General features: G+C 39.9%; 3 protein-coding genes across 3 annotated transcripts in view; 1 reads left to right on the forward strand and 2 right to left on the reverse strand.

Moving 5' to 3' along the window:
* efr3a (EFR3 homolog A (S. cerevisiae)) overlaps positions 1 to 2,750 on the forward strand; it is a 171,573-nt gene extending 168,823 nt beyond the window's left edge. Inside the window, exon 23 of the mRNA XM_038717237.1 lies at positions 1 to 2,750. This exon is cut by the window's left edge and continues 4,231 nt beyond it. The gene's annotated coding sequence lies outside the window, so the exon portion shown is untranslated.
* A 916-nt stretch (positions 2,751 to 3,666) lies between these two features.
* On the reverse strand, positions 3,667 to 27,745 carry oc90 (otoconin 90). The gene is made up of 18 exons (XM_038719347.1): positions 27,724 to 27,745; positions 26,574 to 26,748; positions 23,691 to 23,797; positions 22,436 to 22,483; positions 20,253 to 20,318; positions 18,855 to 18,968; positions 18,293 to 18,349; positions 17,975 to 18,064; positions 17,331 to 17,522; positions 16,052 to 16,201; positions 14,067 to 14,174; positions 10,898 to 11,035; positions 9,779 to 10,027; positions 8,083 to 8,181; positions 7,522 to 7,693; positions 7,041 to 7,147; positions 6,241 to 6,526; positions 3,667 to 4,307 (listed from the first exon to the last, which is right to left on the reverse strand). Exons 1-18 carry the CDS (start codon positions 27,743 to 27,745, stop codon positions 3,920 to 3,922), a joined length of 2,568 nt encoding a protein of 855 aa, XP_038575275.1. The 3' UTR covers positions 3,667 to 3,919.
* Positions 27,746 to 33,704: 5,959 nt separating this feature from the next.
* On the reverse strand, positions 33,705 to 59,438 carry LOC119902943 (HERV-H LTR-associating protein 1). The gene is made up of 14 exons (XM_038719348.1): positions 59,435 to 59,438; positions 56,259 to 56,315; positions 55,060 to 55,140; positions 54,098 to 54,181; positions 53,238 to 53,321; positions 53,069 to 53,152; positions 52,900 to 52,960; positions 51,183 to 51,259; positions 46,951 to 47,007; positions 46,751 to 46,840; positions 44,469 to 44,894; positions 37,644 to 37,800; positions 36,923 to 37,005; positions 33,705 to 34,238 (listed from the first exon to the last, which is right to left on the reverse strand). Exons 1-14 carry the CDS (start codon positions 59,436 to 59,438, stop codon positions 34,195 to 34,197), a joined length of 1,389 nt encoding a protein of 462 aa, XP_038575276.1. The 3' UTR covers positions 33,705 to 34,194.
* Between the last annotated feature and the right edge of the window lie 1,510 nt (positions 59,439 to 60,948).

Here is a 60,948-nt window from a genome sequence, read left to right on the forward strand (position 1 = left end):
TTCCTCAAACAGATGAAAAATGAACCAGCACAGTGGAAACGTCACTGATTTTAGTTTGGGGAAGATTTTGACAGTAGATGAATTGTTTGCTTAGATGCAGCTGGAATACACAATCACTTCCTCTACGAATGTGTCATAGCAGTATATCATATATTTTTGTACATTTTATGCATCATGTATTGTTAAACTGTTGCCTGGTAGAGATTTAGAGATTTGGGAGATTTATTGTTGTCCATCACATTTATCAAGATGAAGACAAATGCTGATTTATTTTTAGATTTCTGTTTACTATGAAGTCAACGGTTCAGGGTTTCAATGGGATTGTGCAGTTCTTATCGGTGCAGGAGAAATGTCATGTATGAAAATGTTACTTGATTTCTTGTTGTAGAATCCATTATTTCTTTTTTTTTTAATAATTAAAATGAATGAATATTATATCTGTAGCCAGATGATATTAGTTATTTTTGCATACCACAGGGAAGTAGAGTAAATCGGTGCAATCTGCTAATTTTAGCATCTAGATTTTCAATTTTTTCCCAGCAAGAAGTTGCAGCTCAGACTCTAGGTTATTTGCAAAACATCTTGCGTCATCTGATAAAAGGATAACCCCCCCCCTCCCCATCACCACGATCAGCAGTGACACAGCTGATTTAAGCAAAAGATAATTTAAAATGTAGCGTTAGTCTTTCTCAGATTCAAAAGTCAATCGTGAACACAGACATGAGACATGAGTCTTTATAGATTTAGTGTGTTTAGTAGGGGTGTGGCAAGATCTCGCTAGATTAAATTGTGATGAGAATTCTCGTCAGGTAAAAAGGTGTCTTGTAAGACTCACTCAAATTAATTTTTCACACGCTGTCAAGCCACACATTAATTTTGTCATGCTGTGAAATAATGTATAACTAATAAGACTCGGAGCGAATCGACTCTGCCCAGCTGATTGACACCGGCGTACACTGGGATAGTAATCAGCTGAACCTGCTTGTGCTCTGAGTCCAAACCTTTTTATATACAGTCAAGACAGCTGTGACGACATAGCTGGTAGAGTTTTGCAAGATAAACATCTAAAAGCTGAAGCGCAGCCGGCTCTGTTTGGGACTGTGAGCTGCACTGGAAGTTAACGTGTGTGGGTCTGGGGTGAGATTTCTGCCTGACCACAAGTGTTTCATTTACTTTCGGTTTCACATGCAACATGCAGTCCCAAACTGCGTCGGTCAAACGGTCTGAAGAGGGTAGCATTACTACCAGTACACAGAATGACTGAGAGCTGCACTGCCTTAGATTCTGTTATAGTTAGGCTATAGATTTTGAATCGTCACCTGCACCTGAATTTTGTCTTTCTCTTTATATACATAAATTAAAAAATCACCATAAACTGGTGCATAAAAATTCATCAGAATGCAGGAAATAAAGTATTCAGTGCTCAAAATTTTCATATAATTCAGCATTAAAGATTTCTTAATTTCTTAGTGTTAAAATCTCGTCTCGATCTCGTGAACCCAATCTCAAATCTCGTGTTGTCTTGTGGGTTAAGTGTCTCGTCAGATCTCTGCTGTTTAGTGATCATTTATCTCTGATGTCCACAGAGAATTAAGATCCAGAAAACTTACGAATCAAAGAAAAAGATTTTCCTTATAACTCTAGATCAGGTTTTTTACAGTATCAAACTTATCCAGTGAAGTTCAAGCTCAAGTTGTAGCCCACCGCTAACTCACTGAATCCATGGCCTCCAGGCATTATGGGAAATGTAGTTGTAAAACTTTGCAGGACAGTGAAAAGTTTGTAATATTAAACATGAGGTTTTGCTCAGAAAGATTTTACATAACGGGAAACGACATGATCCGTTAGATTGACAGCAATGTTTATTTTCACAACTTCACCCATTCAGAACACAATCAGATGCGCCATGCCTGGGATCTAGTTAGTGCGTACATTCTGCCCTGAGCTGTAACTTCTTTTCACTGGTCAATATGTGACTGATAACTAATGTTTAAATGAGAGTGAATGATCTCAGAACAGTCTAACGCTGATAATACACAGGGCAACTTTTTGAGCAATGTTGCTGGGAAATCTTGTTGGTGGCAAGTCAGGCTATGTTTTGACAGCAACATTGCTTTAAAAGTTACTTTGTGTATCATCAGATTAAAGCTTAGCTGGATGCAGAAATCAATCAGTCTGTAAATGAGTCAACTCTGCTAATTTTCATAAATCAACCGTATATTTAAAGGATTTAGCTGCATCCATCGTTTGAATAGTGGCACAAGGTGTATTACTGCATATTAAAATACAATGCTGAGCAGTTAGTAACTGTCACAATAAAATATGACATTGTGTTTGCACTTTGGTCACAGTGTACCTGGTACTATAGCAAAAATGAATCTGCACAGATAAGTGTTCGGTATAAGTTGATCATTAGAGGTAATTTTTTATTCCCCAATGTTCAGTTTGTGAAATGTTATATTCAAGAATAACTATGTGTGAAACTGTAAAAAGCGTCCCTCTTGACTGGTGATTGATGTCTGAATCAAGTCTTAAGTACTGTGTAATCAAGACAAGAGAAGAACTCATAGATGGGGTGAAATCATTTCACTACTGACTGCCTTACTTCAGAATGCTGGACACAGAAATTGCTTTAAAAAATGTTAACGTGACAAACTTTTCTTCACTTTTCAAGACGGACTTTTTTTCCAGTTTACCTGCTGAATTCTGCAGAAAAATGAAAAGAACAATAAAGAAAAAAAACAAGCTTCTGATGATGTTTTCATAAGTTTGTGATGCAACAGTTTGTATTTTGGTGGCAGTTTTAGAGGTAACGGGTGTCACGTCTGTGTTCAGCCTCTTTGTTCCAAACTGCTAAAGCTTGGCTTTGTTTCAAACACACTGCTCTGAGACAGCGCTGAGGTTCTGTCCCCACTGTTCAGGAAATGGGTTTGAGACTTCAGATCTGAATGGATCCACATGTGCACAAGTCCTTCATTTATCATTTTCTACAGTTTACTTACAAATTACTTGACCATCAATAAAATGTTTAATCATAAACAAAATCTGTTCAATAGCTAAGAGATAGTCTCACTAATTTGTAGCTTGACTATTGTCTGAATGACGCCACATAATCTCAGAAGCCTAAAACTGTTCTTTTGCTCCATTCTCTGATGAAGACTGTGTTTTTGAAAGCTTTTGAGGATTCAGTCTCTTGTTTTTGCGATAAATCAATAAATTTTTTTAGTCAAAATGTATGAAAGTGATGATGTTCGATCAATGATATAAAACGGAGACCAAAGCAAATCCTCACATCTGAGAAGGTGCAAACAGAAAATATTTATATATATTCCAGAGATTATCAAATTAATTGACAAATTCCTTCAATACTAATGTGTTCCCAAAATCCTTCAGTTCACTTATTAGGAATTCAAATGTTTTCACCTGGCACCAGCGACAGAATTTATGGAACCAACAAATGTGTCTATCAAATGCAGTTAAAGGATTTCCTTCAACCACAGTGGCAGCAGAGCCTCAGCGCTTTATTACAAAGTCTCTATCTGATAGTATATTGTGTGTTGAGATTAATGTTCAAGACTAAAATAAAATGTTTCTATCAACACTGGTGACTTTTGATGTCTTTATTACTGTCACTTCTCTTTGGAAGGAAGATGCAACAGACGCACGTTTGCTTTTATTCATATGTTTTTAATAAGTTCACTTCTTCCCTTGATGTGCTCTAAAGAGTTGCTGCACTTCACAAATCTGTGAAGAAAACCTGAAAATCAAAGTTAACATTTGATTTCTGATTTGTGATCATTTCTAGAAATTACAACTTCTGTTACTGGGAACAAAATGATCTGACCATAATCTTATCAGTGATCCCCAAAATGACTTCTTCACATCCCAAAGCTGCCTTTGAAAAGCTTTTCATTCGCTTCTAGTTTCCTTTCTCCTCCTCCTCTTCCTCCTCTTCTCCACCCTCCTCCTCTTCACCTCTCACCCCGGGCCCTCCCGGTCTCTCTGCTGGTCTCTCTGCTGGTCTCCCTGCTGGTCTCCCTGCTGGTCTCCCTGCTGGTCTCTCTGCTGGTCTCTCTGCTGGTCTCCCTGCTGGTCTCCCTGCTGGTCTTTGCCCTGCACTCGGTCTAGCGTTGTGGGTTTGAATCCCGCTGTGTGTGGTTGACTCTCTGCTCTCCTCACTGGAGGGGGGCGGTGGAGGAGGAGGATGAGGAGGATGAGGAGGATGAGGATCAGGTCTCGTGGAGCTCTCGGACGGTCCAGCAGGAGGATTTGACTTCTCGTCGTCTGTCAGGTCGGAGCTTTCATCACTGCAGACAGACGGTATTTTGTTGTTGAACTGAACATGAATCAATTCTGGCAAAATTATATTAAATTGTAATTTATATTTTATGTTGTAAATCATGTTTTAGACATTCAACAGAGGCTTTTATTAAGCGGCCAGTACTCTAAACCAGCACTCATCATGCATAAAACCTATTTCTATTATTTCGTACTAATTTGTTGTAATAATTTTAATTTGTCTGCACAGATGATGATGAAATGAATCCCTGATACGTGCTCCTTACAGACAACAGAGAAATTGGCCTTTTCCTCGACACTTGTGCTACCTATCACTAGAAGGAAGGGTACTGAGAAATAAGTACTGATACTGAGTATATATTACTCTTATCTGGCCCAATCAAGGTGAAACCCAACTATTTTAATTGTTAATTACTCACAGCATCCATAATTAGAATACCAGAAATGAACAAAGATATGAAAATGATTTACTGTGTTCTAAACATCTTCATCATTCAGCCAAACTGTGGCTGAAGACACAGCTTCTGGTGGAGGACGCTGTGTGTTCAGCTGGGTTTTGGCAAAATGACGAGTCACGTTTCTATAGATGTTTTACATACATGCTTTTTTTACTCTGAAGAACGAATGTCATGATTTTAATCAGACCATGATTCTCAACCTCAAAGTTAATATGAAATTCAAATTTTCAGACTTTTGCTTCAATGCCTCCAAAGTTACACAAATGAAGCAATCTGAGAAGGAACTGTCACTCTGTCACAGAATGCATCTCTCTCTCTCCCGCCCTCCTTCCTTCCTTCCTTCACCCCAACCGGTCGAGGCAGATGGCCGCCCACCCTGAGCCATGGTTCTGCTCGAGGTTTCTGCCTCTTAAAAGGAAGTTTTTCCTTGCCTCTGTCGCCTAGTGCTGCTCTTGGAGGGAACTGTTGGGCTTCTGTAAATAACATCACAGAGTACGGTCTAGACCTGCTCTTTTATGAAAAGCGCTCTGAGATAACTGTTGTTGTGATTTGGCGCTATATAAATAAAATTTAATTGAATTCCCCCAAATTAAGCCTGAATTATTTGGTATATTTGGAAGTCCTGTGGGTTTAAACAAAGCCTGACCACACAGCATGCAAATACAATGCTGATATTTTTATAATAGAGTTAAAGGTATAATGTGTAACTTTTCTGCATTAAAATTTCTGAAAACAATTAGGCCTATGTTATACATTTTCTTGAGTTTTGTACTTACATTATTCCATCTGTTTCAAAAAACAATTAAGCCAGAAGAATCCGTCAGTTTAATCAAGTTAACGGTGTGTTTCATTTGGCCGCATGTTAATTGCATCATATCCCCTTTGCACATGCATCAGCATTGTGGCATACAATAGGCGTGTGTGACTTCAGGCGGCGCAGCACAGCGCCAACTTAACATGATGCACGCTGGACTTTAAATAAGGCATGGTGATTAGAAATTGTGTCCGACTTTCACCGGCACTGCAAAACATCATCATGTCACAAGACATTAAAACCTCACAGGAGCAAGGCGGCTGCAGACGCCGGGTCCCGCTTTGCTTTTCTCCGGCTGCACAAAGTTTGAACCGCCTTTTGCCTGGTTGCGCTGCAAATACTGCGAGATCAGTCATTGATGCTCACAGTAAGCTCTTGCAGGGAAAATGTATTAGACTGGTGGCGCTGTTTTTATTCCCCACCCCTGCAGTCGCCTGCAGCTCACATTAGACTATCAAGTTCGGCAAAAGTCAGCCACACTCAAACTCCCCTAATGATTGATGATCCCCTAATCGTTATCCTGAAGACTACAAATCCCATGATCCCATGCTACTTCACAAGGTCATCAAACTGCATCTTTTGTTATTGTTTTGATGTGACACAGACCTAGTGGCAGCAAAGTCCATACTGTGCTGATCTGCTTTAACTCTGGTTTGAGAACCTTCTCACCTGCTCTGAACTCGGCGTGGCGGAGGTGTGTTTGTGTCCGTCGATGTTTCCTGTATGCTGTCAGGCTTCTGATCATCAGAGCTTCCTCCTAGAGGCTCCTCACTCTCCTCACTAGACTGAGGGGTAAGTCGTGATTTGGGGGGTCTGCTGGCCCGGCGGCAGGGAGGTCCGGGGCCGCGGCACTGCAGCAGCGGCAGGCTGTGGTTAAAGTGGGCCGCTGCCATACACTCGGCAGTCGTTTTGTCACACACACACTGCAGCTTGTCACATACAGTGAGGCCCTGACCTGAAGAGGAGACAGAGAATGAGGTTCTAGGTTAAGAATGAGCTTTAGAAAGACTTTTTGATATTAGTGGAGTAGCTATGTGGCTTTGTTTCAAAATATAAGTTTGGTGCATCTTTCTAGCCTTAGTCATGGCAACTACCACATCAACATGTCTTAAACAGTTTGTAATCCTTCGTATCTTCATCACACTAAAAACACATACAGTTCTCTAAAATCTTGTGGAAAACATTTGACTTTCAAGAGAAAACATTGGGGTTTTCTCCTTCACATTGATGCAGTCTGATTTTTCTGCGGGCCACAAGACGAACTGTAACTTAAGAGTTCAGCACTCAGCTGTGGCAGCTACTGATACAAAAATCCAATCCTCCTGTTGGATGGTAACAGGACAGATTTTGTGTAAGATTCAGAAGATGAAGATGTAAACTAATGCAACCTTTGGTTGTTACCTCGGTGTGTTTCTGCCGTGTGTGAAATATTCACGTTACAGTGCTCACAGTAGACCCGCTGTACTCACATCGTGGTTTCCCGTTCTCACAGGAGATCTGAGCGTTGAGCTTCCTCTCGGACCTGCAGCCCATGGCGTTGATCTGCTTCAGGCAGCAGTGATGAAAGAAGCAGCACCTGATGAAGAGCGACAGAGGTGATGAAGAATGCTGAAGTTTGTTTAGGTACACTCCCTAAACAATCAGCTTCAATCAGCGGAATGTTAGAAGAACGTCGGCGGTGTTTTTATGAGCCTGTCCTCGGATGTTTCCTGTGCTCTATGGTCGTCTGTGATTCGATACACATCTACGCCAACTGCAGAAGGAGGTAGCCATAAAACACAAAGATTATGTTTTACCTTGGACACATCTTTTGAGTGTCTAACTAGGGATGCAAACCACCCCACTGATGGTAAATTAAACTTGCAGCTACCTCAAAGGTTGGCTAACATAATAGATTTCACTATAACACATCATCACTTCCTATACTCTCCTCCTACTGCAGCTGCTGACCTGTCCAGCTGGTCCAGAGGTTGACCCCCGCCCTCGTGTCCGCAGTAGCAGCCATACATCTCATACTCATGGGGGCAACGTCCCGTCAGGCAGTGAAGCATCTCCCCCAGAGCCGGCATCTCCTGTCTAGCTTGCCCATCGCTGCCATACAGGGTGAAGGAGCGACTGCATTCTGTTTGTAGGAATGATTGTAGGAAGAAATGCAGGTTAATACAAGTAAACTACGGAACTTATGCAAAAGGGGTTTAGACGCCTTTAAAAATGTGGTTAAGCTGCAGAATTAAAAGGGCTACAGACAAATGCTTTAGTCAAGTCTGCAAAACTCAGCTAAAACACAACTGTTTAAAGATGGCAGGTTTTTCCACACTTTGATGATCAGGCAGCAGAGTCCAAGGCAGAATAATGCAACACATCAAGTAGGAGAAAACGATCTCAGTATGCGTGACTGGACTGACTAGAGGCTGTTTTGCCTTTAATATCTTTGACACATTCTGAGTAAAGAAAAACCTTTATTCCACCAGTGACATGCAGCAGAAGAATAGAAGAGTTATACTCTTTTACCTTTGCTGTCTGGCTGTAGCTGTATGTCCGTCAACCCAACAGACTCCAGCAGGGACCAGGCGAAGAACGGCACCGTCCTCTTCTGAGCCACATCCCAGTCTGCCAACACAAAAACAGTTTACTCACTCCAGCTTGAAAAGGATTAAATATCATCATCAGACAGGGACAGAGGAGACATTGAAGATTTGCTTCGTGTACAAAATATCACAAACACCTTGAGTTAAAGGAGATATGTGGTAATTTGACAGATTTAAAGTACAAAGGGATCTAATTCTGTACTTCTGCAGGGACTGGATTGGGTTAAATGTAAATGCTCTGTACTTGTATAGCGCCTTTCTAGTCTTTTCGACCACTCAAAGCACTTTTACACTATATCTGCATTCACCATTCACACACTGAGCCTAAGTGCTCAAACAAAAACTAACATTCACACACATTCATATAGTGGTGGAACAGCCACCAGGGGCAATTCGGGGTTCAGTATCTTGCCCAAGGACACTTCAACGTGCAGCCTGGAGGAGCCGGGGATTGAACAGTCGACCTTGATTAACAGGCAACCTGCTCTACCTCCTGAGCCACAGCTGCCCTGTTCTGTGTTGTTAACTGATTGTAAGGAGACTCTTATGTGTCGTAGACAAACATACTGCAGGCATGCTGTCAAAGCCTCATGAGGTTACAGCTCCCACGAGTCATCTGCTTTTTACAAGATGCACTTCTGTGGGTTTCATCAGACCGTAGCCTTCGGTTGCAGCTGAGGGAAGCAGTTGAGATGAGTCACCCGATAGTATGAGGCCAGACTTTAGTCCCCCACACCCCTGCTCCAGCTCCCGCCCCAAGGAAATGTGATTATATATCTCTGCGTTTTGATTATGAGTGGTGTTAAAATGAAGCGTCAAATAGGTCCCGTTCCAATGTCCACTCTTACTGACTCACAGACTTCTATGCGTCCTCCTGCTAAGTCAAATCAGAAAGTGTTGGGCTCTCTCGTGGTGACTTTTGAGCCCTGTTTGCGCTTTCTTTAAGTTTGCAGCTCAGAAGAATTTCTTAAGGGAATAACACATAATGCATAGCATCAATTGTGCGTGTCATAAAACAAACAAAACAGGAAAGGAGTCTGGAAGAAGACATTTTCCTTATAAACAGGCCATTGGGAACAGACCTGACGATCTACGTTCCAACCCTCAAATATGGGCATGAGTTCTGAGAAGCGATCAAAAGAGTGAGTGATTGTGGTGGAGAGCGTTCAGTTGGATTGCAAGCTGGTGACTGTAATGGTCATAATTTAATTCACATCATTTATAACCACTCAGTGAACTCTTGTGTTCTGTATGGAAGCATCTACATTTGTGGTTTAATTTGTGACCCATCTGCTCTGGGAACTCCTCAGAATCCCCCAGGAGGAGCTAGAGGACTGGTGTGGGCAGAAGGACATCTGGGGAACTCTGCAACACCTTCTGCCACCAGACCTGGATAAGCAGAAGGTAATAGATGGATGGACAGATGACTGTAAACACAGCCTCCCGTTTTCTGCTCAGGTTAGAGACTCATTTATGTACATTAATCTGGCAAATGAATGACAGGTCAAATGGGAAGAGAAAGCATGTTGTTGGGGGACTGGAAGTAAAGAGAAGAACAAAAGCAGCATGCTTCTTGTATTTTGTATATTTTAACTGTATATTTTTAGCCTAAATCTGACCATCTGTGTCTTTCTCCTGCGAGCTGTCTGCCAGCTCTCCTTCCACACATGGAGGTTTCTCTGTCTTTTCTGATTTCTCCTGCAGCTCCTCTTCAGATTCAGCCTCAGTTGTTGTGTACGATACTGCTGTCGTGGCTCTGGTGGACGTGTTGATCTCTGATCCCGGTTTGATGGAGGTGAGCTGGCTTCCTTGTGTTGCCTCTGAGACACTTCTCATTGATGACGTTGTCGACTGTTGCGTTGCATGTCCTGAAGCAGGAAGTTAAAGATCGTTAAAAATTAAGTCTTTTAAGTTTAAAATTAAGTTTTTATGCATAGAAACACTGCAATGTTTATACCTTTTCAAATTACCAAAGAATAAAAACACAATGCAACAAAGTGCATGAAGACTTCAAGGGGCCATTTGTAGTTTTCTGTGGCCTCTAGTGGTAAGGTTTCAGATTGCAACCACTACCTTCCAGAATGTGTGCCCGTGCGTGTGCTCGAAGTAATGAGCAAGCCAAAACAGAACAGAGTCCCACACACTGGAGACAGCTGCACACAGCATGCTGGAAACTCAGGTAAACTGCCACTGCAACGTTCCAGTAATTTGATCTAGCTCCGACAGATGGCTCATGCACTTTTATTTTGTAGGCAGCAAGGTAATGAAAACAAACATACCCAACAACACGGTGCAGGATGAGAGAAATGTGGCAGAAGTTAGCAGACAGAGTGATGGACTTCACATGACAGGATTCATAACTTGGATTCATTTTTTTGAAAAGCTGTTTTGATTCTTTTGATTGGTGGACCTTTACAGACTAAAGGAATATAAATAATCAAGAAATAGACACATTTAGACTTAACAAGCACTGGAGTCAGCCACAAACTGAATTCAATTTATCTCCATTGTATTGGGGTGGAAGAAACTATTTGCATGGCATGAATGACCATTAACACTACGCGACAGGATGGACTCCTGCCTTATGTAAATATTTGTGCAGATCAAAGGGATTCTGACACTTCTGCAACAGATGCAACATTTCAAAGATAGTAGAAAATTTATTAATTCCACTTACAGTGTGTTAATGTTATGCTAATTCATTTCTAAAGATGTTTCCAAGCGAAGAGCTGCCTCACCTTGACTCAGGCGACTGAAAGCAACAGCAGCAGGTGTCTGCAGTCTGAAGTTGTCGGTCCATGAAGTGTCAGGAGTTGTGGGTGAGCTTGTTGTCGAAGAACTTTTTGTCGCCTTGGTAGTAACTTCTGTGAAAGTGGCTGTTATAACAAGAGGTTATAGGGTGAGGGGAGCAATCCTGAGGCCTGTCCAGAAAGCAGAATTGGCAAAAACACATTTCTCCTTGCATTCCTTTGCCCTTGCATTCAAATATTACACACTGTGGATTCACCTTCAGCTCAGATTAAAATGTAAGCATTGATCTCTCCCTTTGCAACAGTTTCTTAATATAGAATGCAGACAGTAGCAGGTTTAACCACAACTGCCAGTTTAAATATAGGCATTTAAAGCTGTTGAGCAAAGTAGTATTACATTTACATTACATTTACTCATTTCATCCAAGGCAACTTACATTTGAGGAACAACATACAAGCATTAGTAAAGTGAGAGATCTACGAGCAACAATAGATACGAATAAGAGCTGGTCTGGACGGAAGGATAGGTAGAGTTGCGTATCATCTTCATAGCACTTGTAGGAGAAACCATGCGAACGAACAATCGACCTCAGTGAGGTGGTATAAATTGAGAAAAGTAGGGGCCCTAGCACTAAGCCTTGGGGCACCCCAGTGGAGAGGGAGTGAGAGGAGGATAATTGTCCTTGGGCACATAGTAGGGGCACCCAGAGAGGTAGGATTCAAACCACAAGAGTGCACTGCACGAGATGCCCATTGCCAACAGTGCCGATAGATGGATCCTGTAATTGACTATGTCAAAGACAGATGGTAAGTCAAGCAGGATAAGAACCGATGACTGGGCTGAAGCTTTAGCTAACTTTTGGGATTCTGTCACAGACAGCAGAGCCATTTTAGCAGAGTGGATACGCTTAAAACCTGACACATGAATTAAGGAGGTAATTATTTGACAGGCTTACTTGGCTTAACAAGTGACCTATTATAAAATATGGAATTAACTTCATTCATTCATTCATTCTGCGCTTAGCTGATGCTTTTATCCAAAGCGACTTACAATTGCTATACATGTCAGAGGTCGCACACCTCTGGAGCAACTAGGGGTTAAGTGTCTTGCTCACGGACACAATGATGGACACCAAAGGCATAGTCTTATCTATTGCACCATCACCACCCGATTTTACCTTTTTTTGGACTGTTACGTAATTTTTATAATGACTAGCAGGTGGACCCCAAGCTCTGCCCCCACTGTGCTGGGAGTCATGGCTGGTCTGCTCCTCTGACAAAGATCACAGCGACAGGCTGAAAATAATGGACAGATGATGCAGCTGTGAGGAAACAGCTAGCCTAGCTCTGCCAGAGGTAACATATGGGCCTGCAGCGGATCTGCAGAGTGAGCCATCCTTTATGTGTCAGACTATTTTTTGGCAGTGAGTGGCAGAGATGGGGACTCGAAGTTTGACACTCGGACTCGAGTCCGACTTAAGCACACACAGTGACTTCAGACTTGACTTAAGACTCGAGGTGCGGGGCTCGTGAACATGAAATGTTTATTTTTAGTAAACGTCTGATGAACTTGCCGTTATTATTCCCCTCCCTGTGTTACCTATAACCTGCCTACGTAACACATACTACATATCTGCTGTGCGAGGCCGCACGTGAGAGAGGACAACAAACACCGGCAGCTGCTCTGCCATTCATCATAAACTTTGGCTTTAAAACATCATACAACAAGACCCAAACAAAGAAGCGCTGAACGCAAGATAGGTTAGTAACCTGAAGTTAGTAAACATGTTTAGCTCAGCATTTGCCATCTAACGTTAGCTTGCTTCTTGCATTAACTCAGACTGTCGTTCGTTATGAAAAGATGAATAAGCGTTTTAGGGCTGCAGCTAAAGATGATTTTAGTATTCGAAGCTTCTATAGATTATTTCAACGGTTCATTGATGCGTCGTTTAAGAAGTACTTTTGCTTGGCGGTGGCGCCCCCCCAGTAATGGGATCAGCTGTGCACGTTTATAGGTGATAGATATTTATTAGTCCTTTCGGAAATTCATAGTGTGTCATACAGCTAACATCAGACCTGCTTTACAAACACAAACATCACCCCAGTGCTATACAAGTTATACTACAGGCTCGTGCAGACTACACGATTTTCAGCGTCGGCCGCTGGCCGTGCAGTTCACACAACTTGCCGTAAGTTTATATGACGGCAGTCTTGCAGTCGTTGTGGCGTTCACACTACTTGACTGATCGGTGACAGGGGGTCACACACACTACAGGAGCTGACAACAGCTATGGCACCCGACGCTGGAAGCACGATGTGCGACAGTAATAAATGTCCGTGCGAAACACTGTGCTGTATAGTTATATAGATTAAACGAAGCATCGATGCAAAGAATTTGTGTCGAATCGATTTAATTGATGAATTGTTTCAGCCCTAGTTTGTTTACTTGCCAGACTTTTGGTAGTCGATTAACGTAATCATTTACGTCGTGCTGGCATGCCATCACATAACAGGTTACAGGTTTATTGTTGATCATGTAACGTTACAGTTTTATTGAGTTACCGTTCCACTGTTTGAGAGTCTGCAGAGTGTGTTGACTTACAGTAGTTTATAAGCTGTCATTAATTGCATTGCACATTACATGGTTGTGCTTTGTAAGTGAAAAACAGAATTCCTTACACAGAGTACTAAGCAGCCTGGATTGAACGCAGCAGTTGATACAACATTCACTATAACCACAAGTGACGTGAGACTTGACTTGGACTCTAGCTCAAAGAAGATGTAACGTTATTTAGTGAGCAGGGGTGCTGGTAAGTAGTTTTAGTTACCTTTAGACAGAGCTAGCTGTTTCCACATTTCCAGTCTTCATGCTAAGCTAATCACCTGCTGGTGGTTGCTTCGTATTTACCACACAGACAACCTCTTACTCTTGGTCAGAAAGCGACCAAGTGTTTTTCCCAAAATCAAACCTTTCCTTAAATTCAGAGATAACATACTAAGAGTTGATTGAGTTTTCAGAGCAGGTGATCAGAGTCCTGACTTTCCCACCTCAGAATTAGTCAAGTCAGAGTTCAGGTTTGGTTCAGAGTCTGTTAAACTTGCTTTCTCAAACAAACTGCTTTTTATGACAACAATGTTTGTGCACCAGGGAGCTGACCTTCAGTTGCCCTCATAAAACTTTTGTTCTCCTCGCCTGAACTTTGATCTCCTCCTTCCTCTGAAGCTGGAGGTGTTGCTAGTGTAAAAGTAAAGGGGACTCCTCCACCTGAAGGGTGCAGAACAAAAACACATTCAGAAGATATTAAGACATTCCACTTAATTAAGTGAGGCATTACAGAAAAAGCAATAGCATTTTCTTTTCCTTCCTAGAATTAGCAATTTACATGGTAATTTATGTGTGGAGTGTTTTACCCTCCTCAGGCACCTGTCAAAGCCTCAGTGTGCAATTACCAACACTGTTAGCGTCAGCAAAATATTTAGCAGTTCAATGTTTTGTTTTTTTTAACTGATAGTAGGGACGTGACACTTATTCAAATCACGTTGCAGGTCACTGTATGTGTAGTGGCAGTGTTCATACCTTGCTCTTAAAAACTATTACTACAACTCATACAGTGTTGATATAAATCAGCTGAACATGTCATTTACAGAACAAGTTTGGGTGATATTCCAGATTTTTCTTATTGTCAAAAAAGAGAGTGACCGAGCAAGAGACCTGACAAGAGTCAGTATCTAATATAATGGCTGTTACTCGTTGCCATGAGCTGGAAGGATGCAGGACAGATGCAGAGTTGGCTTTTCTGCTGTTGGGGCGAGTCAGTAATAACTTATTAGCTGCTTGCTGTGTCTTGTCTTCTTGCGCTTGCTTGGTGTTTGGCTGTGTTAGCAGAGTTGGAGACTTGCTAGTTTTTGATCACAAGTAATTTAATCATAAAAAATGCACGTTTACAGCTGTCCTTGTTTACAACAGTGGTGTTACACTCTGAAACGGAAGGGGCACCAAATCACACAGACACATTTTCCAAAATGTTGCCTAAATGACCCCTAAACTGACTCAAATATAAAAAACTAGTCATATTGTGATCATACATTTTGTCTTTGTGTTACAAGTGGATGGAATTATAGTAATAGAAATTTGCAGGGGAACCCATGGCTCCCCCTCAAGAACCCCTGACCCACTTTGAGAACCACTGCAGTAGACAACCAAATGTGGATTAACCTGCCGCAGTCAATAGTCCCCATCAAATGCACTATTTTTTGTTTGTCTGATAAAAACTACAGTGAGAAGCTGTTTTAGGAAATTATGGAGCACTTATTTAAAATGGAACTATAGATTTGTGAGGCGTTTAATATTTACATCTTCAGTGCTACAGATGGGGTAGAGAAGCCAGAAAGTTAGTTGGACTAGTTGGATTAGATGGACTAAAACATTGTTGTTCTGGGTCTATTAATGACTAGAAGAACAAAAGTGAATCTTTCCAGATGTATTTAACTACTGTAGATGATCCAACAGTTACTTAACCTTTCTTAGGTATCATATGTTTGCTCTCTTGAAGAGATTAGATTCTGAGGCCTGTACTACGAAGGGAGTTTAACCTGCTCAGAATTAACTCAGGGTTGTAAAGCAAACTCAGGGTTGACAAACTCTGACTGCCTAGATTGTTGTACGTGTCAGAAACGGTCCTACGGTGGTGAACTAGATGTTGGTTAGTTAAGTCTATCAGAATTTCCACACATGTTTGAGAGAAACTCTGAAAAATAGTGGGGGGGTTCAGGGCACCGCATCGCTTCATTTTACAAGGCTGCACACCCCCACTGCTGTGTATTATGCATGCAGTGGAAAATGATATTATAACCTTCAATTGAATTAAGAAATGAGGAAATTGGCTACTCATGATTTTAGTCCACAATCACCCTATTATCATACACATCCGACGTCACAAAGTTACTCCTGAAGGTACCTGGATAAGTAGTACTGGCCACGGGTCTTATGACCCCTTTTGAATGAAATAAACTGCAAACAGTTCTCAATTTACACTCCTCTTTGGTTCTTTATCATGTCACCAAATTAAAGAAAATAAAATCTACAGATGACAAAGTCTTTAGCTGCATCACGCCACAGAAGCCCCTACGTAAGAAACTCACCTGTGCGTGAGGCTGATGTTGTCTTTGCGGGTAGCGTCGAGCTTCCCTTCACCTCGTTGGCTGTGACAACAGCCTGTATCGTCGTCGTTGACTGTGTTGTTACTGTTTTGGCAGGTGCAGTTGTGAATACAGTAGTGAGCAAATTCTTGTCTGAGGAAGAACAACAATAAAAAGAAGTTTTAGATTCTGACCAGAGCTGTTTTTAGGGCTTATGAGGCGAGTTCAAGTCAAGGTTTTAATTTGGGCTAACAAAGTAAGTGGCCCAGCATGCTAACATTTTCCTATTAAGCTGTTTTAATAGTGTTTTTGACATAACGTAAAGTCGTCTGTGAAGCTTCTTAGTCATCCAAGGGTTCAAATCAGGGGCAACTGGACTTTTGTTCATCCAAGAGAAGAACTGAAGAAGTCTTTGGAATAAGAGGCAAAATGTCTTCAAGTAACAAAGTCCACTTGGCTTTGATTTTAATCTTCCTTGGATAACGTAACCTCTCTAATGAAAGCCTGTATTTTACAGCACAAAAGCCGGATAAAAAACATTACAAAGGGGAAGAATTACCTGTACTAAAGTGGCTTACATGGTTATTTATTGTAATGTCGCTGAGGTAATTAAAGGCCACTATTTGAGAATTTATGGTTACTGATAATGAGGCTCATTTAAGTCATTGTTCTGAGAATTGAAACTACAGTCAAGTCAAAAGTCCCAATTTTTGTTTGGCTCATAATCGTCAGATTTTGTGAAAATCCCTAAAATCTACTCTAATAAAATTTGACTGAATCATGTTGGAATCAGAGGATCCTGTGATACAAAAGGAAGTGTGTTCAGTTAAACTTACCATGTTCATCTGAAGCGTCCTGCTCCCCTTCATCACCACCATCATCATCATCATCATCATCATCATCATCATCATCCTTCTCCTCTTCCTCTTTCCCATCTTCTTCTTCAGCTTCCTCAGATGACTTTAAGGCCTTCGCACTGGCTGTGGTTATTTTCTCTGATGGACTGATTGGTGGTTTTGCTGATGTCAGCAATGAAGTTGTGATGCTGCCTGAATCTGCAGAGGCATCAGATATAATGAATAATATCTGACAATAAACTTTTATTTGCCATTAAAAACACATCTACAGATACATTTAAGATTTACATTGCAGATTTAGTTCTACAAACATTTTCTAGTCTTTCAAGTATTTACACTCTTTGTATTTTTTTTGATGTGTTTCTGTTGTGGATCTGGTTTATATGTCTTTACAAAAGTCAGACCGTCCCCCATTTCTTAATCACCTTCCTCGGTTGACTCCTCCAGACCAGTGGTCGTCAGCTTTCTGGGAGTTGTAGTCTGTTCGAAAGGGGCGATGCCAGCTGGTGTTGAAGACGTCTCCATATTTTCATCTCCATAGCTCAGAGGAGAGAGTTTGGTCAGCTCGGATTCTGCTTCGCTCAGTCTTTCTCTGTCGTGGACGAGCAAAACTGAATCTGCAGCAGAGAAGTCAAAAAGTATTTAATATGTTGTGTGTTGTGATGTGTCAGATACCTGATCAAAATGTAATTAAAGCCTTTGAGCCCATACACAGCCTGAGACTGCAGCTTTAGACTAAGATGTCTTGTTTTCAAACTGTTTTCGTCATAGTTCAGATTTTATCTAGTGATCATTTCATTTAAGCCTTTTTGAGCTATTTGACTGATGACACATTTTATTTCTTACATTACTAATACAGAGAAGTCTTTCTCTGATCACTTCCTGTGTGACAGATCAGAGCAGCATTTAGAAAGATTTTTTTTATGAATTAGACATCAGGGGATTCACTGTTCAGTTATGGGAATAATGTGAACGCCTCATCATCCAAATAAAATTTATAAAAATCACACATTAAAAACTAGAACCACATTCCTGCTCATGATTGAGATAGGCAGCATTATTGGCTCACCGGTGCTGATTGCTGAAGGATTGTGGGTCGTCTGATCCTTATTCATCTCTTCCAGCTCTTGTGCTTCCTCTGTCACAGCCTCATTCAAATCTGTAAAAGTAGTGACAGGAAACGTCTGAGCCAAGTGATTCATCAAGCAGCAGCAGACCGACAGCAGGGAAATTATTTCTAGTGTTTTGGAAGCTGCATAACGGTCAGCTCCAGCCAAATGTAATTATGAGCAGCTTGGAAAAACACAAGTTTGCCAGGAAACTACTTCGGGGAGGATCATAGTGAGTACAGATGGAAAGGTGATGGAGAGTACTTTAACTGTTTTACCTTTAGAGATGAAACTCGCTTCTTCCTCTGTGCCACCTTCACCTCCCTCAGACTCCTCTGAAATGACAAGCCGCAGAGAAAAGTCACAATTAACGTGTGGATGTTTCAAAGCAAATAATTTCAATATCACCCTGTAAAAATGACTGATGTTCAATGAGATTGGAAAACCACGCTAGCAGCTTGAGGCTGTGATTTGAGCTAACAATGTTGATGCAGATAAAAAACTTTTTCTTTTATTAAATGAATACATTTTCATGATTGTTCAGATGCATTTATCCCTGCTGAGATGACCAAATGGCCTGATGGTGTTATGCAAATGTAACCATGATGCATAACACCTGCTTTTACAGCATGGACCACACATACAGGAAAGAGACGTGACAGGAAGAGTGTGTGTGTGTGTGTGTGTGTGTGTGTGTGTGTGTGTGTGTGTGTGTGTGTGTGTGTGTGTGTGTGTGTGTGTGTGTGTGTGTGTGTGTGTGTGTGTGTGTGTGTAAGACCTTGTGTTAAACCCACAGTCTATGGTTCAACCTGTAACCTGTGAGCCAATTACAGAGCGTACCAAAAGGCGTCAGAGGGGGGGGTGAGCCCGACTGCAGGGTGATGAGGTCATCGTACAACGTTGTAGTGTCACTCTGGTTATCCACTCTGCTGGTCATTAGAGGGTCCATCTCTGCTGGCCAGACACAATAACAAGTCAGGCCGAGTCAAATCCAAGACACACTGATCATTTAACTGTCTGACTCACAGCGGAAATGTTTTTTAGCCACATGTTGAGCAGTTCTGTACATGCACCTATCTCACGCCATCTTTTTTAATTCATTTGATGAACTGACAGACTCCAGGTTTTCTTTGCAAACACTGGGTGAGAACACAACACGTCATTTGTACTTTGTGTGAAACTTGGTTAAACACAGTCTGATGAAATATCACACAAATAAATTTCGCTCAATGGCACAAAATGGCTTAACATCATATCACATGATATATTTGTGTCCTATCATTCACTTTTTAATAATTATGTATCATTAGGCTACATTATGGTAGTGGCTCCCAAGATAGGGACTGACGCCCTCAAGTGGGTCACAAAACAGACTTTGTGAATATTTGTGGCGGCTGTGGTTCAGGAGGTAGAGCGGGTTGGACATAATCGGAAGGGCGGCGGTTCAATCCTGGCTCCCCCAGGCTGCATGTTGAAGTGTCCTTGGGCAAGATACTGAACCCCAAATTGCCCCTGGTGGCTGTTCCACCAGTGTATGAATGTGTCTGAATGTTAGTTTCTGTTTGAGCACTTAGGCTCAGTGAGTGGATGTAGTGTAAAAGCGCTTTGAGTGGTCGAAAAGACTAGAAAGGCACTATACAAATGCGGAGCATTTACATTTTCTTACTATACTTTTGTTGTTTTTGTATTGTAGAATTTTTTTCAGACTTTTCCACCATCAGTTTTTTATTTCTTGTACTTGAAAGTTTCACCTCTCCAGCAGCATCACTTATAAAACAGTGCATATAAACCACTGTAAAAGCGTGTATGTGCACAAAATCCGAAAATAGCAAACACCCAAAAAAACATCTTTTGGATTTACCAATTACTTTTTTAGTACATAAAATGTCAGGAAATAAGTGCCGGTTCTTACATTTAAGACACTAAAAATGTGGAAATTTCACATTTAAAACAAAATAAATGAAAAAGTGATTATTAAAATGGTTGTGACCTCTGACAGCAGTGAGCACAATCCATAGTCAGTCATATGACTACATCTTCATATCATTTGTATCTTAGAAGCTCTTCAGGAATAAGGAATAGAGTCATATTTCTCACTGATTTTTCACACTCCAGTTTCATGGACTCAATCATTACACACTCAAAGCAAATTTATTGAAATTCCATTTTTCGCAGTGATCGGCTGAGTGTGAACAGAGAGCTTTACAAAGTTAACTCAACCATAAACAGGGCTTTTACCTGCTGACAGGACAGAAGAGTTGGAGAGCTCGTAGCTCACGGAAACGTTTCCTGCTAGGAGAACATCTGGAAAGAAGGACAGGCCCAACATATACAGGATAAATTCAATCTGAACTTATGTGGTCACAGAAGTAATTAATTACAATTGTACTTATTTTGTTACAGCACCATTAAATCCCCGAATGGCTGAGCTTTCTCTCAGCTCACTGTCAGCTGTAAGTGGAATTGGAGCAACACATCTGTGCCAGGATGCTGCACAGCAGTTTGTAATACTATGAGACAGAAAACAGGAGCTACTCATTAATCCTTGGGGGACTGATTCGCCTGATTTTTATTGGTTCTTCAAAGGGACTTTTTAGCTTCTGTTTAAATCAATCAGTCGGTGGTCATAATGTTATGGCTGATCGTGTAGTTCCTCATTTACTTTGTTAGTCTCCTCTAGTTCCTACATTTGGCCTTAACTGACCTAAAATTTATTGCTTTAACACACCCTGAAGTTTGCCCCTGTCAGAGTTTATATGTCAGGAGTAACACTTGTTACTTTTGTCCCATTACAGTGACCACAAGTGTTTCTTTTGTCCCGCTGCTGATGTGGTGACTTTCTGTGTGTTGCAGCATTTATTAAAACATGTTTATGTCATATTATACCAACAGAATGTGCCAATAGCGTGGGTCAGAAAGACAGAGGTCTGATTCAGCCAGATGTTTATGACAAGGCGTTTCTGGACTATTAGAAACATTAGTCTCAGGTGAGCTGATAAAGTCGCTTTGTTCAGATAATGCAGGAGGAGGGCAGAGGTTATTGGGGAGAAGACTAGACCACAGGTACAGATCACATTATTAAGTTTTCTCCTTAGACTAGGAGAGGAAGCTGCATGCTTATATTAAGAGAGAGCTGATATTTATTTTGGCCTCCTTGGTCTCCTAAGGAGGTGTCAGTAAAAAGCACTCAAAATGCAGATCACTGATACTGTTCTAACTAAAACAATTTTAAATTAATTTCAAAATGTGAAATTTGTATAGGCCTATTCTGTAAATAGCATTTTAATTTTTATCTTAATTTTATTGTTTATTTTCATTTTTGTCCTATCTTTCTAAATTATGTTTCATTTTTTCACTGTTTCTGAAACTGCTGCAACATGCAAATATCCCCAGTGCAGGATCAGTAAAGTCTTATTTTATTTTAATCATGTCAGGTTCATAAACAATCTCCATCTAACCATTTCCCCCCTGTTTTAGGTGCAATTGCATATTTATATTATATATTTATAATATATCCTTAATATAATATGAAATATTCTAAACAATTCAAGTCTGAATATTTAAAATAAAAATGTAATTTAATTTTTTTTAAAGATTAAGGACAAAAGATGTTTGCAGTTACACATTACCAAGGTCACAGTCATGTTGATTTATTAAATACAAGGGTGGTAACACAAAAAATCTAGCTTGTATTGTTGTGTTATTTTTGTCCCAGCTGACGGGGTAGAAAGTAACAATGCGCCACTTATGTTTAAAGTGAAATTATACGGAAGTCGTTCTACATTTGTACAAAATACCACCTGATATTGATAGACCACAACTGTGAGTTAGTGACCACAGCAAAATATCTGTCTGAAACATTATCTTTTAAAATCAGGTTTTTCCTGAAAATTGGTACTTTCGCCCCTGCTCTCCCCTACTACAGATGTTTTCGTAAGTACTGAAATAATCAACAAAAGCATATAGAGCTGCCGACAGCTGGTCTTAACAAAATATTTTTTTCAAACCAAAAAACTGGTTGGCGAATCCACCACTGATAAACTCCTCTACCTCAACTGCTCCTGGTTCTCTCACACTAAGAGCAGCTCAGCCAGGGCTGGACATCTATATTTGGACCTGACAGAACTTTTTTCCCCAGATGTGCGTGGGCAGGAAGGTGCAGGATTAAATGTCAAGAGGTCATTGTTTTAATTGGCTGAGAGCCACAGACGTGTGACTCAGCCATCTGCTTTTCTACCCAATCAATAGCTTCTTCGGATCTGACATCGCTGACCCGCTCGGAAACTGACACACCTCGACTGACGCACTGTCTGGAGAAAGCTGATGTGGACAACTTGGTGGTTTTGTCCTTAAAGCTCCCCAACTCTTTGTCATTTGATTAGAGTTTCAGCTGAAGTGTGCTGACGCTCACTCAGACTCACCTGCTCTTCTGGAGGCTTCGCTGGCCTCCACGGTGCTGCTAAGCACATCTGAAACACAGAATCAGACTAATGAGAGATTCTCATTTTGTTGGGTCTCTGCTCTGTCAGGCGGTGTGGATGGAAAGTAGAAGCAGTGTTCATGATGCCAACTGTACAGTAGATGAAGTCATGTAGTTTTTTAATGTTGATTCCGTTTCATCCTTCCATGAGGATGTCAAACAAACTTTATATTTTATTATACATATATATTGTTACCTGATATTGATATATCAGGTAATGAAAATATTGTGCCATGTTTTAAGGCATAAAGGCATAGTATTTTGCTTATTGTAATATTTTGATAAAAAGTCTTGGTGCTTGAAATAGTTTGTACCATCATAATATTAAAATAATATATATTTATATTTTTCTAAAAGAAAACATAGAAATTATATTAATTATTATTATTTATTTAATTTTGTCCCTACCTACCCAACCTTATTTGCACTCACAGTATTTTGTGTTAAATGTCCACATTGTTGGAGCTGAAGGAGCAGCTTGCTGGTTTGCCCTCTGCATGTTTATTAGGCCGCTGTCTCCTGTTTCTCCTCTTATGAAGGTACCTGTTTGATTTGCAGCAGAGCACGATGACTCGGCGAGGCCTCTCAGTGATGAGTTGTATGAGCTCCGATTCATGCAGTCAATAGCAGCCTGGTCACATTCACAAAACCTCTGCTGACACCAATTACCAGCATCTTCAAGACAAAAACAGCCTATTGATGTCCATAGACATAATATACATCAAGACATGTAGGACTAGTGTCACAGTTTTTATTTCATCTGGTGTAGTAGTAGCAGGACACAGCTCTCTGCTATGTTTGTACTGGTGTAACACCAAAATCTGTGACCTATCAGATTCTGTGACTAAACCCAAACAACGATGTTTTCCTAGCCATAACCAATTACTTTTGGTGCCTAAACCTAACCGAACTGCAACCACTTCACATCGTCAACAAAGCCTCTGGCACTTAACTTTCCATTTGCATCCCAGAATCTGATAGGTGTCACACCAGACTATTTCTTGGCTGGGCAAAGTCACTTTCTGAAGTCTTGTCGTCATTGAGGTTGCCGGACACCCAGCAGAGACTCCTGCTGTTTGTAGCTTCATATGTACTGCACAGACCAGAGTGGTATTGATTTTCTCATCTAACTCTCAGCAAGAAAGCAAATAAGTGTATTTCACACATATGTCAAACTGTTCCTTCAAAGGTCTTACCACAGCTGGTGTTTGCTGCTAAACAGGTGAAGTTGTTTGGGAGAAGAGGCATCTCCTGCCTGCAGGGGGCAGCATTCTGGTAACACAGTCTGTGAGTCTCACAGCAGCTGCAGCAAAGAACAAATGAGAGTTACTTTAGGGCTGCATGAGGTCAAGGAAAGATGTGAAGGAGAATCCGTAAGGACTTAGGAAAAGAGGACGGCGGGTCTAAGAGAAACCGACTGCTCTTTTCTAAGCGACGTAATTATGCGACAGCGGATTTTAGTGACCTGCCGCGATGAAACTACAATGTTCTGAAGATGGACTACAAAAAGCGCATCTCTGACACTGCGCCCCGTGTTGTTGTAATGCAGGCTATCTAAAGGTGGACAACACGGTGGAATATATTACTTAATAACCAAGATAGCAAAAAGGCAGATAAGGTAGCCTACCAGTCACTTAATAATAGACAGGGTTGTCACATTGAGAATGCTTGCTCACCCTCCTGCCCACCCATAGGCGTATTTATCAACATGAATCCCAATTTCTGTTTCCCACAGAATGACAGCGTAACTATGCCGAGAGGGAGAGAGAGAGACACGAGGCAAGAGGAGATTCTGAGAGTATATATGCGCTGTGCAGCGCTGTGTCATCAAATACGATTTTACCCATTTTAATAGTAACAAAATCAATCGAAAATCAGCCTTGATAATGTGGCCTCCACAAATAAATCAGTGTGTGGGAAACGCCTACTGTAGAGGTTGATCTTTGCCTTTATTAAGGCGAGGGTGTCAGCATCTGTGACTGAAGTAAAATGTATTTGCTGAAGGCTGCGGTACATAACGTGAGGCTACACGCTGCAACATTATCCTCACTTTGATCACGTTACAAGACAGCTCGCATGGGTCTCAGTTATTGTTGACAGTTTAAGATATATGCATTTAAGCAAGTTATGGCATAAGAGAGAAAAGGCTTAATAGCCAATGGTAACTTACATGGTGATCAACCTCCTTTATCTGTCATGGTTGGTGAATTATTTATTTATTTTTTGTAGAAAACACTTAAATGTTGCAGCAGGAAAGAATTGTGGGACGGCATTCTCTAATTTCCTTTTGTAAAGGATGGTCAGGTGTACCCTATGCTAAAGGAGATTTCCTTTCCTCAGCTTTTAGAGAATTTGAACAGCTCTTATCATGGCTGCCACTGAAATACTTCCAGGTCACTTCACTCAGTTAGAAACCTTCCTGAGCAAAAAAGACTTTTCAAATGCAGCCAGGGTGTCTAAAAAAGACAGAGGTCCAGCTTTACTTTTGCCAGCAGAGGTTGAAGTACAATATGTTTATTAGGAATTACGGACAATAGAGGAGGGCGGCACGGTTGTGCAGTTTGCATGTTCTCCCCGTATCTGCGTGGGTTCTCTCCGGGTGCTCCAGCTTCCTCCCACCGTCCAAGACATTTGGCCTAGGTTGATTGGTGACCCTAAATTGTCCTTAGGTGTGAGTGTGAGTGGTTGTTTGTCTATGTGTGGCCCTGCGATGGACTGGCGACCTGTCCAGGGTGTACCTCGCCTTTTGCCTGATGTCAGCTGGGATTGGCTGGGATGGACATTAGGGGTGTAACTGTCATAGACTTTATATAAAAAAGTGTACATGAATTCATCTGAACCATTCAGTATGCAACTCTCTCGGTTTGGTACGCCCTGTGACCCAAACAATTGCTGTTAAAATAGTCTATGGCTGTATTTGGAACCGCCTACTACATACTACTGGCAACCGCAGTATGTATGCAGTATGTAATATACGGTATGAAACTGTTATTTGATTTATTTTGCAGTATGCTAGGCCAGGCTTAGCCAATTTCTGGTTTTCAAAATCAGAACAACAGGTGAAATATAAATGTAGGCCTAAATACTACTTAAAACTTATTTAAAAAAAAAAATCTTATGTAAGGAGAACAAGAGTGCAGACGATCTGTAGCAGATGTTTGCTTTGGTAAATTGGTGGTACAGTGGTTAGCACTGTCACCTCACAGTAAGAAGGTTGTGGGTTCAAACCCGGTTGCCCCTGGGGAGGCGCAAGGACAGTCTGGACAAGAGGTGTTAGAAAAACAGTGTTGCTATAAACTTCTGAAATGTAACTGGTAGGCTTTTGCAATATAAAAACTGAAACGCGACCTTGCTGTGTTTGGGACTGAGAGCTGCTGAAGTTAACGTGTGTGGATATAAGGTGAGATTTCTGCCTGATCACAAGCATTTCCATTAGTTTTGGTTTCACATGCAGCATGCAGTCCCAAACTGTGTCAATCAGGCAGTCTATGGGGATATTACTAGCAGAGCAATAACGTAATGCACAGCAGAGTAAGGGGCAGGTAGACTTCTCATTAAATGATGACGTTATTCTTGTAATATTGTGACTTTTCTCTCAACATGTCAGAGAAACAGATATGGGAGAGATTGTGAATGTGCAGAAAGTTTTGAACATGAGCAGAAAACCTGTTGAAACACCGGAATAAAGGAGTTTATAACTAAGTTAAAATGAATTAATTTCTCATTGAGGTGAAAAGGCGTCACATGCACAGAGGTTACTTCCCCAAACAGAGAATCAAAGAGGAGAGGAGACTAAATCATACTGACTCAGCAGGGATTTTATTTAATAAGAAAAGTTGATCTACAGGAGAAAACGTATTTAAAGCAATAGCTACAGAATGCCTGAAAGCCTGACTGGATTATATTCTACTAATTTTTTTTGTTTTCAATTGTCACCTGCCGCCTGAATATTATGTTTCCCTTTTACCTTTCTCCACCATAAATTGTTGCAGAAATTTTCACCAGAACGCAGGAAATGAATAATGCAAATTTAAAATCTCGCCTAGGGCTCCAACACTACCGGCCGTGGTCTTACTTACAGGTCCATTGGATCCACATGTTTTCCAGCAGCCACGTATCTGCAGGAGCAGCCGTAATCTTCCAGGTCGTGTGGACAAAGCCCCGTCGCACACCGTAGCTCCAGAGCAAAATTCAGCAGTGAGGGGAAATTATCAAAGACAGAGTGGAGCCAGGTGAAGCGCAGACCGAGGCAATCTGCACGCAGAGAAGGGAAACAAGATGAAAATGAAAGAGACATACATACAGAGGCTGAACAAACCTCAACAATTTCACTCTTTCTTCAACTCAATTTCCTCCATCTTGCAAGTGGAGAGAAGAGTGATTTAATCATAGATAATCCTTTTGGCAGTTTCAAATAACCCAAGTCCAGAGAGGTATGCAGGTCAGAAAATTATTTAGGCCACAGCTCTCCACATGCCAGATGTACCCACAGTGCTGATTAGGACTACAGGTGTCCCAGAACATCACAGCTTGTGAACCTTGAGGTCAACATCATCACAAAATGGCACAAAGTGAAGCAGCATTATAGCAGCTGGACAAATTTTGGGGAAACAATTACCTGATATAATGACCTGAACGAGACACTGCTGCAATTTTCCAGCCTGCTGACACAACAACCCGAGCCAAATGACTGATTTATTTAGTTATTTATTTGATTTGCCAAAATTGCTCGAAAAAGTTAATACTTCATATGACTGATAAGCTTCTGCCAGTGAGGTTACTACTGAGTAACTGAGGTTCGAAGATTCTAAATCTAAACTCCATAATTTGAGTATCAAATACCTTTGCGAACTTGAAGAGTGGCTGTAAAATATTTCGTCTTTTGAAGACAAACTGCAGTTTTAGGCTTCAATGCAAGTCCATCAAAATTAAAAGATTTGGCAAAACTCTCCAGGGCACCATACTTTACTGACCAAATGTTTTCTTGCTTTCATCAGGGTGATGGCTGAGGGTTGAGGGTTGTTGTTTTTTCCGATGAAGAAGCTGAGTATTAACATCAACCAATTAATTAAGTGAACATATGAACATATTATAAACATCACATAGACAGTCTTACTGTCATTTGTTTAGTCAAAGCAGCAAACGTTAAACTCTTAAAATATTAACTGCACATTTAATAGCATTCACCATTTTTACTATAACTTGTGTTTAAAAGGTGGAGCAACTTACAGGACAAGTGCCTGAGATGCATCATCACGTTTTCAGGAGGGTCATTTAACAAACTATTCTATAGTGTCAACAATGAAATTTATAAATGTCCAAATTTGATGTTTTTTTAAAGAAAGGTTACAAACTCACTTTACCTAATGAGGATTTGTTTATTGAGAAGTCGGGTGCTCTCTGTTCCTTCGCTTGGATTAAAGAACACATCTTACAATAACAAAAAAAACATTAAATGTGGCATTTTTGTTTACCAAAAATCCTTCCTCTGTAAGACCTCCGATTCAGGAGGAGCACTATGGATTCCATCCTGGCTGTCAAACAGTGGACCAGCTCTTTACCATTGTGAGGTTGTTGGAGGGGTCAGGGGAGTTTGCCCATCACATCTACATGTGTTTTGTGGACTTGGAGAAGGGGAGTCCTTTGGGGGGTACTGCGGGAGTAGGGTGTACCGGAGCTGTTGCTACAAGATATCTGGTCCGTGTGTACCCAAAGCAAGAGTGTTTATTGTATTCTTGGCACAAAGTAAAACACTTTTTCATTGAGAGTTGGCCTCTGCCAGAGTTGTTCCTTGTTATCTTGTCTAAAGGCACAGTCAGGGGGATGAGACTGTCCAGTTTCAGTACCTCAGAACTGTGTCACTGCTCTTTGCAGATGATGGTGTACTGTTGGCTTCAGATTGTGACCTGCAGCACAAACTGGGGTGGCTTGCAGCAGAGTGTAAAGTGGCTAGTCAGACTTGGAGGAGGCAGTCTCTGCTGAAAAAAGGTGGATTGCTCCTTCTGGGTTAGGAGTGAGTGTGTCTGTGGTAAGCAGTGGAGCATGAGATGGGCAGGCAGATTGCGGGCAGGCCACATCAACAGTTGTACCGGACTGTAGTGAAGAGGGATCTAAGCCGGAAGGCAAAGCTTTGGATTTTTCAGTCATATCATAGTGACCGAAAGCATTACATTGTGGATACAAGCGGCAGGAATGAGTTTCCTCTGTAAGGTGGCTGGGCTAAGCCTTAAAGAGTGGGCAAGGAGCTCAGACACTCGGAGGGATCAGGGAGTAGAGCCTGGAAAACTTTGCTGGGGAGGGGGTCGTCTAGACTACCTTGCTTAGCCTGCTGCCCACAGACCCTGCCCCTGATAAGCGTAAGAAAATGGATGGATGGATGATCCTTCAGATTAGCATGCACTTAAACTACTTGGTAATAAATATTTAATGATGGTTGGCCCAGAGTTTGGCTATACATGGCAGGGAAGACACTTAATTCCCATCAGCACTCTGACTTTTCTGTTGAAGGAAACTGTTTGTAAGGGCTTCAATAAAGCGCCACACTGATTGAGCAAGGCTATGTGACACATAAAGTCATATTGCTCACTGTGTATTAATTAAGGTTTCATTCTCACCAATCATGTGATCTGAGTTGCTGGCCTCTGGGTCTTGGCAAAAGATGGAGTTGCCAGAAAGTGCTGAAGACAAAGATGAGTAATTATTATAGTAGTGATTTCATTAACATTTAACACATGAATAAACCATCATCATGCCACATAGTATAATTACACAAAACTTCCCAGATCCACTTTCCACATGTGTGGTTTTCTGTTCATTTTTTGAAATAAGCAAGTCTCTGCTACTGTACTAGGTAGATGGAACAGTAATCATTTCACTAACACTTAATAAACATAAATAATGGTTGTACCACTTTCTTATAAGGCACCATCTCTAAAGGGTAAGTGGGTAAGTGTGAGTTAATGGCTTCATTAACAGGTAAAAATGATTTATTAATTCATTATAAATCAGTTTCAAGACTTTAATAATAACTTAAATATCAATAACTTTTTTTAATCAATCACTATAAATGTTGGTCCACATGCAACTGAGTGTCCTCTTAAACTAGGAGTGGTACATGCGTTGTTGGGAATGTCGCCGGGAACTCACCGTCTGGAACAGCACAAAGCACGAAAATCCAGATGAGAAACATGACTTGTACCTGTGTTCAGAGAGGGAAAGCTTTTAAAGTCCCATCATACCAGAGTAAAGGCACAAATGATCTCTGAGCTCTGAACATCAGTATTGCAAAGCTTGTTGCAAGTTGGACATGGCAGTTATTTTATAGTCATTTTATATTGTATTATATTATATATAACATATATATACCATTTGCTTTGTTTGTTGTTGACAACACAGCTTATCATATCATTGCCTTTTCCACAGCATATCCTCTGTCAGGACCCAGATGTTTCTTTGAATCCACCACCAAGAAATGTGTTTAATTGCAGTTTAACATAATCTGGACTAAATAAATGAATATATGCATGTAAATGTTCACTGTGGTAGATTTGCTACCATACCTCCAGCAAAAAGTCTTGTCTATGATTTCCAGTACTGAAATTAGCTTAAATACATTGTTGCCTTGAATGTAAGGCAATATCTGATTTTTGGACAACAAAATATTAACCACTAGCATAAATCAACTGCTTATAAGTAGTGTGTATTCAAAACCTGGTATCTCTTCTTTCTCTGTGCCATAGAGCTCCATTGTTAGTTTAAAACTATTAAAACCCATCATTGAGCCCCACTGTTGCACTGGCAATGTTCCTCCATCACCATCAACACACATACTGCCATTTTTCTGACTCTGTCCCATGTACACTGCACATGTGGATTTATCTGCCGCTGGAAATAGTTCCCCATCAAATGCAATAATTTCTTCTGTTTGCTCAATAAAAAACACAGAGAGCAGCTGTTTTAGGAAATCCCTCAGCCTTTTTTTAATGAAACTCTGTTTTAAAGATTTGCATAGGTTTTTCCCATTTCCAAGGTTTGCATATATGCCGCACTGATTGCAGAGAAGATCTATAAGTTTTCATGTAATGTTTTACTTTTTCCCAACAAAAAACTATTTAAAAAAATACAATGAAAAACTTTTCCAAATACCCGAATTGTTACAAAATATCTGTTTACATTTTGCTTTACATGTAATTCTATGCATAACCACATGAGGCTAACCACTAGCATCTATACCACTAGTATAGCTTATAGCTTATTATGTCGTTGCAGTGACTGTAAGTCAAGAACAGGTGTTAAATAATATAACAGCACAGTAAGTACAAATGAGCTTCACACAATCATTATTGCCAAAGCTAGGCTCAAACTTTGTCACTTATCTTAACGCCCTCCGAGTGATGTGGGCACCAAATAAACATGCTCATCAGAGGGGATCAGAAATGTTATCTTTTTTCCATGTGTAGAAGAGACCTGAATTTACACCGACATGTCCTACCCAGCTTCATAAATTACCCCGTCATTACAGTGCTGATTAATGCCGCACCAAATGAGGCTGACGACCTTCTCTGCTCGCTGGTTCAGTGTCTTTAATGGCTTCAAACAGCTGGGCCACCTGCGACTAAAGTGTATCATTATGTTATTAAAGTCCCGAACACAGGGAGCAGGGAAGTTGTCAGTACTTCTTATGTCAAGGCAGGAGGTCACTGGTCTCATTAAGGCAGTTATATACAAGCTTTTTCAATCCTTGATGTCACCTCAAAGATGAAGTGGTCAGCCCTGCACGTTAATATATCCAAATGACAACAAAGTCATTTATACCATCTATGAAGTTCTTTTATCAAAATAGCAAAAAAGCAAAATAAAAACGCAAACTCCAAGCAAGGAGATGCAGTCCTTGCATTTTAACATCTTCCCTGTCTATCTGTCTGTCCTATAGTGGAGGGGGAAAAATGGAAGAATCTACCAATTGTAGTTTTTCCAAAATTGAATTTGAAAGTTTGTCTTAATCTCAGTGTTCCTAAATTTAAAACACAGGTTAATTAGGCAGCCAAGCAAAAGGCGTCTCTGTCAGTGGCTAAGAAACCAATAGCCTGTAGATGGAAAGTTCTCCATTCTGTTAATGCAATAACAGAAAATATTTCATACAGAGAACAAGCTATCACTACTACAAAATTCTTAGTGTAGACAATCTGCTCATCGATGAGGTCCAGGGTGGGTGGGTCGTTTCAAGGATTTTGGTCTCAGTAGAGAATTGGAGACAGAACTCCACAACAAGCTACTTTAACAGACAGACACAAACCTTGAACTATTATTAGTTTATTAAAAGTTGTTAGTGTGTTAGCAAACAGCGGCCACACTGAGCAGGCACAGATCGACATGATCATTCCATCGGAGTCAGGTTTGTTTCCACCTGATGGATGTAAATCAACACATTCGCATCCCACAGGGTACCCTCCAGAGTCCATATGGAAGGCCTTTTTAACATGTGGATAACACTGTGAAATGTTAACGGTTTGGTTAGGAAAAGATCATGGTTTGGGTTGAAATAAGTATATAACATGACATAAGTCACATATGTAATGTTAAGTAACTTAAAACTTAAATAAGTCAACTCTGACAATACAGACGCTGAAGGGTACCTTGTGCATCAAATATGCCCTTGGATTAGTACTGGTTTAGCTCTGATTTGGTTTCTATTAACTTCTGAAAAAAATGTGTAGCTTTTTGGCGGCTTAATGTTCCTTCATGTTCACCAGCTAGTCTTTGACTGTGTCTGTGTGCCTTGTTTGATGAAAACTGCTTCTGCTGGAAACACTGAGACTGAAGCAAACAGAATGTGCCAAACCAAAACTAGGAGCTGAAAGAGACGAAAAAGCTTTGTAGAGCTGCAGAGCTGCTGCTAATTCTCTGCGGATTTGTCAAGACAAAGGAACACATTGCACACTCTTTTTTAGTCATTGTACTGCTGAAAATGACAACTTACACCATCCACAAGTCCACTTTCACTTAAATCACATTTGTATAACACCAAATTACAGTGCAACAATACCTGAAACTAAGACATGTTAGTATGAATTAACACGCATCCAAATAGTGAGGGCAACAGTGAACCAAACAAGTTCAACATGTCAAGCTGGTAAGCAATTAAGAAAATCTTACCTTATTGGTGGGGTGGTGGCAGTTGTGGTTTCATTGAATGAAGATTGTTAAGTTCAGACACTGTTCTGGTTGACATTAGCAGCCAATACAGAAGGTAGAAGCATTTTTAGTGGTTTTGTAGTCTTGTTTCCTAACAGAATAAACCTTCAGCGCCACTGCCCCTTCAGTTCAGACCTTATTGGCTATCAGGTGACACCTGAGCAGGAGATTATCATGGTTTAGTTCCTGTGCAGGTATTTGAGGCTTTAACGGAGGTGGGGTCCTGACAGGGGGATCCACAGAGTGGTCTTTGTCCCGCAGGGGGGTTGGATCTGTGACCCGGGGGTCAAGCTGGTCTTATCAGATCCTCCCAGGAGTTCAGATCAATGACTACCTGCAGGGAAGGGTGTTCAGTGAAGTAGAGGAGCTGTGGGTTTAATAACCAGGGGGGATGATAGTGGGGCATTGTGTTGGACAGGTGCATCTGTCGGGGAGGATGCTACAGATGTTTATGTCTAATGTTATGTTACAGATAGGAAGTGGATAGAATTACAGGATGGATGGTAAATGGACTGCACTTATATAGAGCTATAAATTGGCCGCTCATTCAGACACACACACACACACACACAGCTGGCCTGTCCATCAGGAGCAACTTAGAACACTTTGACAGACATATGGACAGGAGGAGCTGGGTCTCCTGAGCCACAGCCACCCAGAAACACCTACAGCACAGCAGCAGTGTTTTGTCCATTCCTTTACAAACCAGTTTTAATCAGAGAGCAGTATCAGACAACTGTGAGTCACTCGTATGGGACTATTACTACAAGCCAGAAAGCAGATGCAGCTCCTGGAGGAAAGGAAAGTTCTACCTGTCAGCTTGTGTACATGATGAATCTAGAAAATGGATCTAATTTTGAAAGCTGCGATGTTTAAATTCTACTCTTCAGTTACTAAATGAAAACGCCTTTAAACAACAGATATGTGGTAGTCATCTGTACAACTTTCACACCTTTTCTGAGAATGCTCATGTGACGATCTGACTGAAAAGGAGCATCAGAGAGATGGTGCAGTGGCAGCTGGGAAAATTAGCCAGATTTTATTTAAACTGACAGAAGAAAAATTGAAATCTGTTTCTTTAGAAAAAGACAATTAAATACATTTGGTCTCAAATTCCAGACTGTTTTCTGAACCTTAAAATGATCAGTTGATTTGCTGAGCTGGTTTTAAATCTGACTTTCATAAATAGTCCAGAACGTGTTTTTGCAGTTTCAGGATTCCAGATTTTGGTTCAGTTCAGAATGAGTCATACAGTACATTTATTCTTCTTGGGCCTAAAAACTAGATCACATCACTTTCATTATATTAATTTATAATTATATTGACAATATAATGTCAATATATGACAGATTTGTAAAAGTTGTACATTTGTTTGAAAATCTTGTGAACAATTTCCAAACCCATCCATTTTTGAATGTTGCAGAAGTGTCCTCAGGTGTAGTTTGTAGTTTCAGTCACTTCCTGTGCTGATAAGCAGCTCTTTGTTTCTCTCTGCTTCCACTCTGGTCACAGTTTATTGCACATCTTTGTCAGGCATCTCTGTTTCAGATCTGTGGAGGAAGGAGTGGGGTTACAACCAGACACCAGAGGCAGATTCCTCTGTCAGCTGAGGATCGCATGTGGACATCTTTAAAATACTTGAACAGCTTTTAAGTTATTTCATCCACATTTTTGTTACTTTGATTTTCAGTAAAACTTTTTAATTATGAACATGAAGTTAAACTTTTAACAACCACCTGCTGCATCTTTCTGATATTAGCTGCAACATATTTTCCTCTCTGCTGACCCAAACTGTATCAGTTACTGCTAAACTGATGTAGAAGAATTAAAAGTGATCATAAGTAAAGCCAACAGCTCTTGGCTGTCACCTTACAGTATGTGTTGTATCAATTCTGTGTCTCCAGATATATGCACCTGCAGGAAGACTCGCAAGGTGCTTGCAATGTAGCCTACTCCTGTGTGGTCAGCAGCAAAACCTTTTAGCCACCTGAAAGAAGGCCCACCGGGGGGAAAAAATCAATATCTCTTCTAGTGTTTAATATTTTCACCGCTTTATTGCTATCAAACAGCCATTACCTTGGAACTACATTTTCTCAATAGTAGAACTTCTGTATCCCTAAAATACATTTTGCTGCTGACCCTTTCCACAGCAGCGCATTACTCAGCTTCTGTGCATGTACAACTCTCTGTTTCTCCTAAATGCGGAAAGGCTGATGGCCATCTGCAGCTAATACACAGACTGTGAATAAGTACCACATTCAGCCCCACTTCAGAAAACCTGAACTATCCATTTAATATTGACACCAGCACACTCTGCTGTGCATTACACAATTCTACCAGAATCTTGAGGATGTTTTGATTTCACTGAAGCCCAAACCTGGAAGCATCTTTTCTAAAAAAGAAAAAGTGAGTTTCCATCTTTCTTTGTGTTGCTCTTTTCCACTAACTGGTCTCAACTCCTAGGTGTGAATCTGCCATTACTGTTGAACACAAGCATGTTGGGTTAAAACGAATAGTCATGATCTCTGACTGCTTTGAAGTTTGCTATTTTATGTCAATTTCAAAGCAAACCCTGACTGCTTTGAAGTTTGCTATTTTATGTCAATTTCAAAGCAAACCCTTCTAAAACTGAAAAATACACACTGAGGGCTAATTAGAGCCGGAGGGAGGACTGATGACACAATGTGAGTCCTTTCTCTGGCCTGGCGGTGGGATCAGTGCTGGATTATCAGCATATCAGCAGTGTGAGAGACAGCTCTCTCTGCGACCTCTAGAGCCCATTAGCTCCGAGGATTCATGGCTGGGAGGCTCCTGCAGAGCTGCTGCTCTAATGAGCTCTGTTACCGACTCCCAGTAACATGGCTGACACGTCCCCATCAGTACAGGTGAAGGATGAAGTGTGCTCCCCAATTATTCCTGATTCACACAGTCACAACTCCGCTTGTAGTTGACTGTGTTTTAAAAGCACCAACATGACTTGCACTAAAAAGGCACTGGACAACAAATTAGCTTGTGTGTTAAACGTTGTCAGATGCATGGATCACCTGCTCCATGAGTTTTCTGTTTTGTCTGTTAGTTTGCACAATATCTTTAAAACTGCTACATAGATTTTTTGTTATAAAATTTGGCAAAGAAGGACTGGTTTTTGTTGTGGATCTACATCCACTTACACCATTATTTGGTACCATTTATAATGCTCTTTGTAGTTACACAGAACTTCTTTGTTTTGTTTTTCAGGGTCCCTTACATTGAAAGAATAGTTTCGTAAAGTGTTGTAGTCACCGTAAGGTAAGGCAACCGGCAGAGAAAACCAGAAATTATTGCACCAGCTGTGGTAAGACTTTAATTACCACAATTAAATTCACCATTAGAATTTAAAAGGAAGAGTTTTACATTTTGTGAAATATGCTTATTACCATACGTCCTCTTTTTCCCGAACATGACCTCTTTTTATGATTATTGACAAGTTAGTCTACTTATACTAGTTACTCCTCCAGGTGGATAAAGCCTCTGCGGTACACATTGCCACAGTGCCACTACACACTTGAATCCCCCATCCCCAACCTTTCACCCACTGCGGGTGTCCGTCTGCCTCCTCCACTGTGCTCTATTTTGAAAACCAAAGTATGGTCCCCCTAGCTTATTTGATTTCTTACTGAGAGTTAGAATCAATAGCACTCTTGTGTCTCTGCTGGGTGTCCGGCAACCTACTTAATAATAATAGTAGTACTTACACTATGTTATTGTACAAGCTACAATTATCTTTCTCACAATTTTGTGTTATGTTTGTTTTAATAATGTCTTATAATTAATGTTGTGGACACAAATAAATCTATGGATATAGGAGTTCCTAATAAACTGAAAACTGTACAGTGTATAGATACAATATCTGAGTTGAGGTCTGGGCAGCAGTGATGCACTGTTTTAGCACTTGTTGGCTTTTTACCAAGCAGCAACATCAGGGGCTGAAAAATTAAGCCAACTCTTCACTGGCTCTTCAGAAACCTGTGGGAATACGTCCATGTTTTATTCGTCTATGGATTTTACAGGGGATTGTCTCTGAGGCTAAAGCCCAAGGCTCTGAGGGAGCTCAATGATGTGGAAGGTTTCATTTAAAATGGAGACTCCAGTGTAAGTAGAGCCTGGCAGGTGTTGAGAATTTGCTCTGAGACTCGCTAATTTCGTCACCTTGGCTGATATTGATAGGTCGTACTTTTCTCTAAAGTCCACTTACTTCTTGAGAAGGAAACTCTCCTGACCCGCCGACACACTTCAGACGTGTGTTTTTCATACCACACGTGGCTGTCGTCACAGTATCTGTAACACAAGAAGATTTCGGACCATCACAGTAATACAGAACTGTGTTTCAACATCAGCTTATCATAGATTCACAAAAAGCATCTTTCAAAATTGGGTTGTTTAACAGCAGTTAAATTACTAAATTGCAATGTGTAGTGTAAAGGAGAAGTTACGCTGAAGCAGTCATTTGAATTCTAATGAAACACAATTTTATTTTTTATTTTTTTACAAATCAAATAATGAATTCTTACTGAGTGAAGTTGGGAGCTGCTTTAACATGTAATTAGCAGATTACAAGCAACTAAGATGTATGTGTGTAAATATTTATTGTCTATTATCTATTGCACCAGATGCTTCCAGGTTTTGTAGAAAAATATGTTTATATTCCTCCAAGTGAGGTATGAAAGAAAAGCATCACTTTGGGTCAGTGCCAACATTTGAGATCCATCCCTTCAGGTTTGCTTCGTTAAGTTTATTGGGAATTATTAATACTGTCTGAGAATTGTCTGTCCATTTCCTCCCTCAGTTCCACCATGTGTAGTTTTTTAGTTTTTTTCAATTCTGTTTTCTAACTCTGACATTACAGCACAATTAAATCCCTGGTCTGCAGCAGTATCATCCTAATGTCGAAAGTGCAATTTGCTGGTGTGAAAAACCTTTTCATGCGTGTCTTGTGGCTCAAGGGTCTGCAGAGGCACTGCGAGAAGAACTTGCAGAGCTCGAGGACGCATGGCTGCAGCTTGTGAGCGCTGACGGTGGTCGTACTGCTGGAGATCGAGACGTCGGTCAGCTCCGGCCTTCTCCAAGGACAACCTCTCAACAGACAGAGTGAGAGGTCACGTTAGTCACAAACCAGCTCTGAACAGCTCTGTTTAAAACCTCGGCTCTTAAAAACTGATCCCAGTTCACAACTTGCTTAATTACTTTGCTTTTGTTTGCCGGAACAAAGTCATTAAGAAGTTAATTACAAAGATAAAATATGATCACACAGGTAGGTTTGAACACAAAATAATAAAACAAAGACATCATAATTAACCTCTGAAAGCCCACAGTGGTGATTTGAAAATTTACAGAATAAATCACTCACATCCTTTAAATTATCTCATTGTATTCATTTAACATAATGTCATTTCAGTACTTAGATTCCCATTACAGGAGTCATTATAATCATAATTAATGCATTTCAGGTACACAGGCTCCTAATTTCCATAAAAATACATATTCAAATGTGTATTTTAATTAGATACTTCTCTACTTTTCCAAATTATGCAGTTATTTGCTCATTTTGCATTCCATATCAGGGTGATATCAAGAGCAGGAAGCTTTCCCTTTCCACAATTCATTAGTGTCAGCACGTGTTTTACCTTGTTAAACCTTAAAAGACTTTCCGATTTAGCATTACTCCTATAATAATGATTTACGACGGAGAGTTTAAAAAACCAAAGCTGTCGTCTTTTAGTCCACACATTCTTCTTCCTTGTAAAAATGATGTAGTACTCTTGTGGCTGAAGGGTTCTTGAGTTGTTCAGACCTACAATGAACGCAGATTTTTAAATAGATGGTGAATCAGACTTGATGATGAAAATGTGATGCTGTGATGGATCACATCAGTCCAAGCTGCAGCATCCAGTCAGTTACTGACATCTAATAAGGGGGTGTATCGGCCAGTAAAAGACTTCTGTGAAGGCTGTTCTTGTGTCTCCTGGCTTATGGCTCATCCTCAGAGCAGAAATAAGAGCTTTAGGAAGACGGACCAGATCGACTTCTGGTTCAAGCGAAGAGCGAATTCATCCCAAGTTGGCATGGACCAATCTGATAGTGGTGCTGAATAAAAAGTCAGGGAATCACCAAAGACTATGAATGTCTAAACAGAATTTCATGACAGTTCTACTGATGGTTGAGATATTTCAGTCTGGAAGTGGGAAACTGATCAACCTAGTGAGTGAAGCAGCTGAGCTTCACAAGGCAAAGCTGCATGATAAGCATGACTGTTTTTTATATGCATTTAATTTAAAGGATGACTTGTGCTCTACAACAAGTTCAGAAAGCTAATCTGCTTCTATTTACCAAGTGGTGTTATCCAATATGAGCTTTATATAGCCTATACATTGTCATATAGTATACTTTTGCTTATACTATTATTTGTAGACACTTTATTAAATTTTCATTGCACTTGTCATACTTGAGATAAATTCACATGTGCATTGTTTGTCAGGGCAGGGGAGGCTTCATCAGGAAATCACCTTGTAAACCATCGAAACACAAAAAGCAAAAAAAACCTCGACATGAAATGATCCACAGCTGCTCAGAGCTGACACAGATCAGCTGCTTATGGCACAACGGACCAAAGCTCCTTATCACTGGTGTGTGTGTGTGTCACACATTGCTGTGCAAAGACGTGCAGACACGTGCAGCTGAGCAACAAATGCTCATTTTCCTGCACACTAATGACTCCATGACAAATTTGGCAGGATGCTCAGGCCGTCTGTTTGTTGCTAGGCAGAACTCAGCGGGGGAGCAGCTGCTGTCTCTACAGTGAGGTGTTACTGCCATCTAGCCGTGCTGCTGGGAAATGTGGGGACATTTAAATGTAGTGTATCCTAGTGTTTACCGGTGACTGGTTAATGTGAATATTCACTGTCTGTACAACTTTAAAATTTAAAAATTTGGATGAGAATAAGGGTCTAATAAATTGTGATTTATCCTCTCTATGGTGCAAGGTGACATGTTATTAAAGATACTTTGCTTGCTGTATTTAGTTTTTTATACCAGACAGGTCATAGCAGACAAAATGTGAAAGACATACTGCCGCCACAACAACAGCAACATGGATACACAGGCTAACACATCTAATCCAAACATGAATATGCATCAGGAACCCACCTTGCAACTAAAATAAAGTTTTGTCATCTCTATTATTAATAAATAAAAGTCTGAACCTAAGTGATGCATCTCAAGGAAGGACCAATAAAGAAAGAAAGAAAATCATCATTTGCACTGATGAATTTTTTTTTTTAAAGATGTTATTGTTCATTTTCTGTTACATGTGTTGGGTTTGCAAAATTGTGTTGGAAATACTGTTTGTTGTTTTAACTTTAACATCATCCCTTGGAAAATACAATTAGAATGTAAATGTCCAGTACCACAATCATATGATTTCTTGTCACATGAGAAATTTCTGACAATCACAAGTTTTTCATGTGATTAATTCATTTTTTTAAATAGTACAAAACTTAACTGCAACACATAAATATATCTATATATGTATTATTAATTAACTTTTACGTGTTAACTCAATTGGACTTGGGGTACAAAGAATGAGTTACCCATTTTGTATAGCGTTTTTATTTAATTTATCATTACTAATAATGAATTAATGTTTCTAAATACCTTAGGTATTCTTAATTTTAAGTGTTTAAGTGTTAGATCTTTTAAGAATCATTTGACCCTCTTTGATTGCGAATCCCACAGCTTGTACAGTTGTTTTAGTATCCTTTGTCCCCTCTTTTCCCTCCGGACAGGCTCACTACCCATGCCAGACAGATAAACGCTGAATATTTTGCCTTAATTTGCTTTTAACCTTTGCAGCTTGAAACCATTAAAGCTTTCACATAAAGGGGGCTTCGCCTGCGTTACCATAGTTACTATCTTAGCCTCCTACATGACTCTCTCTCCTGCTCTAACCCACACACACACACACACACACACAGACACACCTTTCCCTGAGCTAAAATTGAATCAGTAGCTGTTGGTGTGTCCAGAAATGACAGCGAATGGATCTGATGTAATTATAGCTTTTTTCTGAGAGCAGGTCAACAGTCAGAGTCAAACTGTTCCTGCACAGCAGCTCACAGGCTTTTCACAAAAACAGCTCCAGTCATTTGTCATGATTACTTAAACCTGCATTTGTTGCATTCAAGTGGCATTTTTAAATCTATGGATTCCAACGTCATTTATCACTATTGTGCTTTCTTATCAATGGAGAACAGGACACATGACCGTGACATCCTCACCAATAAAACAACAGAACAGGTTCTTGAGGAATATACATCATCAGCGACATCATACATCAGGAAATATGTTGATGATGTGGTGACCACTAAGATGATAAAATCATTCCCCAATTAGAAGGCCTGGATGAATAGAGAGGTGAGGGCTCTATCCAGAGCCAAAAAAGCTGCTTTTTAGTCGATGATAAAGAAGTTTACAGCAGCGCCAGAGCGAGACTGAAAGCTGGCATCAAGGAGGCAAAGCGGAGACATCAGAAGAGACTGGAGAGAGACCTCAACACCAACAACAAAGATATGTGGCAGGCCATCAAAAACATCACAGGCTACAAAAGCAGGAGCTCCCCCATCATGTGTGAGGCCACATTACCAGATGAACTTAACACTTTTTATGCTCACTTTGATCTCCTCAACAAGGAATCAGCTGTAAAGTCTACTCCACTGACCGCCATTGTCAGTATCCACAGCAGATGTGAGGAGGGTCTTGCTGAGAGAGAATATGAGTAAAATCAACTGGGCCTGATAACATTCCTGGCCGTGTACTAAAAACCTGAGCCAATCAGCTAGTTGATTATTACTGACATTTTCAACATCTCACTGTCTCAGGAGAGGGTTCCCACCTGCTTCAAGACAGTCACCATCGTTCCTGTACCTAAAAAGTCTGCAGTGTCTAGTCTGAACGACTACCGCCCTGTGGCTCTCACCCCCATTCTGATGAAGTGCTTTGAGAAACTGGTTCTTCAGCACATAAAAAACAACATTCCAGCCAGCCTGGACCCTCACCAGTTATTTTTCAGATCAGAATAGAGTAGAAAATCCTGACTGGAAACATCACTAACATGGGATGTGCATGGCCCAGGACCGGAGGGCTCTGCAGCGGGTGAAACTGCTCAGAAGATCATTGGTACCCATCTCCCGAGCATCAGTGATATCGGTGAGGTGAGGTGTCTACGCAGAGCCCAAAGGATACTAAAGGACAGTACCCACCCAGCCACAGCCTGTTCACCCTGCTGCCTTCTGGGAAGAGATATAGAGGTTTCTGCTGCCGCACCACCAGACTGCAGAGCAGCTTTTCCCCCCAAGCTATCAGACTATTAAACTCTAGTTCATCCTCAGCACTGCTCCACTGATGATAGTTTATTTCTGTTTACCATTTTTCATAATTGACTCTTATTGACTTTATTACTGTATATTGTCTGCTATGTAGCAGAAGGGAGTTACAAAACTAAATTTCACTATCTAATTTATTAAATTGTGGCAATAAACCTACCTACATATCTTATGTCAAACATTTAAAATTACCTCTGTTTATGTTTTCCTGACAAGTAACCTTTTTTATTCGTATGAATGTCTATGAAGCGTGACGTTGTTATAGCACCATAAAACCTCATAGTGGATAGGTAGGTGTGGGGGGAGGTGGTTGGGGATGGAAGGTATCTGGCTTTAACAGAAACCGTGGCTCATTTGTCGTCTCATTCCAACACTGATTTCTTTTAACCATTGAATGTCATCTTCCTCTAACCTGAACCAAGTAGCTTTAGTTGCTTAACCTTATGCAAACCTAACCTATAGGGTTTGTAAATCAGAAAACTGGCAAGAATCATCTAAGACAGAACTGACCCAATTGGCAATGAGGCAGGGGGAACACCTCCCTGCCCATCCATGTGCATACTTGGAAAGCCCGAGGCAGAGAGCAGCTGTAAAGAACCGTCCGTACAGAGCAGGCATATGGCGAATTACATGATTAATCAGATACTAGATGGGCACTGAGACACGGTGTTAAACGGGCCTGGCTCTGAAGACCATGGTATCAGGCTGTAGCTGCTGCTCTGTGTCGCCTCTGCACACGAACACACACATGCGGATGCACACGCACACACATCGGCCAGCGCAGAGATAGGCCACGATGGAGATGGTGAAGTGATGCTAACTCTAAACTACTCGAGTTGACGAGAGCGACGTGCAATAAAACCTCACAAGTAAAACACAGCACTTTATCCATACATCCGTTTATCAAGCGTAGAGGGTGTCATTTAATCTGCTCTGTCCACAGTCTCTCATCCTCAACGTAATAAAAGCACACCGCCCTAAAACTAGCTTGGCAATTAGCTAAATGCACAATGAGCTAAATTGAAAGCTGTCGGTAGTCTAACTGTTCAGCTTAGATTGCCATGTAGCTTCAAATTGGCACATTTCACTTGCAGTGAATCACAGCAGAGAGAGAGGGAAGAGGACAGGAGAAAGGACAGATGCCATATTGCAAAAGAACCGTCTTCTTCTGAAACAGTGAAAACATCTCAACCTTGCCAACATGTCTGTTTGTCTCTAGCTGCATGCGCTGCGTCTGTGTGGCTCGATCCACCCGCAACAACATGACGCCCAGAGTGTGACAACAACAGCGACGCATGTTAGCATTGTTTGATTCTTATCAGCTAAATTCTCATTTAGTTCAGTTTATGAGCTGTTTGCAAAGGAAGTAGCAAGGGCAAGCAGGTTATAGCAGCTTAAATAAATAATTGTATGGAATTTTCCAATGAATGCTAAGAGAGGAATCAGCTGAGCTGTCAGCTGATGTGGCCTGCTTAAGATGGCTGCTATCAGCTGATGTGCTAGGATTGTGAACTGAGCTTGACTTTGTTGCCTGCCCAAACTAACGCTATGCTTGATTTAGCACATCCAGTGGAAGCATTACAAAAGTGGAAAAATCAGCTCTTCAGCAGCGACATTTAATTTAATTTCAATTTTCTGTAAATATAGACATGCACCAGGGCTCCAGACTAACAGTATATTCTAACCTTCTTTCATTTCCCATTCACATTGATAGTAAATGATGTAAATGATTGTAAAGAGGAACACCTACAGGTAATTGTTTGTCTTTATTTGAATCACAGCACAAAGGAAAACTTTTAACATTTAACATTATTGTTAAACAAAACTTAAAAAGTGCTGATGTTTAAAGTGCTTGACAAACTTGACTCCCCCCTTTCACATACAGCACCCTCCCAAAGGATGTAAATACAAATTGCGGCATCCCAGACCGCAAGAACTGATTGGTCGGCTTGGTAGCATTGCATTTCCTCCAAGCTTCCAGGAAGTGTACAGTGCTTTGAAGCCAGTTTTACTAGTGGCCAAACAATTCAATTAAATTCTATTCAGTTTTATTTATATAATGCCAATTCACAACAACAGGTATCTTTTGATCGGCTCTGATCTTCTTCGACCCAGTGATTAAAGACTAAAAGATCCATGTGTGGACTATCAGCATCTACACCACAGCGGTATGTGGGGAAAAAAGCCTTTTAGTATCTTTGGTGAACATACCCTTTAATTCACAAAAAGCAGACACCTATACTGCCAGTTTACTCTGTATATGCAACACCACATCACAGACCGGGACATCTCACCACCTACTGAACAATACTAATTAAATAATATTGATCTGATAGATATTCATGTGAACCGAGAAATCTTTACCTGGTTTTTCTGTTACCACAGGCTTGCTAGTTGTTGTAGTTTTCCTGCTAAGAGGCCCTGTAGTCCTTGCAGCCACCGTAGGTCCTGCTGTGGGACGGACAGGTGAAAGTCTCGTTGGATGAACAGTGGGAGTCGTGTCCTGGATTGTTGTACTTGACTGGTGTGTAGCTGTGGTTGGAGCTGCGACTGTTGCAGTGGTGACTGGTTGCGCTGGCATGACTGCTTTCATCTGTGCTGTCGTTCCGGCTTGTGTTATTACTTTTTGTGTCGTCGCCATTTGTGTCGTCCTCATTGTTGTCTCCTGTCTGCCCACTGTAGTTTGACTTTGTGGCATAATGGTCATGGGTTGTTGACCTGTTGCCCGTGGTTGGGAAGTGGTGAGCTGCGCTGTTGTAGCAGCTGTTTCATCCATTGTTGTTGATGAAACTAATGAACCAAACATAGTTAAGTACAAAGGATTTTGCTTTCCTGTCTGCAATAATGTGTAATCATTTGCGACAAATTTAGTAACTTTTCAAGCGTTGAAACAAAAAGTTGAATATTTAATAAATAAATCTTTGGGTTTTTGACTGTTTACAATTGAAGTCACCATACTGAAAGTGATTATTAACAATTTTGTACAACACGTCCTTATGCCTAAACAACTAAATAGGTCGACAGTCAAGTGTCCCAAAACGACAAGTAGGCTACAAGCACTGGCAAGTACCAGACCTCAAGTATGTTACATAAGTCACGTGGCCTATATCACATGACGTTTAACACATGGTAAACATTGTGAAAAATTATCAATACAATAATAAAAGGAAAATTAATTCACATTTAACATGGGTTTAAATGGAGCACTTCTTACAAGGATATTAAAGTCTTCCCTGTAATTACTACCAAATTACATTGTTAATTTTCAAGGAAACTCTGAAATTAATATAAAACTATTACGCATTTACAGACACATAAAATCAAATTTGTGCAGTTAGTAAATTTAGTCTTTATAGATTTTTTATGGGTTTTCTGTCTTGTTTACATTTTAGTTAATTTTCTCAGGATCAGGAAATTTTTCTTGAAAACACAATTGTAAGAAGACTGGAAGATTTAGGAAAACTGCAGATAACAAGTTTCTCTCACCATTGTCAACTTTAATATGGGACAGTCCAAAAACACACTATCTAAAGGGACCTTAACACTTCTTACTGTATGATGGTGACAGTCATTGTTGTTTTAATTTTAAATGCCCAGAAAACCAAATTCATGACTGTCACTCTCACATCTTACAGAATCTTGGCCCTGATCATGCTAAAGAGGGCAGCCATTGTAAGGGCAGCATGTTATAAGTATCTCGGTATGTGGATGGATGATAAGTTAGCTTTCAGTGTACACATAGATAAGCTTTTAAAGAAACTCAGGCCAAAATAAGGTTTTTATTTTCATAACAAGTTCCCTTCTGAAGCTAGAACGAAACTTTTTACCTGTGATTGACTATGGGGCTCTGCTAGGAAAACTAGATTCTGCCGATGCAGCGTTGCACTTTATCACAAATGCCAGATTATCCACCCATCATTGTAGTTTATACAAAATGGTGGAATTGCCTTCTCTAGTTACACCGAGATGGTTTCATTTGTATGTTTTTATTTACAGGGCAATCCGGTGCAAATTACCCTTTAGCTTTGTAGCCTCCTTAACTTTGTGGTCAGTAGTTACCAAACATGGTCCAGCAGACTACTGCTTTTAAATGTCCCCAGGGTTAATTCTGAGTTAGGAAATACTGCCTTTTCATAATGTGCACCCACAACATGGAAGTCCTTACAAAAGATTCTCCAGTTAGACGTGCTGGCACCTCTTAGGGAGTTCAAGTCCCTGGTTGCAGATATCCATAAGGAGGACTGTAGATGTTTCCCATAGGCTAGATTGTAACGTAATGTAAAGAATGTAGCTGATATTTTAATGTATTGTATTGTCAATGTAATGTTTAAATGCTTTTTTTTGATGCCTTTCTAGGCCAGGTCTCCCTTGAAAAAGAGATTATATCTTAATGGTTAAATAAATGTTAAATAAATAAATACATTTCCCATAACAAGACATTATGTGTAACACATATTATGTCTAATTTCCTATAATATACTACTAATACACCAGGATCATTTTCCTCTTTTTCCTGTACTTATAAAAGTGATTCTGGATAATATTAGACACCAATTCCCTGTCTGCAGGTGTCTGATTTACCAGAATGAGTCCGAGCCTAAATAAAGAGAACCAAACACTAACACTGGCCCCCTGTAGAGACTCACCATGTGCAGTAGAATGGACCCTGCTGGTTAACATGGAGCTCATCCCAGATGGAGAGATGTGACTCAGATTTGTGGGAGGTTGGTGCCATTCTGAGGTTTAAAATAGACAATTAAAAACAAGAATGAAATTTAGTGTCCTGAAGATGACAACAGATGCTTGAATGAGCTTTTTTCTTTTAAAAAGGTGCTGAGTTACTCACCAGCAGGGAGTCTGATGGAGGAAATGTTACCTACTTGAAAAGGAAGAAGACAGGTTCAGTAAAAGGCAACACAGTAGGGAGTGTACACCTTGGAAAAAGAAGGCTTACATCTCAAATTAAATTCTCCGAAGCAGGGTCTTGTTGCACTATCAATTTGTATGTTTGTATGTAAGTTTGTATGGCTGCTTATGCTAGCTAGCTTAACCTAACAAACATTTTTGGTCATTTAGTCTACTGTGGCTTAATGTTTTGTTATTTATTTAATCAAATTTAATTTCTAGTTTACGTCCACATAAAAAAGAAATAGCTAAACAAGACGGCCAAATGTGTCGCACACATGATTGTTTTTTTTTACTTTCCCCTCCAAACAGGTAATTTTTTAGCAACCTAACGTTAGCTTTGTCAGTTGGCTGTGTTTGCTTCGTAACAGTTACCCCTGGCAGGTACTAAGTGTAACTGTTTAACTAATCTATATGTAAGAACTAGTTTAAATAAATCTCCACTTATGTTATACCTAGACTAAGTTTGAACTTACAAAGAACTGGTGCTAAGGAGTCCCATAAAGAATGGATGTTTTAACCTCACATGTTCTTGTTAGAAGTTAGACATGGTCAAAAAGAAAAGTTTTTAAGTCTTACAGATTTCTAAAGGCTAAATCTTCTCACAATTTTTTTTTGCAATGGACACTTGGTAATTCTGGCAGAAATATTGTTTTGAACCCCTGCTAACATTGTGGCCAAAAAACCAGGCCAACACCAGCGGGTCTTCACTTGTGCCAGCATTGCTTCCAAATTGTGTCAACTTTCTTAGACTTTAACCCAGAGCCCGAGCGGCCCTTCCACCTCTTTCTGCCACGCTGAGGTAATTGTATCTCTAAAGTCTTGTTTTTCTTCACGATAAAAGTACCCATAAGGTCTTGTCTTTATGCTACATGTGTAGTAAACAGACCTTGAACCCAGAGTCACCAAACGCATGGACTGCTTTCTAGTTGTGTTCTCAGTTAGCCTGTCTTACAGTTTTTTTCGATTGCTAAACGACAGTCAACTGGAGCTACATGTGCAAAACTCTAACTACAGTCTGCACAGCAGCAGTTCATGTGGACCAAACTCTAGTTCGTTTTTCATTGCTTGAACACAGTTTTCAAAACTCTACACACTTATCCCATGACCTTAACCACAACCTGCACAACACTGTGGATTTACAGCACTTTGTTCAAATGCTAACACACTGCTGTCAAAACTGTGAACCACACATTCAAAACATAATAGATTTCAGCCTTGTGCCTTTCAAACACTGCTGACTGCAATTTCAGCTGAAAGGCTAAGCAGGTGTCTTGTTTTGGACTTGTTAGTGAACACACACACACACACACACACACACATATATATATATATATATATATATATATATATATATATTGTTGTCCAGATATTCTTTGGAGCGAGCAATTAAAGCTGCTAAACGAGCCTATGGAGCTAAGATAGAGGGACATTTCATGGAGGCGGACCCACGATGTATGTGGCAAGGGTTAAATTCTATCATCGCTTAGAAACCTAAAGGAGGACTCATTACTAATGATGACCTATCCTTGCCAAACAAATTAAACGAGTTTTATTGTCGTTTTGAAATTGGAAATGTTGAACCTGTTGTTTTTCCTGCCTGTAACGAGCAGAGTTTTACCATCATTCAGGAAGACGTTCAGAGGATTTTGTCCAGGACGAAGGTCAAGAAGGCACCTGGACCGGACTGTATTCCTCCTCGTGTCCTTAAACTGTGCTCCGAGCAACTTAGTCCTGTTCTGACTGATCTTTTCAACTTGTCACTTGCGAGGTGCACTGTTCCAGTTAGCTTTAAAAGATCAATCATAATTCCAGTGCCAAAGAAGACACCTGTGACGAGTCTGAATGACTATCGGCCAGTGGCCCTCACATCTGTCCTGATGAAAACCTTTGAGCGGTTGGTGTTGGACTTTATTAAAGATCAAATCCCTGTGTCTGTGGACCCACTACAATTTGCATATAGGAAAAACAGAAGTGTCGAAGACGCCATTTCTTTTGCTTTGAACTCTGTCTAGATGTACATAAATCATATGCTAGAATGCTATTTATAGACTACAGTTCGGCTTTTAATTCAATGGTCCCAACAAAGCTCTCTCATAAATTGAAATATCTTGGACTCGATGATGCCATTTGTAAATGTATTTTTAATATTCTCACTTGTCGACCACAAAGGGTCAAAATGAATGGTTGTATTTCAGATGAGTTGTATGTTAGCGTTGGTTCACCGCAGGGGTGTATCTTGAGCCCCCTATTGTTCACATTGTATACTCATGACCTTGAAGCATCCAATGCTAATAATGTGATAATCAAAAATGCCGATGACACAACTATCATTGGGCTGATTAGTTCAAACGATAAATCTCATTATCGCGAGGAGGTGGAGAATGTTGTTCAATGGAGCAAGGAAAATAACTTGCTTTTGAACACTTCAAAAACATGTGAACTTGTTATTGATTTTTGTCACAATAGGAACCATGTGCCTCTTACTATCCATGACTCCGATGTGCAGATTACTGAGAAATGTGAATTTTTAGGTGTGACCCTTTCGCATGATTTGAACTGGAGCTCTAATACGACTAAAATTGCTAAGAAAGCGAGACAGTGCCTCTTCTTTTTACGTAGGCTTCGAGAGTTCACTCAAAACACTAAGATTCTTTTGAACTTTTACTATTGTGTAATTGAGAGTGTCCTGACTAGTTGTATTACTGTATGGTTTGGTAATCTCACCTTGAAAGAGAAGAAGGCTTTGAACAAAGTGGTTCGCTCAGCCAGCAGGATCATTGGCTGTACTTTGCCGCTCCTGGAGGTTACATATAAAGCTAGACTTTTGAATTGAGCTTTAAAACTTGCTAATGATGCATTAGGCCGTCCTGCAGGGGCCTTCTTTGAGATGCTTCCCTCAGGGAGAAGGTATCGCTCTGTCAAATGTTCTACCGATCGCCATTTCAACAGTTTTTTCCCCAAGCTGTGATCACTTTAAACAAAGCACCTTAAATTAGGCATTTTATATCTTATGGATGGATTTTATTGAATAGTGTTTTATTACTGAGTTTTTTGTGGCAATTGCTTGCCTGTTTTATATTATGTCTCTTATGTTTTTTATGTGGTGACATTGCACTTTGAGCTTCTTGCATATTCTTTTCCAATGTGGTTTTATACTGCAAATGGCTAATAAAATGAATCTGAATCTGAATCTGATATATAGGTAGAGCTCAGAAAGACTAATTTTGGAAATGGAACAAGGAAGACGGGTTTGTGGAGGGAGACAAAGAAGACAAAGAGCTGTTATTTCAGATGAAAAAAGGGCTACACTTATAGACCATGTCGTGAACCATGGTCTCTCATTGACAGAGGCAGGATTAGCCCTCAATTATTTGTTCGAATTACAGTATGTACTTTTAGTTTCTACCTTTTTTTCTCATTACTGTAATTCTGTAAATTACTACAGACTATTGAAGCAAACTGCTAATTTTCATTTACCTTAAGGAATTGTTATGTTCTAAAAATTTTAATAAATCATATGAAAGAATGTCACTCTTTTCTTTGAAGAAAATATTACTTTGTATGAAGTCACTGAAATTGTTCAAACTGTAAAGACGAAAAGTTTGTATTTTAGTATTGGTGTTTGATGCTAGTGTTTTTACTCTCAGTGTGTTCTGAGGGACAGTATGTGTTATCTCAGTGAGGGTTGGGCATAGTGTTTGGCTGCACTGAGCCTGTTTTGAGAAATGTGTTAAGAGTTGTGTTGCTTGGAATGAGTTTTGCAGGTGATGTGAACTGTTTAGCTCAGGTGACTGTTGGTAGTGCAGACTGTAGTTAGAGTTTTGCACATGTAGCTCCAGTTGTGCTCACTGTCATTTAGCAATCGAAAAAAACTGTAAGATAGCAGTGACCCTCCATCTCCAATATTCTGATCCTACAAAACTATATAGATCAGTGTTTTCCTACATACTGTATTTTCATTTTAAAAAGTTAGCAGTGTTGAGGCATTTTCTGGTTCGGTTGGTTTCCATTAATGTAGCATCCTTTAAATTTTAAGAAAAGACCTGTATATAAACACTGAGTGTCAAATAAAGCAGAAATTCAGCTTCTATTCTGAAGTGATGCTGCCACCTGGTGGTTTTGTTTCAGTGAATGACAAAACCAACACTTAAGTTTTTGTTGTAAACGAACCTCTATGTGGTCCTTCAACGATGGTCTGGTTGAAGAGCGGAGTGATGGAGTTGACCTCCCACAGCTCTGGCACTTCTCTGCCTGGACAAAACACACACACATGACATTCACACACCCAAACGTGTTAAGACTGTTTCTTGGTTCCTGAAATCGCATACTGGTTTTTAACAGGATGTATAATAGCTGTAAGCATTGTTGCACCTTTGTAAAGTTGTCAGTCTGTTCCATTTTGGATCAAAGTTTAATTTACCTCATTAACCTCTGAGTTTAATAGATCCTTATTCTAATATCTCTAATATGTCATTAGCAAATAGTAAATATTTTATTAACAATGTGACAAAACGTGAGGTAGGTCTTTTAATGACATCTTTCAATTTTAGTTCTAAAACTTTTATTATAATTTTGGTTTTGGTTTTGTTACTAAAACTATCTCTAAATGCAAACAGGCAATATTCAGATTCAATGAAATGCTATCAAACCATCTGCTGCTGCAGATTGTTCTATGCCAAGCTGGCTATGTGTTTTCCTCCTGCTTTTTGTCCCTTCCCCTCCCCTGTATTTTCACCTGCGTCCTTTCCAGGGCTGAGTTCAATCTCAAAACGTTTTGCATCGGTTTGCAATGTTTTCGGATTGAACGCCATGTTTCCTTGCAACGTTGTGCAAGGTTCCGCAACGGGCTTCAAGGTATGTTTTCTTCTGTTTGGTGGGTGTGTCATAGGTGTACCCAATCAGCTGCCATAATTTTATGAACACACCTGTGAAAAAAGGCAGGAAAATGCAGTGCGCTCGTGTACACAACAGGATGTTGCCACGTTTTGTCGGCGCTGAACTTGCCCCAGGTGATAACAGGGTGATTAGCTTGCAGTCTGGCCTTGCTGCTCATTGGCCGAACTGAACTGGCCAATCATCATGCCAAGCCAGCAATAAAAGAAGCCTTCCAGAAGAGGTCACGCTCTCTTACCCTGTAAGTGTGATTATGCAACCTCTTTGTGTGTTGGCACAGGTGGTAAAATTATAGAAAGAAAGGTATATGATAGGAGGTTGGCGTTACGTTTGGGGTACCCTGTACATTTTTCACTCACACAGTTTATTTCTGTCTAGAAACACTAGGTTTATTGGTTGGTGCCACATCTGCAAGTTTTAAGTTCTCTTTATAGATGTATTTCATCTAGAGCCTTTGGTTATATGTTGGTTTCAATAGTGGTAGCTTAGTTAGGCCTGGTTTTGGTGTATTATTTTTACCTTGTTTTATTTGGCACACAAAAAGAATGATTCGGGTAAATTCTGTTTAGATAAAATCCAGACAATGCTGATCATTTTACAGACATTTCAATATCAGTCCAAATATGGACCAAACGTAATCACAAGTATCCCTTCAAGTCCTGCATTTAAACCCCAGTGAAAAGTAAACTCAAACTTTTTGAATTTAAATCAGATTTATAAGCAACCACCAGCAATTCTACAGCTTCCAAATGTGAATTATTCATCTTAACTTCCTTTTTGTCTGTTATGTTTGTCTGTTGTCTGTTTAATCACTGAAGCACATTATAGCATCTCTACTGGGTGTCTGCAATGTCAGTGTCTCTACAGTGTCAGTTTTGTGGAATAAACTGACCTCAATTTAAAAATATAACTCATATCATTTGTATGTAAACCTCCAACAGTGTTGATGAAACTGTACAATAAATCTGTTTTAAATAGATCCAGGGAGCTCTACTTACCCGTCTTACCTGCCATCACGCAGATGTAAATACAGTCTGAGTTGTTCCTCTGGCTTACTTAGAAACAAAAGCACAAAACGCTGTAAGTATATTACATTATAAAAACCGGCCTGTCAACTACAAATGGAAACGCATTAGAGATATGATCATTTAACATCCACCAACCCGATAATATAGAGGCCGATTTAAAGAGCTCATGTAGGTAACTTGTTGAGTTTCCCATCACATCCAACAGTATGGCCGTAAAGTCTGATGAAAAATCAAGTGAAAAAGGAGCTGAAAGAAAAAGTACTAAGTACTCAGAATTAGATCAAATATAATTAAGTTTGCTTACCTGTTAGATCGTTGGTCTCATTTGTCACACAGTAGCAGAATCTTCTCCTGAACATGTTGCTTTCAAAACTTCTGATGCTGGAAACTACAAAACACACAACACAGTTACAATCAGAATTCATGTCCTGGTAAATACTGATTTTAAATTAATATATCTAAACTTTAAGGAGTTTATGATGATGTATAAAATATGTTAGTGTCAGCAGGTGTCTTCCTGAAATGTATTCTGTGTCTTAAATGTTGTTTTTACTGTTTTCAATTCAGTAATACACCATTAACTTTACCCATTGATTAAATGTTTTGTAAAACCCAATTCAGACATTTACCGTACATACATACACGTTTAAGAAGTTTGATCACCCAGTGATTCCATTATCTCACTCCACTGACCTCAAATAAAGCATTTATTTCAAAGCAAGCATTTTGAAACCTGTATTAAATGTTGCACAGCTCATTCAGGGTCAACCCCTTCAGAAAGCCTCATCTCTAAATGGAAAATTGCAGTGTTTCAAAATGTTTATGACTGTCATGTTAATCCACAGTCATGCTGTGATCATATGTACACCATTTAAAACCAGCACTAATAAAGTCCAAATATATGTGGTCCTAAATGCTGATAAAAAGGATTAAATACGGTATAGTTTATTACACTGCCACTAGAAGGCACTACTGTCAAAGTTATATTTATTATAAAAATGGATCATGCAGTGCTGACTGATCTTAGTACACTGCCTCCAACAGCATATCCAGAGATCCAATACAATACAATCCAATGCCATTTAGTATGGCACATTTGTTGATTTTACTCTTGTTACTAAGCAGCTTCAGAGGAGAAGGAAGTTGTGAGGAGTTCATATTTACTGTTGTAGACCAACAGGGTGAGTTTATGGAGAGCCAGAGAGCTGTAGGACGTCACACTCAGGAGAGAGAAGAGCTGACGGGAGCCTGGAAGACAAGAAGAGACATAGGATGAAGATTATGATGTATCTGCAGGAAAGTATATTTAAATCACAAATATGTTTGGTTAAATCTTGTGATTCAGTACTAAAACACTGAATACAAATGACTAGAATAGAATTTGACTGGGCTGCACCAGGTTCATCATACTGAGTCTAGAGTTTTCCATTGCCTGTGTCTCCAAGTGCTTGCTCATGGTGGGAATTGTTGGGTGTCTGTTAATAATATTTAAGAGTATGGTCTAGACCTGCTTTATATGAAATGTGCAATGAGATAACTTCTATTATCAATTGCCGTTATATAAATACAATTGAACTGAATCATGAGAAAGATTTAGAAGCAGTACAGAAAAGAAAATCTGTACTGAGAGAACATCAGGTCACATTTCTGTGCTTAAATCTAAGTGTTTAGCATATTTGTGGCAAAGTGCTGTGAGATAAAGACACATTTACATTTCATAAAAATGATTTTAAAGGTTGAATGTGAAGATGTACACTATGGTTTGAATTTAGTAAACAATGTCTGTTAGAACTGCTTCATATTCTTTCTTCAAATAGTTTCGTCCGACCAGTTCACGACCCAAAACAGACAAAACACTAATTAGAGTTTTTAAACAGGCTTTGCAATGATTCAAAACATAATTTCATCTTTTAAAAAATGTCCCCCAAATGTCACCTCAAAGGCAGACAAGATTGTGGTACACCAGTTTTTTTTTTTTAAAAGGTCAGTTCACCCAAATCTCCCCAAATCCACATTTGACCTCTGTAGAAGAAAATAAAGCAAACAGATTGGAGCTGAGGATTAATACAATGAAAGATTTACAGCTCAGAATTGATCTCCACATGAATGATATTATTACAACATACCCGATTGGCTTGTATTTATTAAAGTATTGACCAGCGGAGTGAGGTCGATGGCAGCTGGATCAATGAGATCTGCTGGGATTTCTGGGAAATACAAGCAGAAGTCAAAGTCAATAGGACCCATTCTGGTTTTAATCTCTATTATGGAATTAGCTGCATCAGCAAAATGTGCCTGTATAACTGCAAGACACACTAAAATGACAAAAAGTAGCAACTGTCCAGATGAATTAGTCCATGTGGCGGCAGTTATTTGAATAATATGAGGTCAGTGAAGGGGTTAGTCTCATTTATTGAGCTGATAGTTTTGATGGCTTTTATCCCTGGTTCCATCCTCTTTTTAGCTTTATTTCTTTCACCAAGGATGTCCAGTTTTCCATCACTAGTTTATCAGCTGTTGGATTTATAATGACATTTGGTTTTGTAATGAAGGTTTAGAAATGATTTGTTAACGTTGAGATATCGCATTTATTTCTCATTAACTATTGTACTATTGTAAAAATATGTTGCACTAATTCCATAATAATCATTCTGAGTAGTTTGATGCATATCCAAATCAGGATGAAGATGATCAAATTTGATAATATATTATATATAATATCTTTGAATATATATTTGAATATTCTCTTTTATTAAATTCACACATTTTGAGGATTGTGCAGCCTCGGTGGAGGTATGTTATCATTATTTCTCAAAGTATGTTATCAGTTTTACTCTTCATAATGCTGTATCAAAGACTTGAAGACCCTGACAAGAATAAAATTCAGGGTTAGATGCCATCTAATGATGTTTTATTCTGGCATGAAACAATGTGTTAATATTACTGTTCTTCAGAGACACAGTCATTTAGCTTATATCATAAGCTGTATGCAATTTCATAGTTAGGTCACTGATAATTTACAATTAATGTCTCACACCATTAATAAAGAAAAAGCAAATTAATAGAATGATACAACAATAAGCTGTAGTTCAGAGAATTGTTAGTCAATATGTGATTTATCAGGCTTTTAAAAGGACATGTGACTTTTCAACATATGTCCATGAACCTCACAGATTGTTAGTTTTAATTTAGTGTGTTGGGATGTGAATTGTTTTGTGGACTAATGTCCCCCTTTTCCTTTGACTTAGCGACGAAGTCTGAAATAAGTAACAACGCAAAAACCTGCCAACAAACAAGCAGAACAAGGATGACAAAATGAGTTAACCTGTGGAGTCCAGGATATCTCTTTTGTGCTTCTCTTCCTGCCGTCTTTCTTTGAACGCTGTCGGGATATGAAACAGAAATTAGAATAAAAAAATAAATTTTTGCTTGCTTTGTAGAAACTCTTTTGCTATATCAATGTCTTTTCTTTGTTTTTCGTAAAGCACTTTGTAACATTGTTTTGTAAAGTGGTATACAAATAAATGTTATTATTAATAATATACTGCTTTATCTAAACTATGAGTTAAAGAGCGAAGACTTCCAACACTGAACAATCCCTCAACACTGCAGCTGTTACAACACAAGAAGCTGCATGTAACTTAACGGAAACTGTCCTGCAGGAAAACCTTCAAACTTTTTAACTGAATTCAATTTCAGTGAAATCCTCCATGCATGTTAACAATGAGGACAAAATATCACAATACAACATTTACAAGTAACAAATGCAGATTTTTCAAACTTGTTGCATTTATACAATAAGACAAATGGAAATTCATAAAGTTGTGAAGGAAAACCAAACATGTTATACAGAACTACCTTGGCCGAGGAGGATGAAGAGTAAAATGGAAGTTACACAGATTATAAAACAGAGGCGTGGATGCTGCGTGGCTCTCTGTAAGCCTGCCATGGCCCAGCTGAAGCACCGCTGGAATGACAAAGGACATAAACTTGGATCAACCTTTCTCCTGTTTAAGCCAAACTGTTTGAGATCGGCAGCTTCTCCCTATATCCCCGATGTCTCAGGTAAACTTTGTGTGGAGTCAAATGGCTTCAAAAGGGAAGTGAATTGCGTGAAAGTGTGAAAAGCATTTCCTGGGCCCTACACAATGATGTCAATACGCTGTGTCTATACCACTGAAATCAGTGAACCCTGTACTGCCTGGGGGTCTGCAGAGTGTAAGGCTTCACACTGTTGGAAATAGAGCACAACCCTGGACTTGTCAAAGAATAAAAAAATTTATTGGTCAGAATTATGACTTACATGAAAAATAACTACATATACTGACAGTCCATGAGGTTTCAGGGAGGGAAATAGGATATGTGACTGAATTGTTAAATTACATCATTTCCAAATTCCACAGTGTCAGTGGGGGCCTTGTTGATGAGGCCAGCTGCAGACGAAAAGAAACTGTTCTTGTTGTGTGAGGTTTTGGTCCTGATGGACTGCAGCTTCCTACTGGAGGTCTGAAACAGTTTTTGTCCATTCAACCATCTTCACTAGGAGAACTATCAACATTTCATTGAAAAAACTAATTTGACATCCCATAAAATATATTTTTGCAGGATGTCAATGATGACACATGCAACTGAACTCAGAACTGAAGAAGCCCCTGGTAGAAAATGATAGGTATCTTCTACCAGGTCCAGCTGCCCGCTGCCCTTGACTTTAACCCACCTTGGATAACTATGACCTGGATGACTGAGAATCTTCACAGTTATAGTCATGGAAGTCAGACAAACAAATAAACTCAAGCAATCCATACTAAGTATTGAGAGAAAATTACTGGTGATGTCTTAATATTAATGTTTTAAGTATTCAAATGACTAATTTGATGAAATAAAACAGATGTATCAAATGCAAAAATGTACTAATGAGTTTGAGATTAAGAGCAAAATGAAAGTGACACACGTTTTCTGATATTATTGAGTCCACTGTTGTCACCAACTCTTTTGTTCAAGGCTAAAATGCTATTAGTAGTTCAAACTGTCAAATAATTATATTATTTTTAAACCAGCTACTGAAAGAGATCCAACAAACACAACTCACCAGCTCCTTGAATCCTCCTGTAAACTGTGCAGCTCCGATGATCCCCCAGCAGCATCAAACCTCACCCTTTGTATCACACACACCTACGGTCAGATAAGGATTAAACGATGCCTGCCCCCCCCCCCTCCTAACAGCAGAGGTTGGCAGCTTACTGAGCTCTGCACAAAAAAACAACATAACACGGTATCTGGCTGCAGGCTGGGCACTGATCCCTAACCCTCTCCGCTGCAAAAAATATCCAACTTAAAGTCAGACTCAAATTCATCACTCACTCACCTACATTCATTCTTTCCTAGTGTTCTTTGTGGCAACAATTGTTTCTCAATACAAATTATTATGACTTGAATTTCAAGTGGTAATATCACTTGTCAATCAAACAGTATGGGCTGTACCATGGCATCTTCTTCCTGAGTGTTTAAAGAACAAATGCATTATCTGTAAGTCAATAGCCATATTTCAGTGTCTAGTTAGGACCTGCTTCACTCTGAAATATACGACGCTGAACAGACTATTCCAAAGAGACTAAAGTTACTTTACAACACAGTTTCAGATAGGTGAAAAACCTTTATTCTATTTGTGAAAAGCATTTTGTGTGGACATGGAACTGGCAGTTTGTACTTTTTCCACTCTTACTTGGTGAAGGAATTTATCTTTGTACTCACAGGGTTTTGTGAACCTGCTATGTTGTGCTGTGTTTACTCATCTCTGTTTGGTCCCTTGTTTCAGGAAGCTGCTGTCCAATCAACAGCTTCTATCCAATCAACCGTGTGAGTGACATCAGACCAAAGAAAAACATCCTGCCCACCATCTCCTACCATCTCCCAAACAGTAATGAGCACAGTGCCTCCTCACCCCAGTCAGTGTGTCCTTTGACTTTCTTTTATTTTCACGATTAAATTTAAAGTGTCTTTATCCGTCCCCTTTATGTCGCTTCTCAGCTGATGTGGTTACAACCTTACAGTGTTATGCTGTCACCACTGTATTGTTATTTGAAGTTTTTTGCTATTCCTTTTCAGCATCTTCACTCTTGTGTCTGTGTCTGTTTTTTTTTTACAAAGCCCCCAAAGTCCTAATATATATATATAAAAAAAATATGATCAAAAGCTCTAGCTCTAGCTAACAGTTACTAGAACTGCTTTTAAAATGCACCCTGAAGTGAAATTGTTTAGCTTAGCATTAGCTACATGACAAAGGACAAAAAAGTAGTGTCCACATTTTAATTTAAAAATGAGAAAAAAACTAATTATTAATTTGCTTTTTATCCAAAGCAACTTACAATTGCTATACATGTCAGAGTTCACACACCTCTGGAGCAACGAGGGATTAAGTGTCAGTGCTCAGGGACACAATGGTGGATGGGTCACAGTGGGGGATTGAACCCAGGTCTCTCACACCAAAGGCGTGAGTCTTACCCATTGTGGTCCAACAGAGGCATCAAGGCAATGATAATTATCAACAAATTCAGATGCAATGGATTACGTCACCAATTCTGACCCACATTTCTGCACTTTCTTCAAAGCTTTTAAATGCTATATTGATAAATACTACTTTGATAAAACATGAGCTATTTGTGGTTGTTGAACTATTGTATTGTTATTGTTTCAGAGTGGTGAGTTATTAATCTGTAACAAAAGTATCTTTCATCCATAAAAATCACAGGAACAACTTTATGTCCACTGACTGCCTGGAGGGTAGCTAGTGTTTGGAAGGGAGAGGAGAGGTGTGTGCTGCAGCTCAGTGTTTTTCCACCGCTGTTTCTGAAGGCGTGTTGGACTAGCCGCTTGGCGACTGTTTTATGAGGTGCATTTAGCTTTCATCCCTGTGACGTCACAGGGATGATAGGGAAGCGGCTGGACTACAAACGAGCTGTTATCAAGCAGTTCAGAGCAGAGTCCTCTTTGGGAGATGGGAACTCCCTTTGGGCTGGACTTTGGGCTTTTTCACTTTGCAAACCTATTACATGCACAAAACAGGTCATGGGTAACTCAATAAAGGAGAGGGAAAAGGCCAAAAAGCATAATATGACATCTTTAACATTTACTAAATAATGCAGTTTGATTTACTTGGACACATGTCACTTCACTGCTGTGGCAAAGCTTTTCATTTATTTTAGGAAAGAATTTTAGGCAGTGTTACCTGTTGAGAAGGACATTTTTTGCAGTGTGGGTAAATGTCCGTAATAAGCCGCTGGAGTGACATATGAGCCGTGGGGAAGATCAGTGAATAAGAGGAGTGAATGCGAGTCTTTAACAACGGGGGATTGGTGGGCACTTCGGTCGCCTTGGCATTCACATTCAGACACATTCAGGCACACAGCAGTAATTGGCAGAGGAGGAAACAGGGCTGCTGAGGGCCTGGGAACAGCTGCCCCAGGGAAAAGACACACAGACATGTTGCTAATAATTATAACAAGAATGAAATAAATAAATTAACTGAGGAGTGAATAAAGAACTGGCACATATACGCTGTGTCTGTGTTCCCTCTGTGGGCCTTCCTTCCCATACTGATCAAGCTGGACTCGCATGATTTCTGCTGTGTAAAAAACCCTGTGAAAATGCAGAACCAACATTAAAGCAGAAGACTTAGACCAACATTAGACCAGAAGACCACTAGCTGCTGCAGATTTGGGATATGTTGACTTCTTTCAGTTCAAACTAATTAAAATCAAATAAGGATTAAAAGTGTGAAAAGTGTGTGAAATACCAATCAGTTCAGATTTTGTTTATAATGATGGTACCACTTTAGAGTAAAGCTCATGGCGTCTACAGTTACAAGACAGTTCATCTCATATTCATATCACTCACCTTTATACACAGCCACTCACAATTTTCAATTCAGTACTTTATTAATAACTGGTGCAATTGAAAAGACAAAAAATAAAAAATAAATCAAGTAAGAATACATTTGCATATTATATCATCAAAAC

This window comes from Micropterus salmoides, unplaced genomic scaffold, assembly GCF_014851395.1.
Source record: "Micropterus salmoides isolate LMB-PRFRI ecotype aquatic unplaced genomic scaffold, ASM1485139v1 Ms_hic_scaffold_14, whole genome shotgun sequence".
In the NCBI taxonomy this organism is placed as follows: Eukaryota; Metazoa; Chordata; class Actinopteri; order Centrarchiformes; family Centrarchidae; genus Micropterus; species Micropterus salmoides.

Coding starts and splice junctions, on each gene's coding strand:
- oc90 (XM_038719347.1), bottom strand. CDS start 27,745: ATGCATCTCAGGCACTTGTCCT. Junction 18,350..18,854: donor CCCCCCTCTGACGCCTTTTG/GTACGCTCTGTA, acceptor TTGTCATTTCAG/AGGAGTCTGAGGGAGGTGAA. Junction 7,694..8,082: donor GCTACAGCCAGACAGCAAAG/GTAAAAGAGTAT, acceptor TCCTACAAACAG/AATGCAGTCGCTCCTTCACC.
- LOC119902943 (XM_038719348.1), bottom strand. Junction 53,322..54,097: donor CACCCTGTTGGTCTACAACA/GTAAATATGAAC, acceptor TGTGTTTTGTAG/TTTCCAGCATCAGAAGTTTT. Junction 53,153..53,237: donor TGAGACCAACGATCTAACAG/GTAAGCAAACTT, acceptor ATTTTTCATCAG/ACTTTACGGCCATACTGTTG.